Here is a 64,122-nt window from a genome sequence, read left to right as displayed (position 1 = left end):
TTGCGGATTCAAACACTAAATAGCATTTCCCAAAAGTTTCTTGCATTGTTAACCGTCATTTCCTGATATGGTAACGTTAGCGATAATAACTTGATATGCCCCTCAGAAATGTTGCTGAGAAATACTGTTGCACTATTAAACCCCTTGTATTACGTAAGTACTTTTGCTTTAATGTGAGCAGTTTGCGTACATCATCCTAGCAGCTATGACCACATAGTTGTGACCACATGGCAAAAATACGTGCTCTGTACCCCAGCCATAGTTTCGTTCCATTGCATTTGTTGAATACCGTGTCCTCATGTGAGGCTGCAACATGTTAAATTCACAAGTTTAACCCGGGCGTGGTGGTTCACGCCTGTAATCGCAGCACTTAGGAAGGGCGAGGCCGGTGGATCATCTGAGGTCAGGAGTTCGAGACCAGCCTGGCAAACATGGTGAAATCCCCTCTCTACTAAAAATACAAGAATCAGCCGGGCGTGGTGGTGCACACCTGTAATCCCAGTTACTAGGGAGGCGGAGGCAGGAGAATCGTTTGAACCTGGGTGCCAGAGGTTGCAGTGAGCCGAGATCGGGCCACTGCTCTCCAGCCTGGGCAACAGAGTGAGAGTCCGTCTAAAAAACAAAAAAAAATTCACAAGTTTAGCATCTCCATCCACATCTCTTTATACTTACATCATTAAGATCTTACAACTTGAAGGAACGTGTTATGTAATATACAATACTGTATGTCTAATAGGATTCCAGTAACAATTTGCCACGTGCCTTTGATTCACAAAATAATTTTTAAACATCAGGGATACAAGGAGACAGTCCTTTGCTTTCAAAGGTTCTGATCTGGTTTTGGTGGTAAGAACAGTACACGTTAAATAATGCACTTATTACTCTAATAGACTAATGGCAGTTCAAAGAAAGTAGCAATTTGAGAGTGGTAAGGAGATTTCTGCCAGACTTAAAAGTAAAACATAGAGAAGCAGTAAGTAAATTCTAGTCGGAGGAAACGATGTAAGCAGAGGCTTAACTAAGGAAAAGACATACTGAAAAAAATTTAAGTAACAGAGTTAACACAGACCTAATTCTATGGCTTACAAATAGTGATTATATTTTTGAGAAGAGAAATAATTCATTAGGAAGTACCTAGGATAGACTAGGATAAACACAAATATGCAGGGAGGAAAATTACAACTTTATCAACAGTTCTAGCTGAAGGTGGTAGATTCCTGTGTCTGAGTTATGATGGAGACCATGTATGTGGAATGAGAGGTTTTACAAGACTCCTTAGATAATGTAGTGAGTGACTAAATATGCTAGAAAATGTTAATAAACAATGATGTCTCGTCAGATTTGGAAACTAGGAGAATGAAGGATAAACCAAACATTTAATACGTAACCGAGGCAAGCACTATGTTGTTCCTTTTAATCTTTTAATATGCTTGACAACAATTTAGAGGTATTATTGTCGCCAGGTTAACTAACTTGCCCCAATAAGTGGTAGAGTCAGATACAAATCTAAATCTTTTTTTTTTTCTTTTTTTTTGAGACAGTCTCACTCTGTTGCCCAGGCTGAAGTGCAGTGGTGCAATCATAACTCACTGCAACGTCCACCTCCCAGGCTCAAGCAATTCTCATGCCTCAGCCTCCCGAGTAGCTGGGACTACAGGCCTGCACCACAATACCTGGCTAATTTTTGTGTTCTCTTTAGTTTCACCATGTTGGCCAGGCTGGTCTCAGAACTCCTGGCCTCAAGTGATCCAGCTGCCTCGGCCTCCCAAAGTGCTGGGATTACAGGTGTGAGCCACCGTGCCCAGCCAGTCTTTCTGATTTCAAAGCAAATAGGTGGGCTTTTTGGACAGGAGCAGCATATTAGGCCAGAATCAACATTTGTACGAGTCTTTTTTTTTCTTTGGAAGGGTGATCCTGAACTCCTGGGCTCAAGCAATCCTGTGTCAGCCTCCTGAGTAACTGGAACTACAGGTGCATGCCACAGCACCTGGCAGTTACTAGTCTTACAGATCTAGCCCAACCCTAGTATAGTTTTACAGAAAAAAAATTCTCAAAACTATTTTAACTGTAATTTTGTTTGCACCTCCTTGCAGGTAGAAAATGCAATCTGAATTTTATGATAGCACATACAGGCTTTCCCTTTCAGCCATTCATTAAGTTCTACTATAAACATTGAAATGGGAAAATTCAATATAAAATTTTTGCTTTTACAAAAAAAGATGTCATATCTATACTGGTTATGTCATATTTATAGCAGTAAGTGTAATCAGCACCTAACACATATTAGAGCCTCTATAAATGTTTTATTTTGCTTGTTGAATGGATTAATGCAGTAACTATGTAACTGGTATCCTCCTATACTTTGCCGTAGCACCATAATGATCTTTTGAAAACACAAATCTGGTAAGTTACTCCTGCTTAGAGTCCTTTGGTGATTCTGAATAAATGTTCAGATAAAGCCCATATTCCATCGTATGGCATCCAGGTTCTGTCCTAAATTGGTTGGCCCTATATGCCTCTTCCAGCTTTATTTCTACTCCCCACATCTACCATTCTATTCATGCTGGAACTATACACCAGTTATATCATCGTTTCTTACCTCTGCACCTCTGAACACACTGGGTGCTTCTCTTACATATCACAGGTCCCAGTAGAGGCTCTATCATAGAATGAAAACTATCGTAATTGTGTCTCTGGGTCAGTGGTTCTTAAACGTTAGAGTGCAACAAGATTGTTGGGCCCCATCCCTGAAGTTTCTGATTCAGTAGATCTGGAGTGGGATCTGAGAGTTTACATTTCTAAAACATTTCAGATGATGCAACTCTGCTGGTCTGAGACCACACTTTTGAGAACCACTGCTCTGGATTAAAGTTCCTTCAGGATAGGGCCAAGATAACACTTACTCCATTTTGCATTGCTATAACAGAACACCACAGACTGAGTAATTTGTAAAGAAAATGAATTTCTTTTTTTCAGTTCTGGAGGCTAGGAAGTCCAAGATCAAGAGGCTGGCATCTGGTGATGGCCCTCTTGACATAACCTGGTAGAAGGCATCACATGGCCAGAGAGCAAGACCTGTGTGTCAACTCAGGTTTCTCTTTTCTTACGAAGCCACCAGTCACATCATGGGGGACCCACACTGAGAACTTTTATCTAATCCTAATTACTTCCCAAAGGCCTCACCTCCAATCAATATATGAATTTGATGATTAAGTTCCAACACAAAAAATTTAGGGGACACATTCAAACCATAGCAAGCACTAACTGATAGTCTGTAAATATGCTAAATCCATGCATGAATACGGAAATAAATAGGAGAAGGGGAAAGGAAGTGGGAGAAGATAACCTAGGTGGCAGAAATAATACAAGTTAATTTCTTCTTCGCCTTTGCTTTTGCTGTTTTTTTTGTTTTGTTTTTTTTTTTTTTGAGACGGAGTCTTGCTCTGTCGCCAGGCTGGAGCGCAGTGGCGCAATCTCGGCTCACTGCAAGCTCTGCCCCCTGGGTTCATGCCATTCTCCTGCCTCAGCCTCCCAAGTAGCTGGGACTACAGGCGCCCGCCACCACGTCCGGCTAATTTTTTTTGTATTTTTAGTAGAGACGGGGTTTCACGGTGTTAGCCAGGATGGTCTCGATCTCCTGACCTCATGATCCACCCGCCTCGGCCTCCCAAAGTGCTGGGATTACAGGCGTGAGCCACCACGCCCGGCCTGCTTTTGCTATTAACAAAATCTGGTGTAGGTTTCACAAAAGCACATCCTGTAGATTACTCTCTCATACCTTGTCTACCAAATTTTGTAAGTTGAAGTTTCTAGTATTTTTCTGACATTAAGGTTATCATGATCTAGATGCTAAACTGTTGCTTATCCTAAGTGAACTTTTAAGATTGACTCTTGGCCGGGCACGGTGGCTCACGCCTGTAATCCCAGCACTTTGGGAGGCCAAGGCAGGTGGATCACGATGTGTCCAGAGTTTGTTCCTTCCAGTGGGTTCATGGTCTTGCTGATTTCAAGAATGAAGCTGTGGACCTTTGCAGTGAGTGTTACAGCTCTCAAAGGTGGCATGGACCCAAAGAGTGAGCAGCAGCAAGATTTATTATTGTGAAGAGCGAAAGAACAAAGCTTCCACAGCATGGAAGGGGACCCAAGCGGGTTGCTGCTGCTGGCTGGGGGCTGGGGTTGGGGGGTGGCAGCCAGCTTTTATTCCCTTATTTGTCCCCCACCCATGTCCTGCTGATTGGCCCATTTTACAGAGTGCTGATTGGTCCATTTTACAGAGCACTGATTGGTCCATTTTACAAATCTCTAGCTAGCCACAGAGAGCTGATTGGTGCATTTTACAAACCTCTAGCTAGCTAGAGTGCCAATTGGTGCGTTTTACAATCCTAGCTACAGAGTGCTGATTGGTGCATTTTACAATCCTCTTGTAAGACAGAAAAGTTCTCCAAGTCCCCACCCGACCCAGAAGTCCAGCTGGCTTCACCTCTCAGTGAGGTCAGGTGATCGAGACCATCCTGGCTAATAAGGTGAAACCCCATCTCTACCAAAAATACAAAAAATTAGCCAGGCATGGTGGCACGTGCCTGTAGTCCCACCTACTCGGGAGGCTGAGGTAGGAGAATCCTTTGAACCCGGGAGGCAGAGGTTGCAGTAAGCCGAGATTGCACCACTGCATTCCAGCCTGGGCGACAGAGCAAGACTCCATCTCAAAATTAAAAAAAAAAAAAAAAAAGATTTAGTCTTAGAATCATGAAATGTTAGAGCTGGAAGGGATGGGGCACCTGTCAGACACATTTGTAGAACTTGTACAGATGGTACCCACGTGGTCCTGCTCTGTCTTGCTTTCTTTCCGGGGCATAATACCACTCCTGGAAAACCTTTGCTTTATTCTAATACTGAGCTGCATAACAGTTCTAATCCATAACTGTGTTATATTTTAGACCTGTATTTTTTTTCTAAATGAGAGCATCTTTAATTTTATAATCACTTGTTTTTGAAATCCCTTAGCTGTCTAAAAGCCTGGGCTCTCAAAAGAGCTAAAAAATCCCCTTCCTGGGAGCAACCAGGAAAGACTGACTTTTATCCTGAGACAATAAATGGGTACGACACGTGAACAGACATTGTAACAAAATTTTATCTTCCATCTATTTTCATAAGAGCTCATTTCATATTTTCTAAGTCATTTGTTTTCCCGTAAGTACTCTTATGCCCCACCACTTCCCCTATGTTTTTTGTTTTTTTTTTTTTCCGTAGAGATTGGGGTCCCGTTATGTTGCCCAAGCTGGTCTCAAACTCCTGGGCTCAAGCGATCTTTCCACCCTGGCCTCTCAAAAGAGTTAGGCACCTGGCCACGTCTCTTGTTTATTTAATTTGCAGGCCCCCAAGAACTCATCCTAAGAGGGTAAAAGTTTTTCTTCCCCAGCAATATCAAAACAATGAGAAAATTCTTCATTAGTGACAGAAATAAAAATTTTAATGGTTTAGATCAGTGGTTCTCAACTCTGGGTAGATTTTTGAGACATGGTGTCTCTGTCACCCAAGCTACAGTGCAGTGGCATGATCACCTCAGTGTAATTTCAAATTCGTGTACTCAAGGTGTGTCCAGAGTTGGTTCCTTCCAGTGGGTTTGCGGTCTCGCTGACTTAAAGAACGGAGCCGTGGACCTTCGCCGTGAGTGTTACAGCTCTTAAATGTGGCACAGGCCCAGAGTGAGCAGCAGCAAGATGTATCGTGAAGAGTGAAAGAACAGAGCTTCCACAGTATGGAGGGGGACCCGAACCGGTTGCCGCTGCTGGCTGGGGGGTGGCCAGCTTTTATTCTCTTATTTGTCCCCGCCCACGTCCTGCTGATTGGTCCATTCTACAGAGCGCTGGTTGGTCCATTTTACAAACTTCTAGCCAGGCTGGAGTGCATTGGTGCAATCTCGGCTCACTGCAACCTCTCCCTCCCGGGTTCAAGCAATTCTCCTGCCTCAGCCTCCCTAGTAGCTGGGATTACAGGCATGTGCCACCACGCCCGACTAATGTATTTTTGGTAGAGATGGAGTTTCTCCACGTTGGTCAGGCTGGTCTCGAACTCCTGAACTCAGGTGATCTGCCCGCCTCAGCCTCCCAAAGTGCTGGGATTACAGGCGTGAGCCACTGTGCCCAGCCTGATTGGTGCGTTTTCACAAGCACTGATTGGTACATTTTACAAACCTCCAGCTAGCCAGAGTGCGTTTTACAATCCTAGCTAGAGTGTTGATTGGTGCATTCTACAATCCCCTTGTAAGACAGAAAAGTTCTCCAAGTCCCCACGCGACTCAGAAGTCCAGCTGGCTTCACCTCTCAAAGGGATCTTCCTGTCTCAGCTTCCTAAATAGATGGAAATACAGGTGCAGGCCACCATGCCCAGCTCATTGTTAATTTTTTTGTAGAGATAGGGTCTCATTTTGTTGGCCAGGCTGGTCTCGAATTCCTGGCTTCAGGTGATCCTTCCGCCTCAGACTCCTGAAGTGGCTGGGATTACAGGTATTTTTTTGAGGTTGTTTTGTTTTTAATGCTTATGGCCCAGTCTCTGAGATTCTTATTTTATTGGTCAGAGTAGGACCCGGGCCTGGTTATTTTAAAAGCTTCTAAGGTGATTCTGATATGCAGCCAGGGTTGAGAACCAATGGATTAGACATTGTAACTCTTCATTAAAGACACAAATTTCTTTTTCAGTTTATGACTTCTAATTAGCTGGCTGACTTTTGACTGAAATCACCAAATATTAAATTTGAATTTTTATTTTTCAAATTGGTTATGCTACAAAAAGTCTTGAGCAAAACGGATAGGCATCCTGTATATGACAGTTTTAAGCCAGCCTATTAGAAGCATTATATATCTATTTAAAATTGAAACCAGTAATATTTATAAAAATTCATTATCACAGTTACAGCTTCCTAAACTATTGAACAATCCTATCCTCGACAATAAATCTAACGAGAAGAGATTTGAGAATAGAGCTATTTTAATCATGCAAACAGCAAGCTCAGTTTCTGTTTCAAATTCTTTATTATACATCATGGTTGCACAATTTGAGGCTGGTTAAATACAATTGGTTTTCAAAATCTCTTTGAATATTTTCTAGCTTACTACATGCAAATGACCATGAAAATATTTGGCATTTTAAAATTTTGAAACTCTGAATAGGCACTTACATGAAGGAAAACATTACCATTCATAGATATCCACATGTAGAACAGATGCTCCAGCACATGGTACATGGACCCTTTTGCCAGTAAAGTTGGTTCCTGACCATTTTATCAAAGTGCCATAGTAGTAAAACAGGTTTAAAGAAATGTAATTTGGGTTATTTAGCTTACTCATAAAGTAAGGTTAACTGACAAGACTTGCACTGAAGTGCATAAAAAATATTGGTACAAAAACCAATGAACCATAAGTGAAAGTAGTTTCCATACAGCAGGTTTCATTTTGGTTCCTACACTCCACATTTAGTGTATTTGCGATCAGACCCCATGCATATGAATGGATGACTGCAATCTTCTTTTTTAGAGACTTAAAACAAATGACTTGAATTTAGTGTTAAAAAATTAAGAGACTAGATGAAGTTTCAATATGAGTTTAACTAGCCAAAGTTTGAGTTTAATAAACATGAAATTACCCAGATCTAGATAACTACATGCTTCACAGGTCCTCCTGAGTCCCCCATCCCAAAATTTTCCCCTGAAAAGAAAATGAATGTATGAAGAAAATAATATTTGCATACACATGGCAAAAAGATTCCTTAAATTGAAATATATAAATATGTTTCAAAGTATTTATGGAAAAAATAGTTTTAACAAATCTAAAATGCCAACCTAAGTCAACTCCACATTGCAGAAAACACACAACGGTACTACTGGAATATAGCAAAACTGTTACTTAATATGGCCAAAAAAAAGAAGGCCATAATGACCTGCCACATAATCCCTTGGGGAAAGAAATCTAATATTCATAGCACAGAAGACCTCAAAGAGGATAAAATTCTGGAAGCCATGGAATGGTACTCAGAAGTGCCTGCGGTGAAACACTCCATATGCTTTTCTCAAACACATATGTTAAAAACAAATGTAGTTCTCAAAAATATTGAGATGCCATGTTTTAAATCTCTGCAGGACACAAGAGGCCACTCAGGTTTTCTAATTTTATTTGAACACAAAATATTTAATTTTTTGCATGTAGAGAATAAGAGGTAATCATTAGCCTGAAAAGAGAGGATTTATAATCAACATTATGCAGAAAGAAAGCAAAATTACAAATACCAGCCTACTCACATGAAAATTTTTCATGTTTATGCTGATATATATCTGAGTGCTTATCATCAAAGTAGGAAGTTAAAAAAAAAAAGGCAGCTTAACAAAGTTCCAGTGTTTCAAAGAAAGCACTTTTAAAAATGTATATACATGAACGAACATTTCATTATATCATAAAATAAATGCTGCGCTGTAAGATAAAGGAAGACTAACATATATGGAGTTTTGGCCTTTTTCCGCCCCCTCCAGCTGCAACCATCTTTAACCTGCTGAACTTAATCTCAAGGGTTACAGGAGTTTTTTGCTTTTCTTTTTTTCTCCTGTTCAGTTCACATTTCAGGCTGTTCGGCAGATGCCTGTGATTCTGGAGATTCAAATCGCTGGTGAAAGTTTGTTCTCTGTTTCCTCAGTTTTTCAGGAGCTTTTCTCCATAAAATTATCTCCTAGTAAACAAATGCAAGATATTAACAAATTAATGTTTGATATGATGCCTTATCTCTATGATGCCTTAAATTTTCACCATGGAAATCATGATTGCCACTTCAATTTTAACCATAATAAAATTAAATTCTTCCCTACAAAAGCCCTCCTCTTTTCCAACTTCTTTTCCACTTTCTTCCAGCTCTAATCTTGACTGCCCCCTTCTACCTCTAGTGCTCCTATCACCAGCACCCATGCATTCCACCACCACCAATCCAATCTGTCAAGAAGTCCTATTGTTACTTTAAAGAATTCCCCAAATCCATCCTTTAATTGTTCATTGCCCTCATCCAAATTCAAGTTCTTGTCACTTAGATATTAAAACAGCTTCCTCAGAGGCAAGAGAGGCAGAGCCCTTTCTATCTAATCCTTTATTATCACTAGCAGGTTAATCCTCCAGCACATTGCTTGGATTGCTCTTTAGTAGTTCTCAGTGCCTCCAGGATAAATCTCCAAACAGGTATTCATGCCCCTCTATAACCTTTATCCAATTTACCAACATTATTCTCTTCCCTCCCTTGACCATTTTCCCCCATCGGCCAAACGGAGTTACTCTCTGCCTCCAATGCAATCCAAATAAACTCGCCCTACATCTTCCCCAGTCTTCAAATCTCGATTTCTCTACCTAACTCTTACCCTAACCAATCCATCCTGAGAACTTCCCTCTTCTAAATTCCTAAAATTATTTGCTTCATGAAGTCATTATAGGCTTTTTTTTCCCCCAACATATCAGAATTTAAACATCCAAATGAGTGCACATGGGAAATAACAGACTTACCTCCAATAGTGCCATGATATGCAATTGATTTTGAAATTGTAAAAATCATATAATTTATTTCAAAGTTATAAATCATATATGTTTAATTATACAACATTAGGATGGCAATACTGGAATAGGTTTTGTCTCTTCTAAATTACTGTCAAACTATTATTTAAGTATTCTGTTAGTTTATATTATTTTTCTTTTTCCCAGATATCTACAATGTGAGAACATGGAGGACAGATCATGTTTATAAAAGGTAGTTTTTGCATTTTTCACAGTACTTAGGACAGAGTAATTTCTAACTTAGCTTTGAACACTCAACTGACATTTAACTACATGTTTATTAATCTGATTCAGAATACAAAAGACCATTCTAATTACTATCTTCATTCAAAATTCACCAAAAGCTTTTAATTGATTTTCAAATGAGAACAAGTTTGTAATGAACACTTTATATTAAACAAAGAATTAGAGGCGGTTGGGCGCGGTGGCTCATTCCTGTAATCCCAGCATTTTGGGAGGCTGAGGCAGGCGGATCACCTGAGGTCAGGAGTTCGAGACCAGCCTGGTCAACATGGTGAAACCCAGTCTCTACTAAAAATAGAAAAATTAGCCAGGTGTGGTGGTGCATACCTATAATCCCAGCTACTCGGGAGGCTGAGGCGGAAGAACTGCTTGAACCCGGGAGGTGAAGGTTGCAGTGAGCTGAGATCGCACCACTGCACTCCAGCCTGGGCAACAGAGCGAGACTCTGTCTCAAAAAAAAAAATTTTTAAAAAAGGATTAGAGGCTGGGCATGGTGGCTCATGCCTGTAATCCCAGCACTTTGGGAGGCCAAGGCAGGCAGATCACTTTAGGCCAGGAGTTTGAAACCAGCCTGGCCAACATGGCAAAACCCTGTCTCTACAAAAAAGAAAATACAAAAATTAACCTGTAGCGAGACTCTGTCTCAAAAAAAAAAAATTATTAGAATTCAGTCATCTCATGGACATTATGACAGAATTCTTTAAAAGGGATAAATCAGCAGGGCACAGTGGTACGTGCCTGTACCTCCCAGCTACTCAAGAGGCTGTGACTGGAGGATTGCTTGGAAGATCCCCATCTTAAAAAATAAAAATAGTAATAATAATAATAATAATGTATATTTGTTAAGAGAAAGATATTCAAGACACTACTGAGTAAAAATGCAAATTAAAGAATACAGCTGGGCACGGTGGCTCATGCCTATAATTCCAGCACTTTGGGAGGCCAAGGCAGGAGGATTGCTTAAGCCCAAGAGTTCAAGACCAGCCCGGGCAACACAGTGAGACTCTGTCTCTACAAAAAATTAAAAACAGTAAGAAAAAAAAAAAGCAATATCCATAATATGATGTAAACACACATACACACATTAGTTGCAATGGTGGTGGAAATTCTGCTGACCTTTACTTCATTCTTTGTTCTTTATTGCCTTATTTTTTTCTAAATAAGCAGCAGGTATTGTTTTTATTAAAAAACAAAAACAAAAGAACTTGTAAGAGAAAACTAAAAGCCCTGAAAAATTATAGCTCATTCTGGAGTACTGCAGAATGATTGGGGAGGGATCTATCGTAGGATTCTATTCTCCTCTACTTCTTTATCTATCATACCCACAGTGTTTTTACTTATTTAGAAACTCCCACTCGCTCAGTACAGTGAAGCTTAGAAGAGTGCTTTCGAGGTATTTTTAGATCTGCCGCAGAACATAATACCAGCCTAAGTGGCACCATACCTGCTGTTTGAAGTACCTCCGGTCTTCCTCATCAACAAGCACTAAATTCAAAAAGTACCTTACTGAAAATTTTTTGTTCACATCTCTCATTGTTGGAGTTGGGTCATATCCTGCTAAAAATAGCCTTATTGGAATTGATTCACCTGAAAGAAAAGGAATTTCCACTTAATTCTAAAGATGATTAAATATAGTCACATAACAGGTAGGACTAAGCACTATAGAGTTGACACTAATGCTTCACATCCTCATGAGATGCAAAATAACAAAGACCAGGGTTCATCCTCAGTAGTACTGATATTTTGGGCTGAATAATTCTTTGTTGTGGGGAGGGTCCTATCCTTTGCAGGATGTTTAGCAGCAACCCTGGCCTCTACCCACTAGATACCAGTAGTACTCTCCAAATGTAACAGCCAAAAATATCTCCAGACAACACCAAACATTCATTGTGAGGTGAAGTTGCCCCTAGACGAGAACTACTGTTCTAGAGTCAGAATACCTGGCTTCAGATCTCAACCACTCATTGGTTGTGTGACCTTGGAAAAATCACTTACTCATTGTTTAAGTTCTTCATCTGTGAAATGGGGAATAACAATAGTATTCACAAGGAATGTGTAAGGATTATATGGGTTAATATACCTAAAAAACTCAAACAGTGCCAACAGATAAGTGCTCTATAAGTTGTTTTGGTATCTTCTTTCATGAAGTTTACCATAATTTCTAATCATGTGTATAAATTATTGAATACTTGTTACTCATATATTCAAAGCTAAAAACGGACAGAATGATGACATTCTTTTATTACCAAAAAGACTGTTATTCAGATTCTCATTGCTTCTGTTTTCCTAAGGGTAATTCTTTACATATTCTTTTTTTTTTTTTTTTTTTGAGATGGAGTCTTGCTCTGTCGCCCAGGCCGGAGTGCAATGGTGCGATCTCGGGTCAGTGCAACCTCCACCTCCTGGGTTCATCCAATTCTCCTGCCTCAGCCTCCCGAGTAGCTGGGATTACAGGCACCTGCCACCATGCCCTGCAAATTTTTTTTGTATTTTTAGTAGAGACTGGGTTTCACCATGTTGGCCAGGCTGACCAGTCTCGAACTCCTGACCTCAGGTGATCCACCCACCTTGGCCTCCCAAAGTGCTGGGATTACAGGCGTGAGCCACCGCGCCTGGCTTTTTTTTTTCTTTTTCTTTTTCTTTTGAGGCAGGATCTCCCTCTGTCATTCAGGCTGGAATGCAGTAGTGCCATCTTGGCTCACTGCAACCTTGCCTCCTGGGCTCAAGTGAGCTTCCCACCTCCCAGGTAGCTGGGATCATAGATGCATGCCACCATGCCTGGCTAATTTTTGTATTTTTTATAGAAATGGGGGTTTTGCCATGTTGCCCAGACTGGTCTCAAACTCCTGGGCTCAAGCAATCCACCCACTTTGGCCTCCCAAAATGGTGGGATTACAGGCGTGAGCCACCACGCCTGGCCCTTGAATTTTTTTTTTTTTTTTTTTGAGACGGAGTTTCACTCTGTCTCCCAGGCTGGAGTGCAGTGGCATGATCTCAGCTCACTGCAACCTCCACCTCCCAGGTTCAAGCGATTCTCCTGCCTCAGCTTCCCAAGTAGCTGGGATGACAGGCGTGCACCACCATACCCAGCTAATTTTTATATTTTCAGTAGAGACGGGGTTTCACCATATTGGCCAGGCTGGTCTTGAACTCCTGACCTCAAGCGATCTGCCCACCTCAGCCTCCCAAAATGTTGGGATTACACGCATGAGCCACCACACCCGGCCTGAATATTTTTTACATAATAATTTTCTCATGCACACCAATTTGCTGAAAGATATAAAACTCATAATTTTACATAAAAACTGGTGGCTGCTGGAATTTTACAAAGTAATGTTGCATAACACAAGAGTACACATACATGCATCATAAGGGACACAACCACCTAGCTCAAAGAGTTTTAGAGCACCTAAGACTACATTGCCTCATCTACACTTGGCACTTAATAAATGGTACTGGCTTTGTGATGTAAGTACAAATAGTGAAGAAAACCCAGACATAAATTGTAAAATGATAAATACTGGCTTCATTGTCTCAGATACTGAAGATTAATCTAGTAATGGAACTGCTTATTTTCTTGAGAGCTATAATGACTCCAAAAACCTACAGGAACTAATGCTCAGCCATACTCCATTTTGTGGTCAGCAGGAGAAAAAAGATTTACAAAGATGAACTATTGTATAATAGAAGACAATGAAAATATTACAAATTCAAAACTAGAGAATAGATACATATAACTGTCTCTAGTAAATCCTAAATTGAAACTGAAAAATTAAACCTTATTTCAGACTAGGAAATATAATTACAGTCTTCTTTGCCGCTGTACAAAGATGACCTTAAAAGCTATCATTGTAAGAATGGTTTAAGAATTCAAAGATACTTTCACACTAAATAAATACAAACAAAACTGCCATGAACACTGATGTTTGCACTATACAAAAGAAGTAACTGAAAAGTGTGTTACCTTTTACTGGTGCACCATCCATTATTTCATATTTGGCGATTGTTTCTGTTTCTGTTGTGGTACTGGGTCCTAGTGCAATAATGTAAATAACATTAATTTAAATATTCCAGAATATAATTACTAGCCTTATGCCTTCTTATTTTTCCACTACATTATTTTTTTTTAGAGACGGTGTCTCGCTCCATCACCCAAGCTAGAGTGCAGTGGTCCAATCATGGCTTGCCGCAGCCTCAACCTCCTGGGCTTAAGCAATCCTTCTGCCTCAGCCTCCCAAGTAGCTGAGATTACACGTGTGCACCACCATGCCTGTTTTTTTATTTTCAATTTTTGTAGAGATGGGTTCTCAATATATTGCCCAGGCTAGTCTCAAACTCCTGAACTCAAGCAATCTTCCCACCTAAGCCTCCAGAGTAGTTGGGACTACAGGTGTGCACTATCATGCCTGGCTAAGTTTTGTATTTTTTGGGATAGAGATGGGGTTTCACCATGATGCCCAGGCTGGTCTTGAATTCCTTGGGTTCAAGTGATCTGCCTGCTTCAGCCTCCCAAAGTAGTGAGATTACAGGTGAGCGACCGCACCTGGCCAAATTTTAAACAACAAAGGAGAATTTGAAGTTGTTCGAAACAACAAAGGAGAATTTGAAGTGATTTTAAAATCACTTAAATTTACTAGCAAGTAGAAACATGGAGATTAAGAAATCACATATGGGGGTACATGTTCTCAGGACCTCTTGCCTTGAGATCATGCCTTGGGTGAGAATTTTATTTAAAAATAAAATAATAATAATAAAAGAAATCACAGATGTTTTAAATTATGAATACTGACTATAAATTCTTATAAAGTGTTGCCTAGAATTACTTTCAGCAAAAAACCCGACGATGAGGCCAGGCACAGTGGCTCACGCCTGTAATCCCAGCACTTTGAGAGGCCAAGGCAGGCAGACTGCCTGAGCTCAGGAGTTCGAGACCAGCCTAGGCAACACGGTGAAACCCCGTCTCTACTAAAAATACAAAAATTAGCCAGGCATGTTGGCGTGCGCCTATAATCCCAGCTACTCAGGAGGCTGAGGCAGGAGAATTGCTTGAACCCTGGAGGCAGAGGTTGCAGTGAGCCGAGATCACGCCACTGCACTCCAGCCTGGAAACAGAGGGAGATGCCGTCTCCAAAAAAAAAAAAAACACCCAACAATATTAGAGGAGAAAGTAAGTTTATATATTTATATATTAAAATCAAAAAGCAGGGATGAACCAATAAAAGATATCAGGACAACTGGTCAGCCATCTGGAAAAATGTAAAGGTGATACATACCTCACCTCTTACATCACAACACATTTCAAATGAATTAATATTTTAAAAATGAAACAAAATCCCTAAACCACAATGTATTACTTCAGTAGAATCAAGCACAGAAAATTATTTTTAGAACTTCAGTGTGAAAAAGACCTTTCTAACCATGGCATAAAACCCAGAGGCCATAAAATGAAAAACTGATAAATCTGACTACATAAACATCAATAACTTCTACATGGCATGAACCACCACAAACAAGACAAACGAGGGAAATTTTTGCTACCCTTAATATTAGAAAAAGGAATTCAGGGCACAGTGGCTCACACCTGTAAACCCAGCAATTTGGGATGCTGAGGCAGGAGGATCGCTGAGTCCAGGAGTTTGAAACCAGCCTGGGCAACGTAGTGACACCCTGTCTCTACAAAAAAATAAAAAATTAGCTGGGTGTGGTGGCATGTGCCTGTGGCCCCAGCTACCCACAACGCTGAGGTTGGAGGATTGCTCAAGTCCAGGCGTTCAAGGCTGCAGTGAGCTATAATTGTACCATTGCACTCCAGCCTGGGTGACAGTGTGAGACCCTGTCTCAAAAAAAAAAAAAAGGTGGAGGGGGATTGATTTCTCTAATATATAGTTTCTACAAATAAGTAAGAAAAAGAATAGATAATGGGGCAAAGAATATGAATGGCTTACAGAAAATAAAAATTGTTTTTATTCATATGAAGAGATGTTCATCCTCAATAAGAAAACTGAAAATTAAAACTATAATGGAATATATTAATTAGCTTGACTGTGGTAACCATTTCATAATGTAAACATTCCATCATACATCTTGAATATATACAATTTTTATTTGCCAATTATACCTCAATAAAGCAGTGGGGGAAAAAGAATCCATAAGAAAAATCCCAGAACTACAATGTAGTAGTATCTCCCCCTTACCCATCAAATGAGCTAAAAGTTTTTACAGCATTGCGCTCATGAGAATATGGGGGGAAAGAGGCACTCTCCTACATTCACTGCTGATAGCAATGCAAACTGGGATAATCCCTAAAGAGGACTTACTGATAACATGCATCAAAATTATAAATGGCCAGGTGCAATGGCTTATGCCTGTAATCATAACACTTTGGGAGGCAGAGGTGGGAGGATAGCTTGAGCCCAGGAGTTCGACACCAGCCTGGGCAACATAGTGAGACCCTGTTCGCCACAAAAAGGGCAGAAGAATTATAAACAAATATGCTGTTTAACCCATGAATTCCACTTCTAAGATTTTATCTTGCACACGTGCAAAATGACATTATCCGTAATAGCAAAAGACCGGAAACAACCAGTATGTCCACAAACAGCAGACTGGTTCAATTTTAGTGTATCAATAAAATGGAAAACTATTAAAAAGATAAAGTATTCTACACATTGTTATGGAAAGTTCTCTAAGATGCACTACTAAGTGGCAAAGCAAAGTATGCATTATACACCACCATTTAAGTAAAAAGGGGTGTGTCTTATACATAGGTACTTGCTTGTATACATAATAACTAATTGGAAAGTTTTGGTTTTTGTTTTTCTTTTTTTTGGAATGGTCTCACTCTGTTGTCCAAGCTGAAGTGCAGTGGCTATTCACAGGCACAATCCCACTACTGATCAGCACAGGAGTTTTGACCTGCTCCACTGAGGATTTTTAAACTTATAATAAACATATTACCTATGAGTAGCTAGAGTACAGAAATAAGATACTTTTTACTGTATACTCTTTTACATTTTATTTTTGAACCATGTGAATTTATTACCTATTCAAAAATTAATTTTTTATAAAAAATAAATTCTGGACAATCAAAAAGTAATTTAAAAAAACATTAAATAACTTACTGCCAGCAATATTAACTAGCAAAATTAGTACTCAATGTGGATATCAAATTAATTATGTTTAAACAATATTTTAAGATTTTAAAAATGTCAACTAAAACAAAGAATTTTAATTTACATACTCTTTTCAACTTACCAATTCCTGTGATCTCTTTTTTGATCAGCTGTAACTCCATATGTTGTATTTTTATTCTTACTAATAAGAAGTAAATTTTTCCAACAATCACATCCTTTAAATGATACCTATTGGGGAAGAACGTATCTCACTAAATATCAGTTTAAAAACAAGCAAAAACAGTGAACTATGTCCTAAAAGACTTTGATAGACATCTTTAGTATAATTACTTAAGCCATTTTGAGGCTGGGCACAGTGGCTCTTGCCTGTAATCCTAGCACTTTGGAAGGCCAGGGCGGGCGGATCACTTGAGGTCAGGAGTTCAAGACCATCCTGGCCAACATGGCGAAACTGTCTCTACTAAAAATACAAAAATTAGCTGGGCATGGTGGCACATGCTTGTGATCCCTGCTACTTGGGAGGCTGAAGCGGGAGGACTGCCTGAACCCAGCAGGTGAAGGCTGCAGTGAGGCAAATCACACCACTGCACTCCAGCTTGGGTGACAGCAAGACTCCATCTCAAAAAAAAAAAAAAAAAAAGTACTATTTTGAGCTCTTTCCTGGCCGCTGCTGAGTTGCACAGAGGTGGCGGCCTGGGTGTATTCAAGATTCAGTTTCACTCACCACCATGGCTGAGGAAGGCATTGCTGCTGGAGGTATAAGGGACGTTACTACTGCTTTACAAGAGGTGCTGAAGACCACCCTCATCCATGATGGCCTAGCATGTGGAATTCACAAAGCTGCCAAAGCCTTAGACAGGCACCAAGCTCATCTTTGTGTGCTTGCATCTAATTGTGATGAGCCCATGTATGTTAAGTTGGTGGAGGCCCTTTGTGCTGAACCCCGGTTGATGACAAGAAGAAACTGGGGAATGGGTAAGCCTCTATAAAACTGACAGATGGGGGAAACCCCGTAAAGTGGTTGTTTGCGGTTGTGCAGTAATTAAGAACTATGGCAAGGAGTCTCAGGCCAGGATGTCATCAGAGAATACTTCAAATGAATAAATAAAACTTTGGCTCACCAAAAACAAAAACCAACAACAACCATTTTGATTATTCATATTGTTTAGTGTTCTTTTTTTCAAAAAAGTATTCATCATTTCACTATGCAAATAAGGAATCAAACTTTTACTTGACTACCTCAGAGGGAATAATTACTCTGGTTAACTGTTCTGGCTGGGCTCAGTGGCTTACACCTATAATCCCAGTACTTTGGGAGGCCCAAGGCGACAGGATTGCTTGAACCCAGGAGTCTAAGACCAGCCTAGGCAACATAGGGGGATGTAATCTCTTCTAAAAATTAGCTGGGTGGTGCAAAATTAGTGGCACATGCCTGTGATCCTAGCTACTCAGGAGGCTGAGGTGAGATGATAATTTGAGCCTGGGAGATTGAGGCTGGAGTGACTCATGATTGTGCCACTGCACTCCAGCCTGGGTGACAGAGCCAGACTCTTTCTCAAAACAAACACACACAAAAAATACTTGAAATATTTGGTGTATGAAGATATTTTCAACATTAAAAGACACAAGAGTTTAGTGTCATTATTACTCAAGTTCTACAAGAGTGCAGCTAACATAAATCATCTGCCCACAAAGACAAAGTAAAAGAAACCTACCTACATAGGTTGAGTCTGCTGTTGTGATAGCTAATAACCAAAGGTCGCTCCCACGTACCTTGTAATGATGTGGTAATAAACTTAGGAATCCCTATAATATCCAGAGGACTTTTTAGCATCCTCCCAGGTTTGGCTCTCAAAATTGTATCTCAAGAGTTGGTTAATATAAATTATGTCAGGCCGGGCACGCCTGTAATCCCAGCACTTTGGGAGACCAAGGCGGGCAGATCACCTGAGGTCAGGAGTTCAAGACCAGCCTAGCCAACATGGTGAAACCCCATCTCTACTAAAACTACAAAAATTAGCCGGGCGTGGTGGCACATGCCTGTCATCCCAGCTACTCAGGAGGCTGAGGCAGGAGAATTGCTTGAACTCAGGAGGTAGAGGTTGCAGTGAGCCGAGATCATGCCACTGCACTCCAGACTGGACGACAGAGATTCCGACTCCAAAAAAAAAAAAAAAAAATATGTCGGGCGCGGTGGCTCATGCCTATAATCCCAGCACTTTGGGAGGCCAAGGCGGGTGGATCATGAGGTCAGGAGTTTGAGACCAGCCTGACCAACATGGTGAAACCCCGTCTCCACTAAAAATACAAAAATTAGCCAGGCATAGTGGCAGGCACCTGTAATCCCAGCTACTCAGGAGGCTGAGGCAGGAGAATCCCTTGAACCCAGGAGGCAGAGGTTGCAGTGAGCCGAGATCACGCCATTGCACTCCAGCCTGGGCGACAAAGTGAGACTCAAACAAACAAAAAACTGTGTGTGTGTGTGTGTGTGTGTGTGTGTGTGTGTGTAAAAATTATGTCAGTCTGAAGGGAAGCTTCAGTGGTTTCAGGTCCTAAACTATTTGATAATTTCATCAACAATATAATTTTAAGATTCTGAAGTCCATATGTATTACATATTCAGTGATATAAACCTGGGAGTGACAACCAATAAAAATAATGTAACAAAAGACTGGGGTATGAAAGGGATAATACAGGGCACATCTATTTCTTCAACAAACAAACTTTAATAAAAAAAATAGAAGGGAAACCTATAAATTAAAAAATTTAAGGCTCAAACAACCAAATGCAATGTGTGGCCCTAGTTTAAATATTGATTTGAACAAAGTATGTGAAAAAAGAAAGATATCTGTGAGCCAATTAGGGAAATGTGAATACTGTCTGGGTGTATGAAGATATTAAGGAATTACTAATATTTTTAGATATAAGAGTATTGTAGTTATATTTAGAATGATATATAACTTTTTAAAACTTTTTTCTGAATAGACACAGAAAACAAGCTTGTCATATAACATTTAAATAAGAGATATGTAAAGTCAATACATAATTTCATCCTTTACAGATAACCACTGTTAACAATAGAATATCATTGCAGACTCTTTTCTATTCATATCCAAATACATGAGTATTTTACAGAAATGAAACAGTACTATGCATGCTGTTTTTATGGCTAACTTTTTCACTTAATATATCATGGACATGCTTCTGGAGAACTAAATACATATGTCTCAATCTTTTTTTTTGTTTTTTGAGATGGAGTCTCCCTCTGTCACCCAGGCTGGACTGCAGTGGCGTGATCTCAGCACACTGCAACCTTTACCTCCCAGGTTCAAGCAATTCTCCTCCCTCAGCCTCCCAAGTAGCTGGGATTACAGGCATGCACCGCCACACCCATCTAATTTTTGTATTTTCAGTAGAGACGGAGTTTCTCCATGTTGACCATGCTGGTCTCAAACTCCTGACCTCAGGTGATCAAACTCTGCCCACCTTGGCCTCCCAAAGTGCTGGGATTACAGGTGTGAGCGACCGCACCCGGCCTCAATCTTTTTAACCCTTCTTTAGCATTCCACAGTATGGTTGGACCATAATTTATTTAACTGTTATAATACCAGTGGGCATTTAAATGGCAATCTTTTGTTCATGTAAGTAATGTTTCTAAGAACATCTTAGTCCATGTATAAAATGATATTGATACAGCTTCCCACAGATTATATTGAAGCAAATTCCAGATATATAATTTAATTGATAAAATGATACATAATTTTATGGGTTAAATTAAATGTCTGGAATTTGCTTCAATATAACCTATGGGGAGTATGAGAGCTGAATACAGATAAACTGGATTGTGTGTTGATAACTGTTGGAGCTGGGCAATGGGTACATAAGGATTCATTATATTATTCAGTATACTGTTCAAATATTTTAGTATATGCTTGAAATTTCCCATAATAAAATTTAAAAAGGCATTAAACACAAACAAAATATGAGCCAGTTTTGTAAAAATACAACATATATAAACATATATACCTTCCCCCTCCCCCCAAGGAATGATATACAAGGAGACATTAACAGTGATTAAGTGGTAAAGGTGAAAATATGTGAAAAGAGATGGCTAGGATGAGGTAATATCAAGCCAGTAAGATAAATTGTATCCTCAGAAGGACTGGCTGCCTTCTGAGATGGTGACATCCTCTACACAAAGTGGCCAAGCAGAGATTTATCAGGAATAGAACATAAAAGACACCTTTACTGGGTGGAAACCAGACCAAACTCCTAAAATTTCTTTTAGTTCAGAGATCCTGTTGATTTGTTAACATCAGATTAATGTCAATTCTATCCTTACTTTGACCAACTGACAAACACCTGAAAAGTTAATTTTTGAATTTTCTCTGAACAACTTATCTGTGAATGATACTTACTTTGATTTATTATATTCAAATTCTATATGTAGACAATCTTCAATGCCCACTTCCATCTTAATAGAGTTGTTAACATCAGGATAGGTGGCAAGCTGGTGAACAATAAGATCATACTCTTTTACCAAATCTGTCAGTCTTCTCACTATTGTCACTTTAAGAAAATACCTACAAAGTTAAAAGAGAGTATGAGTTAAATCACCTGTGATAAATTTTCATGTTTTAAATCAGCAAACATTAACTGCAACTCAGGCTTCTCCTTCTTGCTACTCCTTTGGGATCAACTTACTTCATTACTTCACGAAGGAGTTCCAATTTTCTTTAATGCCCCCAACATGAAAAAAAATACAAAGTTCAATTTTAAGAATAGTGTAAATACTTTACAGATGAGTTTGGAGGGCTGTCATCAAGCCTACTTGAAGAAACCTCTCCAGATCACTTCTTTAAGGAACTGCTATTTGAAATTTGGGTTGTCAAACCCAGTTCCAGATAGATAATGCCAAGTTAAACACAGAAAGCAAGATCTCGGACCTGATGCATTCAGATTAATATCCTCAAATGCCCTGGACTCTGAGGCATCCCTGGCTTCCTGCATACAGACTTAGTGAAGGGAAAGGACACTGAATTGAGAGTTTAGAAAACTAGGTTCATACTCCTTTTCTGCCATCCACTATTTGTGTCATTTTAGATGTATCAGAGCCTCTCTGGTACTCCAGATTACTTCTGAACCATATACTAAATGAGATTTTCTGGGAAACTAGTGGATTTAGAAGGTAATTCAGTTTACATGACAAATGAAGTACGTAAGGGACAATTCATACCAGGGAAGTGTATAACTGAAATGTCTCATAACAATGTTGTCTAACTCTATAATGTTAGAACGCTCTATTACCTCAAATCAGCATTAGCCAAAGTATGTAACAGAATTTTTAAAAATCTTAAATCTTCCAATATAGAATTATAATTAGAGGTTCAAATAAGATATCAACAGTAGTCATTACTTTCTGGTTTTGATTCTGTTTACAGTTTATAATACACATTCATACCTCAAGCGGACATTGGCACCGATGTAAGATTCATATGGCTTTTCAACTTGCATAAATTCAAAATCATAACTTCTGCTCTGAGTCAGTTCTCCAGGTAAGGCTAGTTCTTTCACTAGGTTTACAAATTCATGAGTATTACTCTTGTCATTGAAAAGTTCTAAGAAATTTTAAAAGGCAAAAAGACCAATTATTTAATAGCCATTTCAATAAAACCCAAACATCTACTTCAAACACAAACGATTTTTACCAAAAGAATTATTGAATTTGTCTCTAATAAACTAGACCTATGTTCTGAATTCCATTATCCTTTTTATAATTATACTTCATGTAGGCATAAAAGATTTCAAGTGGCATAGCACAATGAAAATTTCTATTAAAAATGAGTTCATTCCTTTGATGTAGTTGGGGCTCTCCCAATATGAAGCCATTTGACACATTACCAGCAATTATTTGAACTTCCCCTAGACAAGGCAAAAATTCTATTTTGCTTTAGTTAGGCAAATATATTACCTTCATAAAATTACAAAACACAAAAAGACTAAAACCAACTATCAATTACTACAACTTGCCTCTCAGTCAGAATAGACATGTAAGTACACTCTCAGTCAGAACAGATATATAAATATCTACCCATTCCAATTCTGATACTTTAAAAATGTACACTGAAACTTAGAAAGCTAGATTTTAAGCCTAGTTATGTAGACAGTATTATAAAGACATATTTTCTTTTCTCTTCTGAATCTTCAGTATACAAAGATTTATATAGTTTAACTCCCTACTAAATCAAGCATTCATCTGGAATCATGTATGGAAATGTACATAAGTTGATCTAAGTCAAGAAGAAACTACACCTTTCCTTCTCACATGGAATTGTGTGTTGACACAAGTGAGTCTGGCTACAGGCACACACTAGATCAGGAAGACAAATGGCATGGGTAATTAGAAAATGAAGAATGAAGGTGAGGCTGCTAATTATAAGAAGGATGGTGAAAAATGTAGGCAGATGAAAATTTCAGTAGGTCAACTAATTTACTTGAATTAGTTTTCAAGGCTGGTAGTTTCATATATATCATGAAATGATATATCAAATATCATTTCATACAAGTCAAAGAAACACAATTTAATATAGTTATAAAGTAAATCCTCTCTTTTATTATGCAAAATCAATTCCTTCCTTCTACAAAGCTAAGCTCTAATTCAATTATTTTGGTGCAAAATCCAACCCTCTTCAAATTCAGTTATCAAAGAAAAAGAAATAATACTATTTTAAAACTCACCAATTTGACCTACAAATTCAATTCTAATTCCTTGGTGTTCTAGCCTCTTTCCAGGTTGCTTAAAGGCTAGGTTTACCTGCCAAAACATGAAATTATAAGAGATGTTAACAATCCTATGAGTGGGCCTACTAGTAGCTTCCTTTCAGATGAATGCAATATATAAATATTTCAGGTATTCATTTATGAAGTTTGAGACACCACCACGTACCTAAATCAGGATGATGTTATAGCACCAGAGAAGGTGTAATTTAGTTATACACAATCATGGGTGAACCTCTTATTTACATCAACATAAAGTCTGCTTTGTTAAGAAGGAATCCTTAATAGGTGGAGAACTATAAAAAGACTCAAAGAAAGGAACAGCCTTCAACTATCCATATTTGTTTTCTGGTCAAACAGTTAATTCTATGACTAATAAAAGCATTTTAATGTGAGGTAATTACTAATTTCAAGAACTGACCTAAAAACAGATGCAATTCCAGGACATTTAAATCAAGCAAGACTAACATCCACACAACTAGGACTATATTATGGACAATGCTCAGAAATTTGTCGGTCAAATCATAGCTTCATACTTATTGTAATTGAGGTATCACTTTCAGTTTTCTGTAACCAATATATTATTATAATTCCTAACCTTAAAAGCAGTGCCTTTTGTCCTAAGTCTGCTACCCACCATAAAAACAGAATGCCTAAAGATTTAAATTCAAGTATGATTTATCTTACATACTTTTTTTTTTCCAGAAAGGACTCTGTTGCTTAGGCTGGAGTGCAGTGGCACAATCATAGCTTACTGCAGCCTCAACCTCTTGGGCTCAAATGAGCCTCCTTCCTCAGCCTCCCAAAGTGCTAGAAGTAAAGGCATGAGCTACTGCACCTGGCCATTATCTTACATACTTTTGGAGTAAAGTATATAATCTCAAAATCCCTAAACTCATATATCTGCCAAGTGGAAATCTTAAAAATATATATATATATGTGCACGCACGTGCGCGCGCACACACACACACACATATTTTAAGAGACAGAGTCTCACTCTGTCACCAGGCTGGAGTACAGTGCATGATTATTGCTCACTACAGCTTTGAACCCCTAGGGTTAAGTGATCCTCCTGCCTCAGCCTCCAAATAGCTGGGACTATAGGGATGCATAACTACGCCAAGCTAATTAAAAAAACTTTTTTTGTAGAAATGAGGTCTCACTATATTGCCCAAGCTGGTCTCAAACTCCTGGCCTCAAGCAGTTCTGCCACATTGGACTCCCAAAGTGCTGGGCTTACAGGCATGAGCCACTGTACTGGCCACAAACTCATCTTTAAGATCTATATAGAATTCCTTTTTTTTGTTTTAGACGGAGTTTCGCTCTTGTTGCCCAGGCTAGAGTGCAGTGGCAAGATCTTGGCTCACTTCAACCTCCATCTCCCAAGTTCAAGCAATTCTCCTGCCTCAGCCTCCCAAGTAGCTGGGATTACAGGCATGTGCCACCAAGCCCAGCTAATTTTGTATTTTTGGTGGAGATGGGGTTTCATTATGTTGCTCAGGCTGGTCTAAAACTCCTGACCTCAGGTGATCCACCCACCTCGGCCTCCCAAAGTGCTGGGATTACAGGCATGAGTCATCACGCCCAGCCAGATCTACAAAGAATTCTATTGTTTGGCTACACCACCATTTACCTGCTGAATCCCCTGTATGGTCATATAGGTTGTTTCTCAATTGTCTTTCTTGATAACACTCTTCTTCTCTAAGTATTACCTGAGACAGTCAAGGATACAACTTCACATTGCTTGGCGTGGGAGTCAGGGCTCCGTTCAAGTACCATTAGTTCACTGTGAGATGACCAGGGTCTAGACTTGAAGCCAGCCTGCTCCTATGATGGGTGTTTCTCTGCATGTGTTTACAGTCCTACCGGGTTCCCCTTCTCTAAGATTCTGATTGTATTTTGTATATTCATTTATTCACTTGTTCACTGAATGTATCCAGCCCTGTGCTGGCTACTATTGAAAGATGTATGTAGTCTGAGAATATCATCTTACCCTCAAAGAACAGAGAAATCAGAAAAAGGAAAGAGAAAGCAGAGAATCAGGTGGAGTCTCAATATATTGCCCAGGCTGGTCTCGAACACCTGGCCTCAAGCAATCCTCCTGCCTCAAGTGACCATACCCAGCCAAATTTATAACTTTTTAATTTGAGAAAGATATCTGTGAACTATGTATGTTAGAAATAAAATTCCAAGCTAGGCGTGGTGGCTCATGCCTATAATTTCAGCACTTTGGGAGGCAGAGGCAGGAAGACTGCTTAATTAAGGTCAGGAGTTCAAGACGAGCTTGGACAATATAGCAAGACTCCGTCTCTAATAAAAAAAAAAAAAAATTAGCTGGGTATTGGGGCGTGTGTGCCTGTAGTCCCAGCTACTAGGGAGACTGTGGCAGGAGGAGCCCTTGATCCTAGGAGGTCGAAGGTGCAATGAGCTAAGATTACACCACTGCACTCCAGCCTGGACAACAGGGCAAGACCTTGTCTCAAACAAAAAAAAGGCAGGGCACAGTGGCTCATGCCTGTAATCTTAGCACTTTGGGAGGCCGAGGACAGTGGATCACTTGAGATAAGGAGTTCCAGACCAGCCTGGCCAACATGGTGAAAACTCGTCTCTACTAAAAATACAAAAATTAGCTGGACGTGGTGGCACATGCCTGTAATCCCAGCTACTTGGGAGGCTAAGGCAAGAGAATCACTTGAACCTGGGAGGCGGAGGTTGCAGTGAACCACTGTACTCCAGCCTGGGCAACAGAGCAAGACTCTATCTCCCCCTGTACCCGCCGACCCAAAAAAAAAAAAAAACTTAACATTTAAGAATTAGGTAGGATCCTTTTTCATACAAAAAAGCATACTTCCAGGTTTCTTTTTTTTTTTTTTTTTTTTTTTTTTGAGACAGAGCCTCGCTCTGTCGCCCAGGCTGGAGTGCAGTGGCATGATCTTGGCTCACTGCAAGCTCTGCCTTCCAGGTTCATGCCATTCTCCTGCCTCGGCCTCCTGGGTGGCTGGGACTACAAGCGCCCGCCACCATGCCCGGCTAATTTTTTTGTATTTTTAGTACAGACGGGGTTTCACCATGTTAGCCAGGATGGTCTTGATCTCCTGACCTCGTGATCCACCCGCCTCGGCCTCCCAAAGTGCTGGGATTACAGGCATGAGCCACTGTGCCCCGCCGTTTATTTTTTACTATAACAAATGCTGGTAATGTAACTTTTAAAAGCTTTTCTTACAAATAATGTTTCTCAAAAGATAACAGAAATCAAGGAACAAGAAAAAGAGGTCCAATTACTTCTGTTTGTAAACTGCATAGATTAAAATATTCATCTTCTGTATCTTCCCTATCTTATAACCAATATAAGTTAGTTACTTGCCTTCAAAATAACTCAGAAAAAAGTAAATTGTGATACACCATATGATAGAATATTATTAAAAGTTTAAAAACAATAATGATAAAGAATTTTTAATGATGTGGGTAGATGTGCATGATGTGTTACGTGAATAAAGCATGGTTAAATTGTATACAAGTATATGCCGATTATATTTTTTGAAACTACAGAAAGAAAATACTCTTAACAGCAGTTACTTCTGAAATGAATGATTATTGATTATGGGTAATTGTTTCCTTCTCTGGTTTTTAAGTTTTTGTTTTCTTTTGTTTTTTGTAGACAGGGTCTTGCTGTGTCACCCAGGCTGGAGCGCAGTGGCACCATCATGACTCACTGCAGCCTCAATCTGCCAGGCTCAAGTGATTCTCCCACCTCAGCCTCCCAAATAGCTGAAACTACAGGCACATGCCACCATGCCTGGCTAATTTTTTTTATACAGGGTCTTACTGTGTTGCCCAGGCCTCTTTAAAAAAAAAGGCAAAAAATACTATTAAAGTCAGAAAAATATTTAAGAAAGAAAAGTAGTACTTAAACAGGCTTAACATTAAAAATTTTATATTTGAACCACAAATAATAAAACAAGCATAATCCCAGCTATTTCAAAAGCCAAGCAGTAATTTGAACTATTCTCTAATCTGTACCAACAAAGCATATAGGAAAAAATTATGTTTTTGAAAATACCTATATGGCAGCAGTTTTTAAGAATGATTTTATTTGAACATGGCTTTGTCTGATATTTTTAAAACTTACAGTTCTTCAAAAACCATCATGAAACCACACTATTAAAGTAGAAATACAGTTTTTCAGTCTTCCCACTGAACTGCAAACTCTGAAATTTTCCTTGATCTCCCACTGATGTTAAAACACAGTTGCTTTTAAGCCTTATTGTAGGCTCTTCTGCAATCTGAAGAATCCCAGAATTTGAAGGCATAATTAAGCATTTTGGTTTAAAAGCTATTCTGCAAGGAAGCACAGAAAAGTAAACTAACTATGCTGGTGAGCTGGGTCAAGAATTTTTTTTTTTTTTTTTTGAGACGGAGTCTCGCCCTGTAGCCCAGGCTGGAATGCATTGGTGTGGTCTCGGCTCACTGCAACCTCTGCCTCCCCAGTTCAAGTGATTCTCCTGCCTCAGCCTCCTGAGTAGCTGGGATTACAGGCAACTGCCACCACACCCGGCTAATTTTGTGTGTGTGGTTTTTTTTTTGTTTGTTTGTTTGTTTGTTTGTTTGAGATGGAGTCTCACTCTGTTGCCCAGGCTGGAGTGCAGTGGCCTGATCTCAGCTCACTGCAAGCTCTGCCTCCCGGGTTCACACCGTTCTCCTGACTCAGCCTCCCGAGTAGCTGAGACTACAAGTGCCCGCCACCACGCCCGGATAATTTTTTGTATTTTTAGTAGAGACGGGGTTTCACCATGTTAGCCAGAATGGTCTCGATCTCCTGACCTCTTGATCTGCCCGCCTCGGCCTCCCAAAGTGCTGGGATTACAGGTGTGTGCCACCACACCCAACCTATGTCAAGAGTCTTAATACCAATTCAGTTATACTTTTCTAACTTATTATAATTCAAAAACTTGCAAAAAACTTGCAAGAATAGCACAAGGAAATCTCACATAACCTTTACCCAGATTCAGCACAAGTTTTATATTCTGCCCCATCTGCTTTATCATCATCTCTCTACATATATATGGGCATGCATATATATACTTTTTTCCACAACAAAGAGTAAGTTGGAGACATGATGCTCCATTACCCCTAAACATTTCATATGTATTTCCTAAGAAAACAGACATTCTCTGCCGGGCGCGGTGGCTCACGCCTGTAATCCCAGCACTTTGGGAGGCCAGGGCAGGCAGATCATGAGGTCAGGAGATCTAGACCTTCCTGGGTAACATGGTGAAACCCCGTCTCTACTAAAAATACAAAAAATTAGCCGGGTGTGGTGGCAGGCGCCTGTAGTCCCAGCTACTCAGGAGGCCGAGGCAGGAGAATGGTGTGAAACCCAGGAGGTGGAGCTTGCAGTGAGCCGAGATCGTGCTACTGCACTCCAGCCTGAGGGACAGAGGCACTCCATCTCAAAAAAGAAAAGAAAAGAAAAGAAAATTCGCATTCTCTTACATAATCACAGTGCAATTATCAAAATCAGGAAAGTTGGGCCGGGCGCGGTGTCCCACGCCTGTAATCCCAGCACTTTGGGAGGCTGAGGTGAGCGGACCACTTCAGGTCAGGAGCTCGAGACCAGCCTGACCAACATGGTGAAACCCCGTTTTCTACAAAAAAATACAAAAATTAGCCAGGTGTGATGGTGCATGCCTCTAGTCCCAGCAAATTGGGAGGCTGAGGTGGGAGTATCACTAGAACCCGGGAGGCACAGTTTGCAGAGAGCCACTGCACTCCAGCCTGGATGACAGAGTAAGACTCAGTCTCAAATAAAAAATAAATAAAAATAAAATAAAATAAATGAGGGCCAGGTGCAGTAGCTCACGCCTGTAATCCCAGCACTTTGGGAGGCCAAGGCAGGTGGATCACTTGAGGTCAGGAGTTAGAGACCAGCCTGGCCCACATGGTGAAACCCTATTTCTACTAAAAATACAAAAATTAGTAGGGCGTGATGGCACGCGCCTGTTCCAGCTACTCAGGAAGCTGAGGCTAGAGAATCACTTCAACCTGGGAGGCAGAGGCTGCAGTGAGCTGAGATCATGCCACTGCACTCCAGCCTGGGTGACAGACGAAGACTCCATCTCAAAAAAAAAAAAAAAAACCAAGGAAGTTAACATTCCATGGTCTATATTCAAATTCTATCAATTGTTCCAATAGGGACAGGCACAGTGGCTCAGACCTGTACTCCTGGCACTTTGGGAGGCTGAGGTGTGAGGATCACTTGAGCTCAGTAGTTTGTGGCTACAGTGAGCCATTATCACACCACTGCACTCCATGCTGGGCGACAGGAGACACTGTCTTAAAAAAAAAAATTTAAAATGTGTTCCAATAGTGTACTTTATAGTCTTTTCCTCTCCAGTCCAGGATTACATCTCTTTAGTATCCTTTTTAATCTAGAACATTCCTCAATCATCGTCTTTCTTGACCCTGACTTATTTAAAAATACAGGACAGTTTATAGACTGTACCTCAATTTGGTGTGTCTGATGTTTCATCACAGTTAGACTCAGCTTACACACTTTTGGAAAAAAGACCACAAAAGTGTAGTTGTATCTATTTCAATGCATCATATCAGGAAGCATACGATGCCAGTTTGTCCCAATACTGATGATGTTAATTTTGGTCACTTGGTTAATCTACCAAGTTTCTCTAATTTAAAGTTATTATTCTCCCCTTTGCTATTAATGAATAATTTGTGTGCAGATACTTGAGACTATATAGGTTTAAACTGAACGTAAAAAAAAAACAGATCTACATACAAAACATACTCTTGGCTGGGCACGGTGGCTCACACCGGTAATCCCAGCACTTTGGGAGGCTGAAGCGGGCAGATCAAGAGGTCAGGAGATGGAGACCATCCTGGCTAACACGGTGAAACCCCATCTCTACTAAAAATACAAAACAATTAGCTGGGCGTGGTGGCGGGCACCTGTAGTCCCAGCTACTCGGGAGGCTGAGGCAGGAGAATGGAGTGAACCTGGGAGGCAGAGCTTGCAGTGAGCTGAGATCGTGCCACTGCACTCCAGTGTAGGCGACAGAGTGAGACTCCGTCTCAAAAAAAAAAAAAAAAAAAAAACCTCTCTGCTCCAACAAATGAGTCTCAAAGCTCATGCCTCAGTATACAATATTCTAGAGATGTCTCGAATAATGCTATCTTCAGAATTTATTTAAGGAGTTATATTATTCTACACTGTTTAAGACAAACATATACTATCAATGTACCACACACCATTTATACACTCATTTTAAATCAGACACCAAATTATCTGTATATTATTGTTGCTGGATATTGTGATTATCCAAAATTAGTTTCCAACTGCTGCCAGTGGAAATCCAAGATTAGTTTGCAACTGCTGTCATAGTCCATATGCATATTGATGAAAGATGCCACAAAAATATTCCTTGCTTAAAGAACTAAACTATAAACTACTATAATCTTGGACTAAACAAAAGTCAACCCCTGTGTTGACTTTTGCAACAGGGAATAGATCCAGAGTTCACTCTAAGTGGCTTGTCAATAGTAGTACCACCTCAAGCCATTTTACTTGCCACAGATTCAATTTCTAAAAAAGAAATAAAAATGTCTTACAAATGAAAGTAGAGAACAGTGAAAATTGACTTCTAAAATAATATCTCACTTTGAAATAATTACCAACTATCTTAATTACTAAATATCTCTTTACCTTAAATAGATACAATAAGAGGTTCTTTTATTCTCTGCCTGTTGTGACAGTAGCTATTTCATATTTATAAAAAAAAATTCTCAGCAATACCTAAAGAGTTTGACAAAGTTTTCATATGAAAACACAATACAGGGGCTGGGCACGGTGGCTCATGCCTGTAATCCCAGCACTGTGGGAGGCCGAGGCATGCTAATCTCGAGTCCAGTAGTTCGAGATCAGCTGGGGCACAATGGCGAAATCCTGTCTCTACAAAAAAATATAAAAATTAGGTGGGCATGGTGGCACATGCCTGTGGTCCAAGCTACTCAGGAAGGTGAGGTGGGAGGATCACTTGAGCCCAGAAGGTGGAGGCTGCAGTGAGCCGAGATTGTGCCACTGCACTCCAGCCTGGCGACAGAGCAGGACTCTGTCAAAAAATAAAAATAAAAAATAAAAAATAAAATGCCACAGAGGTGCCAAAACAATTCAATGGGGAAGGAATATTCTTTTCAGCAAATAGTGCTGAAACAACTGGATATTGACATGCAAAAGAATAAAGTTGGACTGCTGCCTCACGCCATCACAAATATTAACTCATTTGGATAAAACACCTACATGTAAAAGCTACAATTAAAAAACTCTTAGAAGAAAACATGGGTGCAAATCTTCATGACCTTTGGATTAGGCAATGATTTCTCAGAAATAATGCCAAAAGCACAAGCAACAAAAGAAAAAAAAATTGATAAATTGGACTTCATCAAAATGTAAAACTTTTGCACTGCAAAAGACACCAAGAAAGTGAAAAGATAACTCAGAATGGGAGAAAATATTTGCAAAACACATATCTGGACTTGTAACCAGAATATATAAAGAACTCTTACAACTCAACCATAAAAAGAAAAATAACCCAATTAAAAAAATAGTCAAATTTTGAATAGAGTTTTCTCCAAGAAACACAGACATATGGCAATAAGCACATGAAAAGATGTTCAATATTATTACTCATTGGGGAACTGAAAATCAAAATGAGATACCACTTTATACCCACTAAAATAACTATAATAAAAAATAGACACATTAGTAAGTGTTGCCAAGAACATGGAAAAACCAAAACCCTTATATATTGCTGGAGACAATCTGAAAGGGTGCAGCTGCTTTGGAAAAATTTGGCGGTTCTTCTAAAAATTAAACAGGAAGTTAACATATGACCCAGCAATTCTACTGCTAAGATCCAACAGAAGTTAAAACATATGTTCACACAAAAACCTGTACATGAATGTTCACAGCAGTATTATTCATAATGGTCAAATAGTACCAACCCAAATGTCCTCAACTGATGAATAAACAAAATGTGGTATATCCTTATACCACACGGATATATTAGAATATTATCTGGCACCAAAAACAAACAAAAGAAGAATGATGTTCTCATACATGCAATAACATGGATGAACCCTGAAAACATGCTAAATGAAATAAGTCAGGCACAAAACGACAAATATTATATGACCACTTATACAAAATAACTAAAATAGGCAAATTCATAGAAACGGACAGTAGATTAGAGGTTACCAGGGGCTGGAAGATGGGGAGTTACCGCTTAATGGGTACAAAGTTTCTATTTGAGGTGATGAAAAAATTTTGGAAATATAGTAGCTATGCTTGCAAAACATTATCAATGGAATTAATTCCACTGAATTATATACTTTAAAACTGTTAAAATGGCAAATTTTATGTAATATATATTTGACCACAATTTTTTTAAAAAAGAATTAAGTGTTGACCAGGCACGGTGGCTCACGCCTGTAATTCCAGCACTTTGGGAAGCCGAGGCGGGCAGATCATAAGGTCAGAAGTTTGAGACCAGCCTGGCCAACATGGTGAAACCCCGTCTGTACTAAAAATACAAAACTTAGCTGGGCGTGATGGCAGGCACCTGTAATCCCAGCTACTCGGAAGGCTGAGGCAAGAGAATTGCTTGAACCCAGGAGGCAGAGGTTGCAGTGAGCCCGTATCACACCACTGTACTCCAGCGTGGGTGACAGAGCGAGACTCCATCTCGAATGAATGAATGAATGAATAAGTGATTGAATAAAAATAAAAAGGAATGAAGTATGGGTACATACTACAACACGATGAACCTTGAAAACATTATGCTAGGTAAAAGGAGCCAGACACAAAAGGCCACACAGTATATACCATTTATATGAAATGTCCAGAATCAATAAATTCAGCAAGAAAGAAAGAAGATTTGTAAATTAGTGGTTCTCATGTAGTGACTGCTAATAATATGGGATTTCTTTTTGGGGTGGTGAAAATGTTCTAGAATTACATTTTGATAATGGTGGCTCAACTCTGCAAATATAGTAAAAATCACTATACACTCTAATAGGTGAATTTTATGGCATGTGAATTATAACTCAATTAGGCTATTTAAAAAAAAAAAAAGAAAAGAAAAAAGTACATGCCACAAATAGGCCAACAGAACAGAATAAAATTCTGAACAGGTTCACACAACCTCTGATTTATGACAAAGGTGGTATATTACAGTGCAGCAGGAGAAAGGATGGCTTCTTCAATATACATCCTGGGTTCATTAGCTATCCATACAGAAGAAAAATACATTTGACTCCTGTGTCACACCACAGACTGATTTATGACAAAGGTGGTATGACAGTGCAGTGGAAAAGGATGGCTTTTTCAGTATACATCCTGGGTTCATTAGTATCCATACAGAAGAAGAAAAATAAACTTGACTCCTATGTCACCACCACAGACAAACTGAAAACCAATTCCAAGCAAAACAAGGATCTAAATGTGAAGTATAAAAATAAAATTTAGGCCGGGTGTGGTGGCTCACACCTGTAATCCCTGCACTTTGGGAAGCCAAGGTGTGTGGATCACCTGAGGTCATGAGTTCGTGACCAGCCTGGCCAATATGGTGAAACCCGGTTTCTACTAAAAATATAAAAATTAGCCAGGTGTGGTCATGGGTGCCTGTAATCCCAGCTACTCAGGAGGCTGAGGCAGGAGAAAAGCTTGAACCCGGGACGCGGAGGTTGCAGTGAGCCAAGATGGCGCCACTGCACTCCAGCCTGGGCAACAAGAGCGAAACTCTGTCTCAAAAATAAATTAATTAATTAAATTAAATAACATTTATAGGAGGAAAAAAAACAGGAGAATATCTTTGTGCCCAAGGGGTAGGCAAAGATTTTTTAAACTAGATATGAAAAGCATAAACAAAAAGGAAACATTAAGTATCTAGTGTATTAAAATTAAGAACTGTTTATCATAAGACACCATTAAGAGACTACAAAGTCAAGCCAGAAATTAGGAGAAGATATTTATGATACATACATAGACAAAGGACTCCATATCTAGATATATAAAACACCTTTATCAAGAACATACAAAAAATCCTACACATCAATAAGAGAAAAAGAGTCAACTAGATAGAAAAATGAGCAAAACTTGGAGCCAACCAAGATAGTAGGTAAACGGATAAACAAACTTTGGTACATCCATACAATGGAATATGATTTGGCACTAAAAATAAATGAGCAATCAAGTCACAAAGATATATGGAGAAACCTTAAAAGAATATTGCTAAATGAAATAAACCAATCTAAAAAGGCTACATTCTATATGATTCCAACTACATGACATTCTAGAAAAGACAAAATCATAGACAGTAAAAAGATGAGTAGTTGCCGAAGACTGTGTGGATGGTGGTGGTAGCGCAGGTGCCAGAGCAGCATGACTAGGTGAATGAAACACAGGGAATTTTTAGGGTGGTTAAACTATTCTATATGATATCACAATGATGGATACATAACATTATGCATTTATCAAAACCCAGAAAATGTACAACAGAGTAAACCCTAATGTAAACTATGGACTTTAGTTAATAATAATGTGGTAATAATGGTTCAACAATTTTAACAAATGTATCACTCTAATGCAAGATTAGTAACAGTGAATCCATGTGGGGCTGGGGTGAGGAAGAAGGGAGTACATAGAACTCTACTTTCTGCTCAATTTTTCTGAAAATCTAGAATTGCTCTTAAAAGAGCTCTTGAGTATGTATCTAGGAGTGGAACTGCTAGATACAGATAATGCAAACCAGTTTTCTATATAGTTATGTAAGAATCTGAAGCTGGACACAGTGCCTCACACCTGTCATTCCAGCACTTTGGAAGGCAGAGGCAGGAGGATCACTTGAGCCCAGAAGTTTGAGATTAGCCTGGGAAACATGGGGAGACCCCAACTCTACAAAAATAGTAAAATATTAGCTGAGCATGGTGGTGTGTGCCTGTTGTCTGAGCTACTTGGGAGGCTGAGGTGAGAGGATCGCCTGAGCTTGAGAGGTCAAGGCTACAATGAGCCATGATCACGTCACTACACTCCAGCCTGGGTGACACAGCAAGACCCTGTCTCAAAAAAATTAAATTTAATTTGAAAACTAAAAGAAAGCAATCTGGGTGATAAAGACTCAAAACCCAGGGTTCTTGAACAATAACTAAAGGAAATAGCATATTTAGCTTAGAGAAGACAGGATAAACAAGACAGTGATGTGGAAAATGCTTAGAGAGAACTCTTACTTAGAAAAGGATTAGATTTATTTTGCGTATCTCTAAAAAGCAGAGTGGATACTGTTAACAGAACAGCAGAATCCCCACACTCTGAAAAGTAGGCATACAGAAACTCACGTCAGGAATATTAAAAAGGAATTTATTCTTGCTGTGGGCGAGATGTCAGACCTCCAAGATCCAACATAATATCTAATATATGAAAGATTTTCATGCAGAGCATCCTACGTGCAAAGCCAAGTTTGGAAACCAATGAGGCAGTCTAACCTCCTAAACTTATAGGTGAGATCCAGGAAATTAAATGACTGTCCAGAGTTACCTACCAAGACAGCAGTAAAGTTAAGGCTAGATCTTCCAGTGCTAGCCCAGTGATCTTTTTATTACACCAGGACATTTCACAAACCCTAGATTGGTGTGGCAAGATTTGTTCTTAGTGACACATGCTTGGTCGTAAACAACCCGTTGTTTCCTCCTCTTTTTCCTTTAAGCTTTCTTTTCAGCATGTTCACTGATCATCTATTTAATAATCTAAAGATATGTCAGGAACCAATATTAAGTTTACCTGAAACAAATTTTCTACCCCATTTTATAAATAAGGGCTTTTCTTATATTCTAGAACCTCTCCCATTTTCCACAATTACTCCTAGCAGAGATTTGGTGACCAGTTCTGCAAAATTATTTCAGTATTATCGCATAGCATTTGTCTGGTATGGTCACCAGGATGTTTGAAAACTAGTTAGTTTATTTTTAATCTTCTTAACCATAACAAAGCTTTCATTCTGTTTTAATTTTTAATGATCCTACCTTTCCCAATTTAAATCTTTTTTTTTTTGAATAGTGGGGGAAAGCTTTCTTTTGCATTTGTTATATTAAAATAAGTGTGCCAAATGAGCATATTATTTTCTTATTCATCTTATTCTAAATATGAGGTTTAAAATGTCTTTCTTAGCTTTAAAAGCCTCAAGCTCGTTGTCAAGATAGTCTTTCTGAGGTTATTACAAATCTATACCACTTTTTTCATTTTCTTTAGTTATCCTAATTTTACTGAACACAAGATAATCTTTCAAATAATCCTTGGCCAGGCACAGTGGCTCATGCCTATAATCCCAGCACTTTGGGAGGTAAAGGTTGGGGAATCACTTGAGTCCAGGAGTTTGAGACCAGACTGGGCAACACAACAAGACCCTATCTCTAAAAAAAAAAAATTTTTTTAAATTAGCCAGGCAGGGTGATTCATATGTCTGCGGTCCCAGCTACTTGGGAGGCTGAGGTAGGAGGATTACTTGGGCCCCCAGGGGGATGAGGCTGCAGTGAGCCATAATCATGACACTACACTCAGCCTGGGCAACACAGTGAGACCCTACCTCAAAAAAAAAAAAAAAAAAGGCCTGGTATGGTGGCTCACGCCTATAATCCCAGCACTTTGGGAGGCTGAGGCAGGCAGATCATGAGGTCAAGAGATCGAGACCATCCTGGCCAACATGGTGAAACCCCATCTCTACTAAAAATACAAAAAATTAGCCGGGCGTGGTGGCATGCGCCTGTAATCCCAGCTACTCGGGAGGCTGAGGCAGGAGAATCACTTGAACCCGGGAGGCAGAGGTTGCAGTGAGCCAAGATCGCGCCATGGCACTCCAGGATGGCAACAGAGCAAGACTCCATCTCAAAAAAAAAAGAGGAATCATTGTATCATTATGAAGAACTTCAGAAGGAATACCTGGGTCATGGTGAGTACTCAGTAAATATTGTTATTATAGCAAACCTCTTTTCATGTGAATGAATACAGATCAATATCATCACATTAATAATGGCCCTAAGCACTTAATGGTTATTACCATAATTAGGTTTTTTAATGTCTGGACATTTAAGTGGCTTTCAATTTTTGAATATTATAAACAGTGAAATGAACAAAGTTGATTATTTTAGGATAAAATCTGATCAGAAGAATCTGCGGATCAAAATAATATTAATCAATACAGGCACTGCTCAAATATTTCCAGCTGCATACATTCTGAGTGCATGGTATGATTGTATTCCCTACCCTCTTGTGGCTGGGTGAGGTACGAACAAGACTGTTTCTAGAGACAATAAATTTGATCAAAAATGCTCTTTGTTACTTCTAGGATGGGGCATTTTAATGGCTTGTGAGAGACTCTGCAGAGATTTCTCTCCCTCAGCCATGATGAGTGTGATGTTCCTGGCTGCTCCATCACTGAGCATGGCACAGAATAAGGCCCTCAGCTAACTCACAAGGAACATGTTGCCTGGGCAAGGAAGAAGCCACTGCCACTGTTGTTTTTAAGTCACTGAGTTTTGGGGTTGTCTCTTACATAGTAATAATCCAGACTATTCTGGCTACTATAAATGATATCCACTTTTGAAGATTTTGATACATATTGCTAAACTGCCAGAATGGTTACACATGGCCTTTTAGAATCTCAGATCAATTTCTGGGAAGATGGCAACATAGTCTTTGAATCTCCCCAGATCGTCACATAAAAACAGATGGACCAACTAGACAGCAAAACCAAAAAAATCTAAGGATCCAATTTACCACAGAAAAAGATAAAGTATTCCCACAATCCCAAAACATAATGCGTAGGGACAAACCAGGTTAATAGCCACAAAACCTGCATGATACTAGGGTTGTGCAGGAGGAATCAAAGAATGCAATGGAGTGTCTGATGGACCTAAGAACTCCCAAATTACTCATATATATTCACTGGAAAGCAAGGTGTCAATCTGAGAATAAGAGCTAACGCTGGAAGGGGTTTTGCACAATCCAATAATATTAGAACACTCAAAACTGACCAGTCAGGCCTGCTGTCTAGGATAGGTAGTTAGAAAAACTATCCTAAACCAAACCATCAAAAGTTCAGGAAGGGCCAGGCACGGTGGTTCACACCTGTAATCCCAGCACTTTGGGAGGCTGAGACAGGTGGATCGCCTGAGCTCAGGAGCTCGAAACCAGCCTGGGCAACACCGTGAAACCCCGTATCTACCCCAAAATACCAAAAAAAATAATAATAATAATTGGGCGTGGTAGTGTGCCCTGTGGTCCTAGCTGCTCAGGAGGCAGAGATGGGAAGATCGCTTTAGCCTGGGAGACGGAGGTTGCAGTGAGCTGAAATCGTGCCACTGCACTCCAACATGGGTGACAGAGTGAGACTCCGTCACGAAAAAACAAAAAGTTCAGGAGAAGGTCGGGTGCAGTGGCTCACATCTCAGCACTTTGGGAGGCCAGGATGGGAGGATCACTTGAGCTCAGGAGTTTGAGACCAGCCTGAGCAACATAGCAAGACCCTGTCTCTACAAAAAATATATATTTTTTAATTAGCTAGGCACAGTGGCACATGCCTGTGGTCCCAGCTACTTGGAAGGCTGAGGTAGGAGGATCGCTTGGGCCTTGGAGGTCAAGGCTGCAGTGAGCCATAGTCATGCCACTGCATTCCAGCCTGGGCAACAGAGCAAGATCTTATCTCAAAAAAAAAAAAACATTGGGGAAAACTAATTTCACATAAAAATTAGCAACATAAATATATCAAGGTCAAATCCCATACAAAGTTATTTTAAGAAAAAAAGAGAAGGAACAGAATGGCATTTCTACAGACAAGATAGATCAAAACTGTAATTTATTTCAAAACAGGCTATACGATATTAAGAAAATGATACAATACATGAAAGAAAATCTTAAGCTAGGGTGAGAAAAATCAGAAAAGAATTAGAAATAGAAGTAAAAATCATTTTAGAAATAAAGGATAAGCAGAAGGAATACAAGAGCAAAAAACCACACTCAAACAAGACTCAAAAATACTGATATCAAGAAGAAAACCAAAGCAAAGGAATGGAATAAATACTAATTAATAATGGCTGTAATTCAAGAAAACTTTCCTCAAATGAAAAAACTGTTAACAATACCCTATGCCAGAAGACAATGCAGTAATAATAGATTTAAAACACTCAAGAAGGCTGGGCATGATGGATCATATCTGTAATCCCAGCACTTTGGGAGGCCAAGGCAGGCGGATCACAAGGTCAGGAGTTTGAGACCAGCCTGGCCAATATGGTGAAACCCCATCTCTACTAAAAATTTAAAAACTAGCCAGACATGGTGGTGAGCACCTGTAGTCCCAGCTACTCGGGAGGCTGAGGCAGGAGAATCGCTTGAACCTAGGAGGCAGAGGTTGCAGTGAGCCGAGATTATGCCACCGCACTCCAGCCTGGGTGACAGAGCAAGACTCCATCTCAAAAATAATAAATAAATACAAAATAAATAAAATAACTCAAAAAAATGTAAGCCAAGATTATTCAGAAAAACTAACTTTTAAGTGTAAAGGACACAAAAAAGCCATTACCAATATGCAAAAACTTAGGCCTTATTGTTCCCATGAGCATTTCCTGAGGAATCTATTAGACTCTAGTAACTAGAGAATAAGCTTCAGACAATGAAACAAATAAAGAGAGAAAGATATAAGGACTGGTGGTGCACACTATATGAACAGTTATTTATAAAACCAAGGCTAAGTGAGGGCGAAAGGAAGCACATAAAGTATATAATTACTATACACTCTGACAATGTACTTACTATGGTACATTTAAGAAATGTGAGTAAAACAAATAGCAAATGCTAAATTTTTTTAACTAACTTCATAATCATATTGATAGTGGTAATGTTAGTATTGTTATTCTGAGACTATTATGTATATAATGTGGGGTAAAGATATTGAGTAAATTATGGGATATGCTAATTACATCTTCCTTTGACTCTGAAAATCAGTATTCTTCATGCAGAAGAAAGGAGATATACATGTAACATAAGAGGTTAAGTAAAAACTTCTAATTTTCAAATTGAATTGGAAATGACAATATGATTCCTGAAGTATTTTATCTTAAACAATATACACAAATAAAAATAAATTTATTAAATCTATATTTAAAAACTCTCCCCATCTATCCACTAAGCAGCCTAGAAATAATGTCCAACACTGTAGCAATGAGCAATCTTTGCATGCAACTATGGCCTTGAAAGATACGGCTGAGTGCAGGTATGAAGCAGAAACACAAAAGACCCTTAAACATCTTGTCATACCAGTTAGCAAGAAAGCCACCAAAAACTCCTAAGGTCTTGGCAGTTTATTAAAAACTTAAACATATTTAACATAAGGCAGCAATTCCACTCCCAGGTACATGCTCAAGAGAAAGGAAAATATAGGTCCACACAAAACTGCTACACAAATGTTCACATCAGCATTAGTCACAACAGCAAAAAAGTAGAAACATCCCAAATACCCACCAACTGGTGAATGCATAAACAAGAATGTGGTATAGCCATAAAATGGAACACTATTCATCAATAAAAAACAATGATATACTAATAACAAATGCTACAATATTGATGAATCTCAAATACATTATACTAAGTGAAAGAAACAAAATAGGAAAAGACCACACATTGTATAATTCCATTTATATGAAATGTCCAGAATAGGCAAATTCATAGAAACAGAGATCAGTGGTTGTCAGAGACTGGAAGGAGGGGAAATGGAGAATGACTGCTAATGGTACAGCATTTTTTAAAATTTCTGGAGTAATGAAAATGTTCTGGAATTAGTGGTAATAGTTGTACAACTCTAAATTTACTAAAAATTTTAAGCACACTTAAAATGGGTGAATTTTTATGGCGAATATATATATATATATATATCTCAATACAGCTTAAAAAAAGAAAAATCCTAGGGCCCCCATGTCCTTTCATAAGAGTCAATACAAATGTGGTAGGCAGAATTCTAAGATAGCCCTCAATATTACTATCCCATGGTGTACACATGTGTATAATCCTCTTGAGTGTGGGTGAGTCCAGTGAATATGATAGGATACCACTCCTGTGATCAGGTTACTAATCAGTTGATTTTCTTAGTTAATCAAAAGGGAGATTATCCTAACTGGAATTGATCAAACCAGGTAAGCTCTTTAAAAGATGAATGTCAGAGTGATGGTCTCCTCCTGGCCTTGAAGACAACGCAAACTGAGAGAAAGGGGCCACTCAGCAAGGATCCGAGGGCAACCTATAGGAACAGACAGCCTACTGCACAAGAAACAAGGGTATCAGTCATAGCACAACAAGGAAATTTCTGCCAAAAACCAGTGAGCCTGGAAGAGAATCCTGAACTTCAGACGAGACTGCAACCTTGGATTGATTTTAACCTGGTAAGTCCCTGAGCATAGGACCCAGCTAACCTCCACCTGGACTTCTAAATCACAAAAATCCTAAGACATAAATTTGTTATTTTAGGTTGCTAAGTTTGTGGTAATTTGTTACACAGGATTATACAACTAGAGCTTCAACAGGGCAATATTTATAAACATCAAGTATGTTTAAATCATGAGTTTATATATGTTATTGAGAAATAAAACTTGTAGTTTACACCTTTGGAGGATAAGGAACCAAGTTATTATTTTTTAAAACACGCCAAAGGCCGGGCACGGTGGCTCACGCCTGTAATCCCAGCACTTTGGGAGGCTGAGGCGGGCGGATCACAAGGTCAGGAGTTCGAGACCAGCCTGACCAACATGGTGAAACGCCATCTCTACTAAAAATACAAAAATTAGCTGGGCATGGTGGCACGTGCCTGTAATCCCAGCTACTCGGGAGGCTGAGGCAGGAGAATCACTTGAATCCGGGAGGTGGAGGCTGCAGTGAGCCGAGATCACGCCATCGCACTCCAGCCTGGGCAACAGAGCGAGACTCCATCTCAAAATAAATAAATAAATAAATAAATAAATAAATAAATAACAAAACAGGCCAAAAAAGGAAAAAGGTCAAGCATTCTTTTTTCTATATGAGCTGTACCACTAGGTCACAATAGATAGATAACGTCTCTTTGTAAATGTATTCCATTTCATAAGTAAAAACAAAATGACAGAATTTAAAGTATCACCATTCTGCAACTCCCAATGAGTTAAATCAATCTAGGTACTGAGTATCAACAGTTGCAAAAAAGAAAAAAGGCCAGCCGTGGTAGCTCACGCCTGTAATCCAGCACTTTGGGAGGCTGAGCTGGGCGGATCACAAGGTCAGAAGTTTGAGACCAGCCTGACCCAACATGGTGAAATCCCGTCTCTGTTAAAAATAAAAATACGAAAATTAGCCGGATGTCGTGGCGCGTGCCTGTAATCCCAGCTACTCAGGAGGCTGAGGCAGGAGAATCACTTGGACCCAGGAAGTGGAAGTTGCAGGAGCCAAGATCACGCCACTGCACTCCAGCCTGGGGGACACAGCAAGACTCTGTCTCAAAAAAAAAGAAAAGAAAAGAAAAGAAAAATGACAGAGAAAGAAAACCAGACATTTTGCACCTGCAATGAAAAAACACACCACCACCTATATTCTTGCCAGAAGAATCAAACTTGAGTTTGATTCAAGCCTCTGGACCTAGCTGCCAACTTATAGGCAATAACTGTACCAAACATAGAGAATACACAAACGTAGAGAACTCTACAATTCAAATGACCAAGTGTTCTTCAACAGATATTGCAAGTTAAAGAAAGGTATGAAGAGGGAACCTGAGATTAAGAGAGATTTAAAAACCGTACCAAATTTTTCTTAAATGAGCAAGACTAAACAAACACAAGAAAGTACTACTATAAAAGTCAGTACACTGGTTACTTTTGAGGGGATGGGAGTGTGATGGAGACAGGACACATGGGGTAGCTGGCAAAGTACTACTTCTTGACTTGGATGGTGATAATAAGAAAATATGCCTTATAATAATTTATTTTTGTTGTATATGGTTTTCTACACGTGTTTTTTCAATAAAAACATTAAAAATGAAAAAATCTCAAACCAATAAACAATCAGATTCAAGATATAGTAACTTTTGACCTGAAAATACTTACCTATAAGAGATCTTATCATTTTAAAAAATGCTATCCATAGTTGATCAGGTCTACGTATGGTTTCTAGCAATTCCAAAATGTAATTTTAAAAAAAATTATTTACTTAGTGTTAGAGACAGGATCTTGCTACATTGCCCAATCTGGTCTTGAACTCTTGGGCTCAAACAATCCTCCCTCCTCAGCCTCCCAAAGAGCTGGGATTACAGGCATGAGCCACCACACCCAGGATCAAAATGTAATTTGAACACCAACTATTCTTTTTAAAGAACACACTGGAGTAGCTTTACTTTTACTTTAAACACCCCCCTTTTCCTTTATCCCATAAACATCAGCCATGAACTTCAACTGGTCCAGGTGACATAAGATTACTTTAAACTAGACTGAAGATATTCTCTACAAGACTTAAAAACAGTAAATAAACCAAATAAATATTTAGTGAAAGTCTATTATATAATCAACACTATCATGTATTTTATGGAGACTACAGAAGCACACTCTGATCCCCTGAACTTAAGGAGCTTACAAATTAGTAGGAGAGATATTTACATGTCATATCTATAAAAGAAATACCTGAGATGCTAGGTTCAGTCTCTCCCTAGAAAGAAAACTAGATTGGTATTCCTATGCCCCCAGCCCATTAACAAGTCATTTCAATAGGCCAAACACTACTACTTTTACGCTTCTTTCATTTGACATGCTCCATCCTTTTGATGATTGTCTGCTCTTCTTTAGGCCTTTTTCTCCATTTTTTTTTTTTTTAAATAGATACAGGGTCTCCCCATGTTGCCCAAGCTGGTCTTGAATTCCTGGGCTCAAGTGATCCTCCCTCCTCGGCCTCCTAAAGTGATGGGATTAAAGGTGTGAGCCACTGCACTTGGCCTTTTTCTTTTTTCATCTTTTAAAAGGAAGAATAAAAGGGAAGTAAAGTTGAAAACCAAAAAATTCACTTCGGATTCAACACTAAGACCCCAGTAGGTAATCTGGCAAAGGACCAGAAGAGACAATGCAGTACAAAAAAAAAATAACCTCACATGGCTGGTAAATCTAAGTTCAATTTATCTAGTAACCAAAGAAATGCAAATTAAAATAATAAGATTGTTTCTGCCTACCAAAATAGCAAAGATTACAAAGTGATCATATTCAATGCTGCCTTGGGTGAAAAAGACCCACAGGTGGACATGTAATTTAATGCAAATACATTTTCCAGATTAATGTGTATTAAGATCCTTCAGATATTTCACGAATTTTGGCCTAGCAGCTCACTTTCAGCAATCTATTCTAAGGAAATAATCTTGTCCTACAGAAATTTAGAGAAAAATTTATGCATACCGATGTCCATATTACCAAAGATATGAAGAAAGCCATCTGAAAAACAGAAACTGCTTAAATATCAAACAATAGAGGAAAAAGTATGCTGAATATATTACATATACATAAATATCAATTAATGCGGAGATTAGAGGAAACACATCCAAATTTTAACAGTGAATTATTTCTATATGAAGAGATTACATATATTTCCAAAACTGTCTACCACATGAATATATTAACTGAACAAGCAGGGGAAAAAATCCTAGTATTTTCTATTTTTAAAATTATTTCAAATGTTTTGTGGTTTGCTTTTGTCTATGATATTACCATTCTCCACTATCACTGACCACTAATAAGTATTGATCATACTCCCTAAAATATAAGAATAATCAGTTAGGTGTGGTGGCTCAAACCTGTAATCCCAGCACTTTTGTAGGCCTACGTGGGTGGGTTGCTTGAGCCCAGAAGTTCAAGACTAGCCTGGGCAACATGGACAAACCCCATCTCTACAAAAAAATTAAAAAATTAGCTGAAGTGGTGGTGTGTGCCTGTAGTCCCAGCTACCAGAGAGGATGAGGTGGGAGAATCACCTGAGTCCAGGAGTACAAGGCTGCATGCAGTAAGCCATGATCACACCACTGCACTCCAGCTTGAGCAACAGAGTGAGACCCTATTTAAAAAACGAAACAAAACAAAACAAAAAACCCAAAAAACCCAAAACAAAAAACCGTATACATTACCGGATAAAGAAAAGGGGAAAAAAGTGAAACCTTATAGAAGGCATCATAAACATATCTGACCATGCATAGACACATCCCAAAAGTACTCAAGTCCTCTACAGAGTACCTAGAAATAAGATCAACAGACACAATAGTAGCAGTACAGAGAGGTAAGTTACAAAGAATGTAAAAAAACCTTTAGAAAGTTATACCAGAGAATTACTCTCAATCTCTAACTTAATGTTAAAGGAAAAACAAACTTTGGGTGAATTACAGCTCCGATCTGAAGAAACTGTCTGAAACCAGACAGAAGCACATAATCACAAACAGAAAAAAATATATATTTTTTTTTTCATGAACCACACAGGAGACTTAAACAGAAAATTTTGCATGAAATTTAGAGGCTCTTCCCTTGAAAGCCTTCCAGGGTAAGAATCTTTCCTTTGCAGGAAAGATTATCTTCTAATCAATCAAATATTTTAGCTGAACTTTAGGGAAAAAAAAATCTCTCTCCCTCATAAAATTATTCAAATTTAAGAAACAGCACAGACCACTTTGATAACTAATTCTGGTATCTTACAATTAGATAGTTTTGTCAAACAGAAGATTTACCTTTCCTGAAACAGATTCTCCGTCATAGAAGAGATAGTGTTTTTCTACTTTGCCATCTTCAGTTTTCATTTCTGCCATTTTCCTGGTTTCCCCATCATTAAGAACAATATCGATCTCACAAATTGGACCAAAAAAGCCTCCAAGAAAACTCTGAAATAAAATGAAAATGGTCATAATTATCATGTTTAGTCAGTCACTACATTTTATAATTTGAATTTAATTACCTATGAACTACGGTTAAATAGACTGCAAATCTGTGAGTTCATAAGGAAATGATAAAAACATATATCAAATGCTACATCAAAGGCCAGGCGTGGTGTCTCACGCCTGTAAACCCAGCACTTTGGGAGGCTGAGGTGGGCGGATCACCTGAGGTCAGGAGTTCAAGACGAGCCTGACCAATATGATGAAACCCTGTCTCTACTAAAAACACAAAAATTAGCCGGGCGTGGTGGCATGCGCCTGTGATACCAGCTACTCGGGAGGCTGAGACAGGGGAATCACTTGAATCCAGGAGGCAGAAGTTGCAGTGAGCCAAGATCGCACCATTGCACTCCAGCCTGGGCAACAAGAGCAAAACTCCGTCTCAAAAAAGAAAGAAAGAAAAAAAAAAAAAAACTACATCAAAACTGAACAACTTAAGTACAATGTTAAGAGGGTAGATTTCATGTTATGTGTTTTTAACCACCAAAAAGACCAAAAAAAACACCCTAAACAAATTTCAGCATGCTATAATTTCAATCATTTCCATACAAAACCACTATAATCAAATATTAACATATGTCAGAAATCTAAGAAGTTAATTCTTAACAGCTAGGCTTGAAAAATTACCTTTATTTATACTTTTATTTATGAGGTTCTTTTATTATAGCAGAATTTACACAATTCAAAGTACTCACACAAATCCAAATGTACTACTATAATGCACTACTTACTGTAAAATCCACTGCTATATTTGGTCTGAACAGGATATGTTACACTGTGAAAGCCCTTGTAGTAAAACTGGCTATAATGAAGGAAAATAAAATTTCTGTGAATTTTTCCAAAGAAAATCTACAAGCCTTGTTCTATAAATCCTGAATATGACAAATATAAGGGACAAAGATCAATTGCTTATGAATGCCAAAACACATCAGTTGGTAATAATACAGAATCCATTAGCAATTTTGATACTGGATATAGTTATGGATTATTTTAGCCACAATGAAATTTAGTCTTCTAATCTTTTTAAGTTTACACAGAGAACAGTCTCCTATCATGTCATCCTACATCCCTTCATATTCTGTCCTACATAACAACCAGAATGATTTTTTTTTTTGAGATGGAGTCTTGCTCTGTTGCCCAGGCTGAAGTGCAGTGGTGCAATCTTGGCTCACTACAAGCTCCGCCTCCCGGGTTCACACCATTCTCCTGCCTCAGCCTCCCAAGTAGCTGGAACTACAGCCATCTGCAACCACACCCAGCTAATTTTTGTATTTTTAGTAGAGACAGGGTTTCACTATGTTAGCCAGGACGGTCTCGATCTCCTGACCTCGTGATCCACCCGCCTTGGCCTCCCAAAGTGCTGGGATTACAGGCATGAGCCACCGCGCCCAGCCCAGAATGATCTTTTTTAAAAAAATTTTTGTAGAGACAGGGTCTCACTCTGTTGCCTAGGCTGGTCTCAAACTCCTGGGCTCAAGCAATCCTCCTGCCTCGGCCTCCCAAAGTGTTGGGATTATGGGCGTGAGCCACTGCACCTGGCTCTGAATGATCTTTAAAAAACATATATCTGGCTGGGCGCGCTGGCTCACACTTGTAATCCCAGCACTTTCAGAGACCAAGGCAGGCAGATCACTTGAGGTCAGCAGTTCGGGACAAGCCTGGCCAACATGGTGAAACCCCGTCTTTAATACAAAAATTAGTCGGGCATGGTGATGCATGCCTGCAGTCCCAGCTACTCGGGAGGCTGAGGCAGGAGAATCACCTGGACCCAGAAGGCAGAGGTTGCAGTGAGCCAAGATCACACCACTGCGCTCTAGCCCGGGTAACAGAGCAAGAATTTGTCTCCAAAAAAAAAATGTTCACAAGTGTTATTCATAATAGCCCCAAATAGAAACAATCCAAATATCAATCAACAAGAGAATGGATATATACAATTTAGTATATATTCATACAAATGGGAACACCAAACAGCAATAGAATTAGAGGAGATACAACTACACACAAGAATGAATCTCATACACATAATGTTGAGTGAAAGAGGCCAGACACAAAAGGAATACACAAAACGTACGTATAACTCCACTCACATAGTAAGCAAAAAACATGTAAGGTACATTATGGTATTACAGGTCAGGCAGTGACTGAAAGAAAGCACAAAGGGAGCTTCTGGCTGCTAGTAATGTTCTGGCTGTTTTTTTTATAACTGAGCATTTGATACAGAGGTATTTCACTTGGTGAAAATTCATCAAGCTATACACCTATTCGTGTACTTTTCCATAGTTATTTTACTTCAGTTGTGATTTTAAAAACAGACACACACGCAATGTATTCTCTAATGTGGTCTACATATATCTGACACTAGTCATCTCTCCAACTACTCAGCCTCCAACATTCAGAGCTCTTTCTTCAACAGTTCCAATTTGCTAGTGTCCTTCTTGTCTTAGAGCCAAGCAAAGTATTCTTAACCTAATTCACCCTGAGTTTCAGTTTGACTCCCTCTCCATGAGACCTTCCTTGACTTCCTAATCAAAACTGGATTCTCCAAATTTAGGTTTCACAAGGCTTACTTAGTACCTGACTCTCCTACTGAACTGTAAACTCCATGAGGCTCATCTAAGGCAGCATATGGCATTTAGCAGAAGGCATTAAAATACCTGTTGAATGTTAATTTTGAACAAACACATACCATTTTAATAACAGAAAATAAACAAATATACAAGAGAAATTAACTGAAATCTGGAATAATCAATAATATTAGCCTTTCTGAGCAAATTAGCATTGGTATAGTAGCAAACTATATCAATGGAATTTATATTAAACCTCAGTTCTGTCCTCACTTAGGAGAGTCATTAGTTTGCTTTCTGTTAGCTTGCTTTGTGGCTATGTAGGGCACAAGGTGATGCTATACTCAAATGAGATGTTTTCCTAAATCCTATATTAACAAAAGGGATTATAATTTTAAGCAACCAACTAAAAGAATTACCAGATTAGTACTTTTGACATATGTAGCAAATTTTCTTTTTGGGCCAGGCGCGGTAGCTCACACCTGTAATCCCAGCACTTTGGGAGGCCAAGGTGGGCGAATCACAAGGTCAGGAGTTCGAGACCAGCCTGGCTAACACGGTGAAACCCCGTCTCTACTAAACATACAAAAAATTAACTGGGCATAGTGGTATGCTCCTGAGGCAGGACAATCACTTGCACCCAGGAGGTGGAGGTTGCAGTGAGCCGAGATCGCGCCACTGCACTCCAGCCCTGGGGACAGAGTGAGACTCTGTTTAAAAAAAAAAAAAATTTTTTTTCTTTTTGACATGTTTTAATCTTTTCTGGCAAAATTACAAATAACAAACTCGAATTTTAACCAGAAAACTAATTTTAATCAGAAAACTATTCTGAACTAATTTAGAAAAAAGAGAATGAAAAGCATCAGTGATAGGTCACACACACTGTCCATTCCTAGGTGGCTTTCGTACTCCAAGTCTTAAACTCAAAATGGTAAATTTTGAAATACTGTAGTACATTTCCTCTAAGGGCTACAGAAATGAGAATGTATAGCAGCTTAAAATCATGCAGCTCACATTTACTAATCGAATATGTGCTGAGCTAGCAGGGTACAGGGGTTGTGTGGGAGGAGCAATCATGAAAGGGTAGAAGACAACATCTTCAAGTAGCAGTCTATTTTAGATGGAAAACAAAATCAGTTATATTGAAGGATAATGCTAATTGGCAGAGACAGCAATAAGAATGAGCTCTCCTTCCTTATGACATCCACATTTATAACTCATTTGAGTTATAAAACAGAGATAGAAAAATTAAAATTAATTCTTTTTTTTTTTTTTTTTTTTGAGACAGAGTCTCACTCTGTCACCCAGGCTGGAGTGCAGTGGTATGATCTCAGCTGACTGCAACTTCTGCCTCATGGGCTCAAGCAAGCCTCCCACCTCAAGCCTCCCAAGTAGCTGGGACTACAGGCGTGAGCCACAACACCTGGCTCGTTTTTATATTTTTTGTAGAGACAGGGTTTCTGCCACATTGCCCAGGCCAGGCGCAAACTCCTGGGCTCAAGTGATCCACCCGCCTCAGCCTCCCAAAGTGCTGGGATTACAGGCGTAAGCCATCTTGCTTGGCCTTAAAATTAATTTTCTCATTCCTCCTGACACTTCCCAGAGCTACTTAAAAGAACAATGAGATTTGAAAACTATAAAAATTGTTTTACAGAGAAAAGGAAATATTATAACTTTTTTCCACATGCATATACCTAAACACACAGAGTTCCACTTGGGATTTGAAAGCTGACATTAAAAGATCAAATCGCCAGGCGCGGTGGCTCACGCCTGTAATCCCAGCACTTTGGGAGGCCGAAGCAGGAGGATCACAAGGTCAGGAGATCGAGACCATCCTGACTAACACGGTGAAACCCCATCTCTACAAAAACAGAACAAATTTGCCAGACGTGGTGGCATGCACTTGTAGTCCCAGCTATGCGGGAGGCTGAGGCAGCAGAATCGCTTGAACCCAGGAGGCAGAAGTTGCAGTAAGCCGAGATCTTGCCACTGCACTCCAGCCTGGGCGACAGAGTGAGATTCTGCCTCAAAAAAAAAAAAAAAAAAAAAATCAAATCCCAAAGTTAAATAAAATTTTGATAGAACTAAAATTGCCACCAATTAAAATGGTATAAACCAAGTTCATTTTATAAAATTTCACAATTAACACCATAATGATAAACAATGTTTTGACACCATTCTTTAAATATTTAAATTCCTAACCATTAAAAATATGTGAAAAACTACGTGCTATCCTCTATTATTTTCTGGATGCAAGAAATATTTCATAATTTTAAAAAAGGTAGCAGAACACAGTGGCTCACACCTGTAATCCTAGCACTTTGGGAAGCTGAAGCAGGAGGATCACTTGAGCCCAGAAGTTCAAGACCAGCTTCGTCAATACAGCTAGACCCCCATATCTACAAAAATTTTTAAAATTAGCCCAGCATAGTGGTGTGTGCCTGCAGTCTCAGCTACTTGGGAGGCTGAACCCAGGAGGTCGAGGCTGCAGTAAGCCACTGACTGGGCGACAGAGCGAGACTCCGTCTCAAAAAAAAAAAAAAAAAAAAAAAAAAAAATATTTTTAAATACAATCAAAACACTAAAATTGGAAGCAATCAAATGGCATTTTTAAAAAGCCTAGTATAGCATATGCAAAAAAGTAATAGGTTGAGTAATAAATTACTGCACTTTAACCAGTTATTCCATGACAATATAGCATTGGGTTAACATTCAGTTTTTGGGTTTTTTTGTTTTTTTTTTTTTGAGATGGAGTCTCCGCTCTTTCGCCCAGGCCGGAGTGCAGTGGCGCTAGCTCGGCTCACTGCAAGCTCCGCCTCCCGGGTTCATGCCATTCTGCTGCCTCAGCCTCCCGAGTAGCTGGGACTACAGGCGCCCGCCACCGCGCCTGGCTAATTTTTTGTATTTTTAGTGGAGACAGGGTTTCACCGTGTTAGCCAGGATGGTCTTGATCTCCTGACCTCGTGATCCGCCCGCCTCGGCCTCCCAAAGTGCACCACGCCCGACCAACATTCAGTTTTTTTACATTAGGGCATATCGAAAATGAACTAGTCGGCCAGGCACAGTGGCTCACACCTGTAATCCCAACATTTTGGGAGGCCAAGGCGGGCGGATCACTTGAGGTCGGGAGTTTGAGACCAGTCTGGCCAACATGGCGAAACCCCGTCTCCACTAAAAATACAAAAAAAAAAAAAAAAAAATTGGCCGGGTGTGGTGGCGCATTCCTGTAGTCCCAGCTACTCAGGAGGCGGAAGTTGCAGTGAGTCAAGATCGCGCCACTGCACTCCAGCCTGGGCGACAGAGCGAGACTCCGTCTCAAAAAAATAATAATAATAATAAAGGAACTAGTCTTACTAAAAAACACCTCCAGAAAATTGTGGATATCTTACATTTTACAGGTAGAGAACAAAAAGAAAAAAAATAACTGAGGAAAAAAGCTTGTCTTTTAGAAAGAACTGAAAGAGAAAGATCTCCACCCAAAGTCTCTCTTTCAAAGTTTTTTCTAAGATGTGCAACTTCTGTCATTTGAAATAAAGGGTAATGAAATTAAATTCTTTTTCTAATTATTCTAAATAAAATTCTAATACTTCTGATATGTTAAAGAGGAAGTAAAATACACAACTGTCAAGCTGGTAAAGACTAGAAGGAAAGAGAATAAAATTTGTTGAGGGTTAGGATATGATGCAGACAGCAATTCAGTTTTGAGATTTTTTTTTTTTTTTTTTTTTTTTTGAGACGGAGTCTCACTCTGTCGCCAGGCTGGAGTACAGCGGCGCGATCTCGGCTCACTGCAACCTCTGCCTCCCGGGTTCAAGTGATTCTCCTGCCTCAGCCTCCTGAGTAGCTGGGATTACAGGTGTGCGCCACACCTAATTTTTTTATTTTTAGTTGAGACGGAGTTTCACCATGTTGGTCAGGCAACTTCCGCCTCCCGAGTAGGTGGGACTACAGCAATGCGCCACCACACTTGGCCAATTGTTTTTTGTTTTTGTATTTTTAGTGAAGACGGGGTTTCGCCATGTTGGCCAGGTTGGTCTCAAACTCCCGACTTCAGGTGATCCGCCCACCTCGGCCTCCCAAATTGTTGGGATTACAGGTGTGAGCCACCGCACCCCGTGAGATCTTTTAAGTGCAAAAATACTACTCACTTCTTTTGGTAAAGATATCTTCAAGGGCGCATTTGGAATATTGCGATTTTCAGGATTAACTATTAACATGCAAGTTAAAACTCTTGAGCTTTTAAATAACTGGACTGCAATATATATGACTATAAAAACATGCTAGCAATTGTTTTTATAGTTTTCTAATCTTGGCCTAAACCTCCTATCACTCACTTTAGGTTAATTTAGGATTTTTCATATAATTTCTGAACCCAATATTGAGCATTACCAATTAGCAAAAATACATGGTAGATACATAAAAAGGCAACTTTTTAGTCCCCACTGAAGGAATTTCACTAAGTCCAGTGGATGTAAAGAAATGCAACTCATTGCATTTCTGAGGTGGAAGGCTGACTCTCAAAATTCATTCACTTAGCCCATACACAAGCAATGAAACAGCAAATTTTCATACATATATTACATCTGTGACCATTTCAGTGTTTTAAAGTTTTACAATTTAGTTTCTGTTTGGGTAACTTGAAAATATAAACTGCTCTTGAACATAATTCAAAAAAGCGTATTAAAAGTAATAATTACAAATGTAAGCAAAAAATAAGAGGACCTTTTAAGTTTTCTTTTCAAATGATATTCAATTAAAGAAGCCTGCCCTAACTCTGACTAGGCAAGGTCCCCCAATACTTCCTTCTTAGTATCTGTCACAATTCTAATTTCCACGTTAAACGAATAATTTACACAAATAAATGTTTATCTCTCCCTACATTGTAAGCTACGAGAGCAGGTAGGCGCTGTTTCCATTTTACTCGGGTCCCCTAGGCACACCTGAGCAATTATTTGTTGAATGAAAGAAAAAAAGCTCTAAGAATGAACATTAATGTCTGGATTTTGTTTTGTTTTGTTTTGAAAGCAACATCATTACTGAAATTAAAAGTTATTTATTCAAAGTAGCTTTTTAAAAATATACCTGGCTCGGCCTTTTAAGCCAAAAGTCTCAAGCAGTCTATTGAATCAGTGAGCTTTGGGAAGAGCAGGTAGTATTAGGAGAGCATACAGTAGGCGCTAAATGAAGCGAATTGACGACTACTACCAGAAAATGGGTAAAATGAGATCTAACCTAGAGACTGCCGACACCCAGCTAAATACCACAATGCCCAGGCTAGTGCTTCCGCGGACTGTGGTGAGAGCACTGTTTCCCCTCCCTCCTCTGCCTCATAGGCCGTTTCAACAACCCAGAGCGTTAAGTTCAGAGAAATAGCTTGCGGACGGAAATGAGAGCCAATGCTTAAAACAGCGGGCACCAAACGGGTGTCTCTGGAGTTAAAGATATCCCCCATTCCAACGTCCTTTTATTTTTCTCTCCCATTTTACAAGTGTCAACAGAAAGCCTGAACTGGGGTCATGAAATCAAAGAATGTCACCATAGTCAGGTTTTAAAATATCAGAGTTTATCAAGTTCGTGACACACTGAGTGCCCAAGGCCCCCGAAGAGTCCGGAGGTGGGGGGCTCCCGGGTCACCCCACCTGGATGGAAGAGAGGCTGCCCGGGAGGAGAACAGGGACTGGCTACCTAGGAAGGGGAGGCGGCGACCAGCCCCCGCAGAGGCGGGGTCCGAGTCCCCAGCCAGAGCCCCGACAAGCAGTCGAAGAACGCGGGCAGAGGCTCCGACATGGCCAGGAGAGCACGCCGCCGCCCGTAGGTGCTCGGGCCTCGCCGAGACCGGGAAGAGGTGGCGCCGCCCGCTTTTCCCAGACCCAGGGGTGGCCCGACAGGCCTAACCCCGCTCCCCGCCCTGCTCCCCCGTCCCCTCCTCCGGCGACGCCCGGCACGCGGTTGGCCGGCCCGCCGCGCGCTCCGGGACGAGGGCGGGAGGCGAGCGCGCTGGCCGCCGCGCACTCACCATTGTCAACGCCGCCGCCGCGTCCCCCCTACTCCACTCCTCTTCCCTCAGGAAAACTCCCAGCCCCGGCTCCCTCGGCTCCGGCGCCCCGTCACGTGACCTCGGGCCGCCCCCTCACACGTGACCGCTCCCTTCCTCTCCCCCTCCCCCCGCACCCGTCCCTCTCCCCCTCCCCCCGCACCCGTCCCTCTCCCAGCCTCCTGCCCCGCCCTGCTGGCCGCCAGGCACTCCGGGGAGAGGCCGCTTGGAGGCGGGGCCTCAGGCTCCACCCTTCGGAGGGTGGAGAGGGGCGGGCAAATTACGTCGAGTGGGCGGGGCCTGAACAGAGGCAGGTTCGCGGGCTCCTCCTCGCCGTCTCTTCGGTCACCGGACGAGCGGTTCCGTGTCCGGCCTCTTTACCGCACCCAGTTCCTCTTTGTGAAAGTTTGAGCGGCTGGGAAGGAAGGAGGAGAGGAAGGATTCATCTGGAGGCTCTCTCCTTGGCTGGATCCTTGGGTTGCCGAGGCGAGTGGGAGCCCTGCTTCCTTAGGCCTCGCAAGAAGAGATGTGCTCTCTTCGTCCACGGCGAGGCGTTCTGCCACCTTGCCTGAACGCAGTCCCGCTCCACCTCCTTCTGAGTCTGGGTTTTCTTAACTTGGCTTTCTCGCCTCTGAAGAGAAGACCAGTAGAAAAAAATCCTAGGGTACAACTTTCATTGCTTCCCAAAGTCCCCAGATGGCCCCTGAGCGACCCACCCTGAGCCTGGAGGGCTCACAAACCCACCGTTCCGCCCAGCCGTTCTGAGAGGGCAAAGGCGCTCCCCCGAAAGTCCCACGGCGCAGCTGAAGACTACGCTGGCCTGAACTGGATCCTCCTCCCTAGTGTAAGCCTATAGGACCTCCAGATGAGGAAAATACTGTGTGGGATTTCAGAGTATAGTGTTGAAGGGCCACAGTGCACTCTGTGCATAACCAAAGCAGAAGAAAAATCCATCCCTGAACGCACTATAATTACCCCACCTTAAAACAGAAGTTTGTGAGGCGAGGCCATGAAACAGGTATCAAAAAAAATTTTTTTATACTTAATCCTCAGTGTGAGCCTCAAATTTAAGAGGATTGAAATCAAAGTATCATCTCTAACCGCAATAGAATTAAAATTAGAAATCAACCCAAACAAGCCAGAAAATTCCGGAAATATTGGAAATTAAGCAACATAATTCCAAATCTCTGGGTCAAAGAAGAGATCAATGGAAATTTAAAAATAAGTTGAGGCCGGGCACGGAGGCTCACACTTGTAATCCCAACACTTTGGGAGGCCGAGGCAGGTGGATCACCTGAGGTCAGACACGAGTATCTCTTGAATCCGGAAAGCGGAGGTTGCAGTGCCCGAGATGGAGCCCTGCACTCCAGCCTGGGCGACAGAGCAAGACTCTGTCTCAAAAATAAAAAATAATAAAAATAAAAGTAATTTGAAATAAAAGATAATAATACAACATATCAAATCTGTGGAATGCAGTGACACTGTGTAAAAGGAAAATTTGTAGCTTTAAATGCACATATTTGGGCCAGGCGTGGTGGCTCACGGTCTATAATTCCAGCACTTTGAGAGGCCGAGGCGGACGGATCACTTGAGGTCAGAAGTTTGAGACCAGCCTGGCCAACATGGCGAAACCCTGTCTCTACTAAAAATACAAAAATCAGCCGGGCATGGTGGTGCACGTCTGTAATCCTAGCTACTCGGTAGGCTGAGGCAGGAGGATCACTTAAACCTAGGAGGCAGAGGTTGCAGTGAGCCAAGATCGCGCCACTGCACTCCAGCCTGGTGACAGAGCGAGACTCCATCTCAAAAAAAATAAATAACTATAGTAACACTGATATTGTTGTCTGTTTGAACTGTGAAAAGAAAGCAGCAAAAACAATGCAAATCTTTAATTAGTAAAAGTGAAAAATGGTTTTTTTCATTTAGAAGATTTGCCTGTCACCTTAAGAGCTACTCTGGTTCCTACCCACTCTTTTCTGGGACTTAAATATCAACATAACATAGAGAATAGATGAAAATGCCACACAGGCAAAGAAATACTAGCGTAGCCAGGTATAAATAAGAGGTGGCAAAGAAAGTCACACTAGAAACCAATTTGTACTAATTATTTATTCTACTGATCAAAACCCAATCAATAATTGTGCTATCATAATAAATACAAGAAGCAACAGAATTGTTGAGCTAGTTATTTGTCTGTCTGCCTACCTATCAATCTATTCAGCAAGCCAGAATGTTAGAGCTAGATTGTGAGCAGTACAGTGTTTCACCAGCTGAGAACTGTGGCATCTCTATATTTGCCCTCTGCCAAAAAAAAAAAAGGTGGGGTGTGTGAGGAAATTGTGACTAACTTACAGGGATTGACTTTCATCAACAAAAGTACCGAGTTTAGGTCAGAAAGTATTAGATGATAAGATAATCTGAGCTTTTATCAATCAGAAACCAGTTAAGAGAAAAATAGTCATTTGTTCAAATTCACAAAGACTAAAAATTCACATTAATAACTGTGAGAGTGTCAGGGAGCAGCTGTTTGCAGAGTTCACTGGCAAAGTTAAGGGAAGAGAATAAAATACAAATACACAAAAAGGATAAAGAAAGAAAATACAATTTAGGCCGGGCGCAATGGCTCACACCTGTAATCCCAACACTTTGGGAGGCTGAGGTAGGTGGATCACTTCAGCCCAGGAGTTTGAGACCAGCCTGGGCAACATGGTGAGACCTTGTCTCTTGCAAAAGCACAAAAATTAGCTGGGCGTGGTGGCATGTGCATATTGAACCAGCTACTCAGGAGGCTGAGGTGGGAGGATAGCTTGAGCCAGGGAGGCAGAGTTTGCAGTGAGCAGAGATTGCACCACTGCACTCCAGCCTGAGCAACAGAGCGAGACCCTGTCTCAAAAAATAAATAATAAATTAATTTAATTTAAAAAGAAAATACAATTTAAAGCATGCCAGTGAAGTATAGAAACACTTTTTTCTTTTAACCTCCCAGAGCAGATAGAATAGATTTTGCTTAAAAACTTTAGCGAGTGCAGCTGTAATCATGGTAAATATTCTTTTTTTAAAAAATTACAATTATAAAAGCCAAACATTTTTTCACAATATACAGTTTTTTCTTAAATGTACCAATACTTAATGTTTTATCTCACTATTCCTCTTTTCTTTTTAAAATGAGATATAATGTACATACAGTGACATATGTTAGTCTTAAGTGTGCAGTTTGATCAGTTTTGACAATTGCGTACATTTTGATTGTGCGTGGTGTCACAGGGCGCCGTGGCTCATGTCTATAATCTCAGCACTTTGTGAAGCCAACACAGGAGGATTGCATGAGGCCAGGAGTTCAAGGCTGCAATGGTCGTGTCGCTGCACTCCAGCCTGGATGGTGGAGCAAGACCCTAGTCTCTAGAAAAAATTTAAAAATTATCCAGGTGGTGGGGCATGCCTGTAGTCACAGCCGCTCAGGAGGCTGAAGTGGGAGAATTGCTTGAGTCCACGAGTTCCAGGCTATAGTGAACCACACTGGTGCCACTGCACTCCAGTTTGGGCTACAGAGCCAGGCCCTGACTCTTAAAAAAAAAGCATACATTTGTTTAACCCACACCTTCATCAAGATATAGATGATGGCCATCAACCCCAGAAAACTTTCTCACATCCTCTCTCAATCAATCCCATCTCCTAGACGCAACCACTGTTCTGATTTTTTTGATATTGATTAGCTTTGTGTGTTCTATAGCAAAATAATAATGGAATCATACCACAAGTGTTCTTTTGTGTCTTGTTTCATTCCCTAAGCAAAATGGTTTTGATACTTATTTATGTTGTTGTATGCATCAGCAGTTTGTTCCATTTCATTGCTTATAGTAGTATTCCATTTTGTGAAGAGACCACAAAATATCCTTTTTCCTGTCAGTGGACATCTTTTTGCCCATTTTTTTCTATTGTGAACAAAGTGCTACTATGTACACGCCTTTTTTGTGAACCTAACCGAAGTGGAATTGCTGGGTTGGGTTAGGTGTATATTTAATTTTACAAGAAAATGCCACATCACTTTTTAAACTGTTTGTGCCATTTTATCCTCCCATCACGAGTGTGTGAAATATTAATGTTTCTATATCCTTGCTAACATTTGGTGTTGTCAGTGTTTCTAACATTAGTCATTCTTATGAGTGTGTGGTTTTCTCACTGTGATTTTAATTTGCTTTTCCCTGATGATTAATGATTCTGAACACTTTTTCATGTGCATATGTATCATTCACATATACCTCCCTTTGGGAAGTGCCTGTCAAGACTGCCAATTTTTAGTTAAGATGTTTATTTTCTCATTGAGTTATAGTTTATCAAATATTTTGAATATAAGTCCTGTATCAAATGTAGTAATTACAAATATTTTCTCCCACTCTGTGTGCTTATTTACTTTCCTAACAATGTCTGTTGATGACTTGAGAATTTGGACTTTTACATTTAGGTGTAAAATGTAAAATGAGATCCATCTCAAACTAAATTTTGCAAATAGTATGGGGCAAGATTTGAGAGCTTATTTGTGTCTACATGGTTCCAGCACCATTTGTTGCAAACACTTACATTTCCCCCTTAAATATCTTTGGTGTTAGCCGGGCGCGGTGGCTCATGCCTGTAATCCCAGCACTTTGGGAGGCTGAGGCAGGTGGATCACCTGAGGTGAGGAGTTCGAGACCAGCCTGGCCAGTATGGTGCAACCCCGTCTGTACTAAAAAATGCAAAAATTAGCTGGGCGTGGTGGTGCGTGCCTGTAATCCCAGCTACTCAGGAGGCTGAGGCAGAAGAATCATTTGAGCCTGGGACGCAGAGGTTACAGTGAGCCAAGATCGGGCCATTGCACTCTAGCTTGGGCAACAGAGTGAGACTACATCTCAAAAAAAAAAAAAATATATATATATATATATATATGTCTATATAGATAGATAGATATATCTTTGGTGTTTTCGCAAAAAATCTATTGACTGTATAATTGTGGGCCTATTTCTGAAATTTCTAGTCTTTTCCATTGATCTGTTTGTCTATATTTATGCAATACTACACTGTCTTCAATACAATAGCTTTATAGTAAACCTTGAAGTAAGGTACTGTAATTATTCCAACTTGTTATTTTTCAAGAATGCATTGGCTATTCTAAGTTCTTGTATTCCAACATACATTTATAAATTGTGAATCCACTTCTCCAAAAAAAAAAAAAAATCTACTGGTTGGAAATGATTTGAACCTACACCTTAATTTGGGGAAAATTGGCGTCTTAACAATATTGGGCCTTGCAATCCATGAATATGGTGTATTTATCTATTTTTCTAAATAAGTAGAGAAAACAGCTTTAATTTCTTTCGGCAATGTTTTGTAGTTTTCAGTACCTTTCACATCTTTTGTTAAATTTTTTTCTAAGCATTTATTTTTTGACACTATTGTAAATGGTATTAATTTTTTTTTTATTTTCTGGCCTGGTTTGGTGGCTCACACCTGTAATCCCAGCACTTTGGGAGGCCGAGGCAGGAGGATTGCCTGAGCCCAGGAGTTCGAGACAAGCCTGGGCAACATGGCAAGACCCCGTCTCTATACCAAATTTAAAATTTTGTTTTAAAAAAATATTTTCTAATTGTTCATTGCTTGTGCATGTGTTTGTGTGTGAATTTTCTACAATAACTTGGTATCTTGAAACCTTGCTAAATTTCTCTGATAATTTCTTCCCATCTTTTCCTCTCCTCTTTCATCCTGGGTCTTCTATTAGTTGCATATTGGAATTCCTGAATTGATTATGTCATTTTCTTATCTCTTCTTTTCTATTTTCCATCTAGTTGTCTCTTTGTTCTCCTTTCTAAATAATTTCTCCAATTTTATGTTCCAACTCTTATGATTTTTTTTTGAAATGACTGTGTTATAGTAGCCAGCCTCCAAGATATTCCCCGATGATCCTTGCCTTCCAGTATTTACACTCCTTTGTAGTCCCTTCTCAAATGTTGTCAGCAGTGGTCTGTGTGACCAACAGAATAAAATGGAAGTGATGTGTGTGACTTTCACGGCTGCTTCTGACTTGCTTTCTCTTGGGTCACTCACTCTGAGAGAAGTCCAATGGAGAGGTCCACATAGTGAGGAACTGAGATCACCTGGAAATAGCCAGAACTAACTTGCCAGCCATGTGAGTGAGCCATCTCGGAAGCTGATCCTCCTGCGCTCATTAACTCTTCAGATGACTGCAGCCTCAGCTGACAAATTGACTGCAATTTCATGAAAATCTCCTTAACAGAACCACCAAGGTAATCCTCTCTCAAATTTCTGATCCAAAGAAACTATAAAATTTTGAAATGTTCATTATTTACTAATATTTATTGCCACTAAGGGGGGTGTGTGTGTGTGCGTGTTTGAGACGAACTCTTGTCCCCCAGGCTGAAGTGCAGTGGCATGATCTTGGCTCACTGCAACCTCTGCCTCCTGGGTTCAAGTGATTCTCCTGCCTCAGCCTCCCGAGTAGCTGGGACTACAGGCACCCAGCACCACGCCTGGCTAATTTTTGCATTTTTAGTAGAGATGGGGTTTCACCATGTTGGCCAGGCCGGTCTCAAACTCCTGACCTCAAGTGATCTGCCCACCTCAGCCTCCCAGAGTGCTGGGATTACAGGCGAGAGCCACTGCACCTGGCCTGGAGACAGTTTTGATTGTTGAGTTCTAGGGGGGAAAGTGCTACTGGGCAAGTAATGAGTAGAGATCAGAAAAGCTGTAAACATCCTATAATCCACAGAATAGCCTCCCTACAACAAAGACATACCCTGTCAAAAATGTCAATAGCCAGGCGCAGTGGTATGGACTTGTAGTCCCAGATACTCAGCAGGCTGAGGCAGGAGAACCACTTGAACCTAGGAGCTTTGGACCAGCCCGGGCAACATAGTGAGTCTCTAGCTCTAAAAAATAAATAAATAAATAAATAAATAAATAAATAAATAAATAAATGTCAATAATGCCAAAGCTGAGAAACCTTGGTTTGGTATGCATAAACCTAGGAAGACAAATAGGGTTCTGAAAGATCAACTGTATTAATATTTTCAATAGTGACCCAACTGGTAAAGCGGACAACATGCTGAGGGAATGGAGACAAAAAGCTTCTGCAAAATCAGCCATTCCCATCCCTTTGCGATCTTAGCATTTTATCATTATTATAGATTTGAAAAAACATCTATAATGTAAAATGTATTATAGTTATTTGTGTTTTATCCACTAAATTGTGAGTAGTCTTAACTGTTAATCCCCGGTGGCTTGGTCCTCAGCAGGTTTTTGTTGATTGTATAATATCAGATAGGAAAATTGGCTACTAATTAGACTATTGCTTAAAAGTACAAATTGGAAGAAGTTTTTAACCCTTTGCCCACAACCCCCCCACCAAAAACTCTGTAATTATGGTAATTAATTGATTGAAAAATAGAACCCAAAAGGTAAAAGGGTAAGAATTTGAAAACCTACACAAGGCCAGGCATGATGGCTCACGCCTGTAATCCCAGAACTTTGGGAAGCCAAAGTGGGAGGATCACTTGAGGCCAGGAGTTTGAGGCCAGCCTGGACAACATGATGAGAGCCTGTCTCAAAATATATATATAATATATATAGAGAGAGCCAGGCATGGTGGCACATGCCTGTAGTCCTAGCTACTTGGGAGGATAAGGCAGGAGGATCGCTTGAGGCCAGGAGCTCAAGGCTGCTTAAGCCTGGGAGGTGGAGGTTGCAGTGAGCTATGATCGCACCACTGCACTCCAGACTGGGTGGACTGGGTGACAGAGCGAGACTTTGTCCCTCACAAAAAACAAACAAACAAACAAACAAAACACACACACACACACACAAAAAAAAACCCTAGCCTAGGCAACACAACAAGACCCTGTCTTTACCAAAAATACAAAAGAAAAAACAGCTGGGTGTGGTGGCGTGCACCTGTGGTCCCAGCTACTTGGGAGGCTGAGGTGGGAGGCTCACTTGAGCCCAGAAGTTGGAAGCTACTGTGAGCTGAGATCACACCACTGTACTCCAGCCTGGGTAACAGAGCCAGATCATGTCTCAAAATCAAAAAAAAGCTATACGTTTTATATACTATTTCTTCTATGTGGCTGATAATATTTACTTCCATCTATCTATGTTGGTACAAAAGTAATATTTACTTCCAGCTATCTAGATTGGTGCAAAAGTAATTGCAGTTTTGGACTGTTAATTTTATTTTATTTTATTTAGATGGAGCCTCCCTCTGTTACCCAGGCTGGAGTGCAGTGGCATGATCTTGGCTCACTGCAACCTCCACCTCCTGGGTTCAAGCGATTCTCCTGCCTCCGCCTCCCAAGTAGCTGGGATTACAGGTGCCCACCACTAAGTCCAGCTTATTTTTTCTACTTTTAGTAGAGACGGGGTTTCACTGTGTTGGCTACACTGGTCTCAAACTCCTGACCTCAAGTGATCCTCTTCCCTTGGCCTCCCAAAGTGCTGGGATTACAGGTGTGAGCCACTGCAGCCAGCCTGGACCATGAATTTTAAATCATTATAACTAGGCTCAAACTCATCTTTATTAATCAAAATAGGAACGATTACAATCAATACAATTTTGCCAATGAGAAATAAGTTTGTATTCCTGTAGTGTAAAAATCTATGCTTTTGGATTTGATGAGCTCTTGGAAAACATTTTCTGCATTCTACTGGTTGTGGAAGCTTTTTCCCTGCAAAAAGTTGCCAAGGTGCTTGAAGGAGTGGTAGTCAGTTGGCAAGAGGTCAGGT

General features: G+C 40.0%; 1 protein-coding gene and 1 pseudogene across 2 annotated transcripts; one reads left to right on the top strand and one right to left on the bottom strand.

The window, feature by feature from the left end:
- Positions 1-7,012: 7,012 nt before the first annotated feature.
- On the bottom strand, positions 7,013-55,494 carry VPS26A (VPS26 retromer complex component A). Of its 2 annotated transcripts, XM_003815918.5 has the most exons (9): positions 55,336-55,494; positions 46,552-46,701; positions 23,693-23,768; positions 22,416-22,572; positions 21,373-21,537; positions 17,076-17,182; positions 13,786-13,854; positions 11,266-11,408; positions 7,013-8,715 (listed from the first exon to the last, which is right to left on the bottom strand). In XM_003815918.5, exons 1-9 carry the CDS (start codon positions 55,336-55,338, stop codon positions 8,602-8,604), a joined length of 984 nt encoding a protein of 327 aa, XP_003815966.1. In that variant the 5' UTR covers positions 55,339-55,494; the 3' UTR covers positions 7,013-8,601. The 2 variants fall into 2 exon arrangements, with proteins under 2 accessions (XP_003815966.1, XP_054948898.1); XM_055092923.1 differs by lacking the exons at positions 23,693-23,768; positions 55,336-55,494 and having other exon boundaries at positions 46,552-46,689.
- LOC106635175 (small ribosomal subunit protein eS12-like) lies at positions 17,189-20,114 on the top strand (annotated as a pseudogene).
- Positions 55,495-64,122: the final 8,628 nt, after the last annotated feature.

The sequence above is a fragment of the Pan paniscus genome, chromosome 8, assembly GCF_029289425.2.
Source record: "Pan paniscus chromosome 8, NHGRI_mPanPan1-v2.0_pri, whole genome shotgun sequence".
Classification (NCBI taxonomy): domain Eukaryota; kingdom Metazoa; phylum Chordata; class Mammalia; order Primates; family Hominidae; genus Pan; species Pan paniscus.
The sequence above is the reverse complement of the archived record's forward strand: the minus strand, read 5'-3'. Positions and strand labels throughout refer to the sequence as shown.

Coding starts and splice junctions, on each gene's coding strand:
- VPS26A (XM_003815918.5), bottom strand. Junction 17,183..21,372: donor TTTGAATATAATAAATCAAA/GTAAGTATCATT, acceptor CTTCCCCAATAG/GTATCATTTAAAGGATGTGA. Junction 8,716..11,265: donor GGAGGTACTTCAAACAGCAG/GTATGGTGCCAC, acceptor TTTGTTTACTAG/GAGATAATTTTATGGAGAAA.